The sequence below is a fragment of the Diadema antillarum genome, unplaced genomic scaffold (assembly GCF_040938485.1).
Source record: "Diadema antillarum isolate AM-2024a unplaced genomic scaffold, OU_Dant_1.0 seq00000766_RagTag, whole genome shotgun sequence".
In the NCBI taxonomy this organism is placed as follows: Eukaryota; Metazoa; Echinodermata; class Echinoidea; order Diadematoida; family Diadematidae; genus Diadema; species Diadema antillarum.
Window position 1 is genome coordinate 530,522 of NW_027271656.1, and position 72,089 is coordinate 602,610.

Below are 72,089 nucleotides of genomic sequence, written 5' to 3' on the forward strand. Positions count from 1 at the left end.
CTTAAGTGTTTCCAGTGGACGGACCAACGCAGACCGTCTATGCCCCCGATTCATTATTGTACCCCTTGCCGCAATGTTTCTACAATGGCAGATCTTTAAAAGGGGAAGGAGTTCATGCTCGCTTCGGAATGACGCACGTTGCCATCTCAATGTGCGAGCCACTAGGAACCGTCTATAAAGGCGGGCTATAAGGGAAGGCATGGTCTTTCTACTAGCCGATAAATTTAGTCAACTGCAATGCAGCAGTTAATGCTGTCCAAGTGCAATTGCTGGGCACAAATCATATTCGAAAGTTTCAATTTTGTGTAAAGAAACAGAAAAGAAGCAAATATTTTGCTTGAGTATTAGCACTGTTTGGTTGGCTTTCGTTTATAAACCATAATATCCTCAGAATTTCCAACTATGGAGAAAGTATATCACTGTGTATTAATGCTTTGATTTCATTCAATTCACAATGATTAACGGGGAATTCCAGATTACTTGAATGTTTACAATCTATAAGCTCAGTCTTTTGAAACTCAGTTTTACTCCAATGACTCGCCACTATATTGGATAAGCAGTATTCAGCTCCCTTTTACTATCCATTAGCTACTTAAGATTTTGTCTGATAAATAAGAGAGGAAAAAATCAGCACAACTGTTAAAATTTTATCGGAATAGAATTAAAAAAAAAATGAATAGTGAAAATGAGCTAATTTCTACAGTATACTTCTTAAAGAGACAAAATGGACATTTAATTGAATGAATTGATGATGCCATTCCCTCAAAACTTGCCTTATAGATAGAAAAAACCTTGAATTTTCAGCTTTTCAATTTTTGTTTCAACAAAATGATGCCCCAGTTTTGTATCCTAATCTATTGTATATCTGACTGATCATTATTCTGAACTCATTAGGTCAAGAATAACATTGTTTTACTGTTGAAAAATTGAATTTACATCAATTTGTTCTTTTTTTTTGTACATGATATGATGAATAGGATATTGTGAGATGACGTCATCAGCTCTCTCAATTGTACATTCATATCAACTGTTCGAGAACTATTTTGCCAAAAAAAACCCGAAAATTTACAATTTCATAAACGCCCGAACTTTCACCCTATTTTGATCGAATTTTCATTGTTGTGCTTATAAAATTATACTTTTTCTTTTCAGACTATTTTTTTGACTGATCAAGAATTGCCTTTTTAGATGAGGAATAGGGAAGATTGATATAAAATGTCAGAAGTGTCAAAAATAGCGTTTGACCTGTCCCTTCGTTTCTTAGGAAAAGAAATTCTGTTCTGCAGTAATTATACAAGATTAAACTTGGTTAAGGCAATTATTTGTTCATGTATAATGTAGATTAACAGCCAACCGGGTAATTTGAAAATAAAAGGAGTAATTAAAGATAAACAAATTACAAGCTTTAGAAAGTAGTTCATCTTGTGAATAATAGTAGATCTTCCATATGATTATCTTAATACATCTGTTTTGTCTTGTACGTATTAATAAGTGTACATAACATGTTCAGTAACGAAGCATTATCAACTCAAAGTTTGTCAACTTTGCAATAGAGACAAAAGGGGGAAATAAGATGTAATGAAATTGGACTAACTTTAAAAACATGAATCTAAATGAATCCACACAAGACTGCCGATGAATAAGAGTTAACGTTTATCACGAAATGCAACCGCCCGAGATTATCTTATAGATTTTTTTTTTCTTTTTTCATGCACAGGCCAATAGTAATCATTTCCTCGCAGTAGGAAAGTTCACTCCTGCTATACCGGTTCTGCTACAAATAGAAAGCAAGCTTAGAATTCCTTCCTTTGCGCATAGACAGAAAGAGACTGTTCACGTATTAATCCTAGTGCATACTTCTTATTGTGAGTAACAAAAGCCAAGGAGCATAGTGAGAATCTCGGGAGCTTAACAGATTATAATTATCATTGCCGAGTGCGGAGTATAGTACCACTAAGTACCCGTGCCACCGGCGTTTGTAAACTTTGAAATACTGAGTAGATGGTAAATGCATCAGGATGGGATGCAGCAACATATTTATTCATCTATTTTAATTATCTATTTTTTTATTTATTTGTTATTCATTTGCTTTGTTTGTTTGTGTGTGTGTATGTGTGTGTGTGTGTGCGTGTAAGTGTTCATTAGTATGTATATCAATTGCGACCCCTAAGTGCCGAGGATATTGGGGGTGCTGCTTCAGTTTTCAATGACCAAGTGGTCTGCACCGGGCATAAACTTCAGTTGTTTGATCGATGGAACCTGTTCGGAGTGGATACAAGTTCTGGTGAAATGATGAAGATACGATAGGCTACAGGAAGAGATTGTAATTTTCCAACACGTCACCTGGTGCACGTGCTGAAATATAATGGCGGACGGGCTCTGAGTAGTCTGCGTCGGCTTTGTCATGTGCATTGACTCTGTTCCTCCAAACAGTCTCTTCTGTTGCACTGGCTGCAATTAAAATGTTCGGCTAAGGACGCATGGTCACATTGTTCAAGACGTTCTAGTTTCGTCAGATGATGGGGGCGATCCCTCCAGAGAAGACACAAAGACTGTTTTGTTTATCCGTTGCTAGGCAGACACAATCACCAAGGGTAAAGCGTCTTATACAACGAGCGTTCCGGTTCTGCTCATTTTTTATTTCTAAAGATGGCTTAGGCTTTCTGTTCTCTGCGGTCCAAGCTCATCTTCTACGGGTGGAATTAATCCACATGTACTGGGGGAATATCCCGATCGTAAGATGGTAGAACCATGCCTTTTTATGTAGAAAAAGTTGAACCCAACGTTTTTATTCATAATGCAGAATATTCTCGCGTTGATACTCTATAGGCGAAGGTGGGAAAAGCGATCCCAATTCTTTCTGCTCAAATTTTACATTTTGAGAAGTTCAGAAAACTGGATTTGAGTTCATCAGAAAATTACTTGTGTCCGTGCGTCGTAGAGGTATACGATAACCGATCGATCTACATTAATTCAGTAAATCTAACATCAATTATTCTGATGAATATCTCAAGTTATCTCCTTCTGCACCTCAGTCAAATAAGATTATATTCTGCTGGTCTTTGTATAACAGTTACTTCTTTTAATGGCAGAGGTAAAAATGGCAGGGTAAAAATGGCAGGGGTACAAATGGCAGAGGTAGAAATGGCAGAGGTAAAAATGGCAGAGGTAAAAATGGCAGAGGTAAAAATGGCAGAGGTTAAAAATGGCAGAGGTAGAAATGGCAGAGGTAAAAATGGCAGAGGTAAAAATGGCAGAGGTAAAAATGGCAGAGGTAAAAATGGCAGAGGTAAAAATGGCAGAGGTTAAAAATGGCAGAGGTAGAAATGGCAGAGGTAAAAATGGCAGAGGTAAAAATGGCAGAGGTAAAAATGGCAGGGGTAAAAATGGCAGAGGTAAAAATGGCAGGGGTACAAATGGCAGAGGTAAAAATGGCAGGGGTAAAAATGGCAGAGGTAGAAATGGCAGAGGTAAAAATGGCAGAGGTAAAAACGGCAGAGGTAATAATGGCAGAGGTAAAAATGGCAGAAGTACAATGTCAGAAGTATAATGAGAGCGATTTCGTGAGATATAAACGTATGAAGAGGTTTCGAATGATAGCCTAGCCAGAGCAAACTGTATTTATCGAATTTTCAATTCCAAATTGCAGGTTTGAAGAATATTGAATGAATTATGTTTTAAAGAGATTAGAACACTCTCAGCATTCTGGGTTTGATTCAAGTGCAGTGGCGTAATCTGTCTGTGTGCAGAGAAATGATAAACCAGCTAAGAGCCTAGTAGTCCTATGGTAAATTATTTTATTATTCAGTATTATCATATTATCATTATTATTATCATTATTATTATTATCATTATCATTATTATTATTATTATTATATTATCATTATTATTATTATCATTATCATTATTATTATTATTATTATCATTATCATTATTATTATTATTATTATTATTACCTATCATTATAAGGGGGTTCCAACAATGCTGCAAAGCCCTTAAACAGTTTAATCCTACGTTGTTTCGCCCAATGAACTTATCACACACACACACAACACACACACACACACGAACCTACTTTTGGTATAAACATATAGTTACGCAGATACATACTCTCACATACACACTCTTACACAAACGAATTCCGCTCACGTCCAGGCTAGTATATTGTCATTATTTTTCATTTCTTGAACTGTTTAGTGGTTATAAGAAGTGAAGGAGACATAGTCGAAGCAAACCGCTAATTTTTCACCTGTTCAATATTATTTTCTCACATTTAGGTTTCGTAGGAGCCTATTTATCTCACAAGGCCTGATCACAGCATAATGTAGAAGTAAAAATACAAAACGCAAAAAACAAACTACAGCAGATGTATCGGCAGACATAAGTAAGCTCTTGCAAAATATCTTATTACATTGTTCAAGTATCATACGGTGCAAAAAAAATAAGCTTTTGCAAAATATTTTATTACATTGTTCAAGTATCACATGGCGCAAAAACAAAAATCTCGAAATTTCTCCTAGTGGTAACGGAAACCAAATGGAAACAGTAAAAGATCCGTGCCAATAATATCATTTTTCATACCTGCATGTCTGTTATCAAGCAATTTTATTTTCAGAAGTTTGCACGCTTTTAAAGATACTTATTAATATAGTATAGGACCTACCAGATCTAAAGTGAGTTTGATATTTTACTGACAAGATACCTGTAGAGCTGTATAGTGGTTAATATGTCCATTTTCAGGTGTACCGAGGCTCATCTTTTTACTGATATAATTGGATTGTTGACTGGCCGAGCGTTTTTCAAGTTACATGAGTGTCCCATATTTCTCCCCGTGTCCCATTTCTCCCCGGTCTCCCCCGTGCTTTATTTCAGGAGAAGAAGGCACGAAAAGCGCGTATTGCGAGAAAGGTGTCAGAAACATGAAGGAAAAAAAAATCTCTGTCACTTTTACCTCGTCCTCTCACATTTAAACGACTAAATTTTCATCAGTGGCATTTTTATCTCTAGCATTTTGACCACTGACATTTCGACCACTGAAAACTTTACCTCTGACATTTTTACCACATAATCATTTACCTCTGCCATTTTTACCGCTGCCATTTTTACCTCTGCCGTTTTTACCTCTGCCATTTTTACCCCTGCCATTTTACCCCTGCCACCACTGCCATTTTTACCTCTGCCATTTCTACCTCTGCCATTTTTACCCCTGCCATTTTTACCTCTGCCATTTTTACCCCTGCCATTTTTACCTCTGCCATTTTACCCCTGCCATTTTTACCTCTGCCATTTTTACCTCTGCCATTTTTACCTCTGCCATTTTTACCCCTGCCATTTTTACCTCTGCCATTTTTACCCCTGCCATTTTTACCTCTGCCATTTTTACCTCTGCCATTTTTACCTCTGCCATTTCTACCTCTGCCATTTTTACCTCTGCCATTTTTACCTGGCACCGTGATGGTTGTACCCCCTCTATTCATTTCGTTGGGGCGCTGCACACGTTTTTACAATCTTGATACATGTACAGCACTCTTAGCGAGAATTGAGCTAGGGTTTTTAACAGCTCGAGCCAAACATTGTCGAGTGCACTGCTTTGTGTGGACTAATCTTGCCAAAACGAGGTGTTCATTTTCACATCCTTTGGACAAATCTAATAAGATGGGGGAAATGGGCAAGAAAAAAAACCCCGATGTGTGCAAACATTGCTGCATACACAGTTTTTAAAAATGTTATTATTCAGTTATTGTTGTGTCCTATATACCCCCTCTCCCAAAAAGACGTTAAAAAGACAGTCTGTGCAGCAACTAAAATGTCTCAATGAACACACACACGCACACGCACACACACACACACACACGCATACACGCATATATATATATATATATATATATGTATATATTATATGTGTTCGTGTGTGTGTGTGTGTGTGTGTGCGTAATTTCTGATTGATTTTATTGTTATCGATGTAGAGAGATATTATTGCTGTACATATTGGAAAATTATCTGTTTTGGTTTTGGATTGTATATGTATTGTCTTTTTCATATTATACCCGCAAATTGGTAATGCACGTATGATTTGAATGAAATTCGATTAAGATCAAGAAAAAAAAAAAAAAGATGTGTGTTTGATACATTCATATCATGATTATGTATGACCTCAATATATACCTATACTTGTAAATTTCATCGTGCTTGTTTTGTTTTGTTTTGTTTTGCTATATTCGTTCATATTCTTTTATTCAACCTGCGGTATCAGTCCCCAATTTGCAAAGATTTCAAGTAGAGCGCTAGTAATCACGGACTTTGCGAAATTACCACCAAAAGGGGGGAAAACCCCCCACACAGTGCTTGTTGACACAGGGAGGAAATGTATTATCCATGGCCACAGAACTCTATGGCTCGTACGTTTGTACATAGTTACAGGCCATCATCGTATGCGAGGGCGCTATCACACTTGCAAGCAGCGAATGTCTGTTCGGGTCAATCTCATTATAATTATTCGTATCTGTTAGGGTTTGTCTTCATTTCATTTTCATTAAAGAGCTTCAATTTACAAGCCTCACCCATAACCTTTTTCCCTTGTATGAGAATTGTTTCACATAAATGTGTCATTTTTTTATAGTTTAGAGAAGAGGTTATTCAAAATCAACTTAAACCAAAAAAAAAAAAATCACTTAATTTCATTAAAAAAATAATCAAAACAAATTAAAAGTGAGAACTCGTGTTCTGTTTAAAACAAAACACAAAAGTTCAATCAATAGAGAAAAAGCTTATTCAGAATCAACTTAAACAAAAACACTCACTTCATTTCATTAGCAAACAATCAAAACGAATTAAAAGCGAGAACTCGGATTCTGTTTGAAAACAAAACACAAAAAGTTCAATCAATTAATCAACGCATCAACGAAAATCGATTCTTGTCTTGACAATAATCGAGGAGCGTCAAACTTTGGAGGAGAAACATGTGGAAAAGACACAAATTTGTTCACCCAGAAAAATCAGTGATGATCACTTGTATCTAAACACAATGAAAAAGATAAGAAAAAGGACAGCGAAAATGTGTGAAAAAAATAATCAAGATAAAATATTAGAAGAGGCGCGATGAAGAACATTCGTCAGATGCAGAATACTCATAGTATTAATAATTTCATCGCAGGATATCTAACTTTTCCTGGCAGGGTATAGGATTTCAACAAGGTTACAAGGGAGTTTGAAGGGAGGGGGGGGGGGGAATACCTTTTCTAGCCAATGTATTCCCATATTTCAACTTCTGTCCTATCTCCAACACCTCCTTTTGAAAGTGGATCCGTGACAGCTGTATTGGTGTCATGAAAGGGCCACGCCTTGATCTATCGTGAGTAATCACATTGCGCGCGCAACAGAACGGTGTTGAATGATATAGTCATAACATTGAACATTTGAATTGATACTGATTCGTTACTATTCAAATAATGGTTAGGCCTACTTGATGATTGATGAATTGTTACTGTGCATTTATTATCCATTCTTGTTTTCAGGTAAAACTTGTCATCATCTCCATGGAAACACGCCCTTCATGTCGAGACTTGCATGAGAAAACAAACCCTACATAAAGCTAAGAAAGAGATGGTAATCGATTGGGCGTGGTGAGCGTCCACTGATATCAATTCTGCAGCCACTAAAACCATGCAGTCTATCAGTCTTAAAAATTATGGGGGCCAAATGTCCACAATATGAACTTTCATCTCGTCACTCATATACAACAAATGGAACAGAACTCAAGAAATGCATCATGCTGTCAATACCAACACTTTATTACTTACAGATATTACTAAACATGTATGTCACGAATACAAATATATATATATATATATATATATATATATATATATATATATATACATACATATATAAATATATATACATGTATATATATATATATATATATGTACCAAATGTCCCCCAAAAATACAACGGGACCCTCCGAAACGATTACTATAGAATAGTGAATCAATCCAAATACAATTTCAGGGTATGAAACCCTAACTTATTACCCACATCTTACAGAAAACCCCATCCGATTTGCTTCAGTGGTCAACATGGTAAGAGAGAAATGAGGATCTTTCTAAAGCATGTCAGGAATGCCTTCCCTCCAAATTCTATCCATTGTGTTCACACATTAACTTACTTAGTATGCAGTTCCAAGAGCATCCAAGTGCTAAACTTGGAAGAAACACACCCAGGACATACTTTACAACGTGACCGCTTTACCAAATCAAGTGGGATTTTCTGCAAAATATAGGCATTCAGTTATTAAATATATTGAAAGCTATCAATGCGGGAATCTGGTTGTATTTTTTTTTTTGGGGGGGGGGGGACATACTGAGTACTGTTTATTTATATTATATATTGTATGCTTACATATATGTATATATAATACATGTATATATATATATATAACATATATGTTTACTTATATATATATGTTTACTTATATATATATATATATATATATATATATATATATATATATATATGCAGAGAGAGAGAGAGAGAGAGAGAGGAGCTAACCTCATTTTCAACTTCATCCTCAAATCTCATCTGGTTGAAAGTCACAAAAAAGTACGAATAACGTGTTATCAGTGGTTACAATAATGTTGAACAGCTATGATATAATCGTTGGAAAACAAGTGTTAGAAATGATATCTATTCTTTCTAGATCTTTATTTTAGCAATAAAGTTGTGACTGGCAAATATCTGGTCGTGAGTGTGTGTTTTTTATTTGTGTGTTTGTTTGTTTGTTTGTTTGTTTGTGTGTGTGTGTGAGTTTGTGTGTATTTGTGTGTGCGCGCGTGTGTGTGTGTGTGTGTATGTGTGTGTGTGGGGGGGGGGGGGGTTATTTGCAAAATCCGATATGATCCCCGGAGAAGGCGAAACATGGTATTGGGATGGGTAGAGATCTTCCCACGGTTTCCTGTAAATGTTAACGGGATTGATCGATTATTGTGACATATGTCGCGTTCGATCAAAACCAAATTCTGAGCAATGATGTTACTTTTCACACTTGACCGAACAGAACAGAACAAAACAAAACAGATCAAAACAAAACGCTATTGAACATTAGATCAGATTAAGTGGGTTACGTTTTCAAAGGTTCACACGTTTCTCACGCGTTGTCCTTTAATTGTCCTTGAATAAGTGAAGAAATTTCCTTTGATTATTGTTATTTTTCTTTCCTTCCTCTGGTTGTCAACGTGCTCTGCTGACAGAAGATCACCGGATTCGCAGCTAGTCCGTTCTATTTACAACGTAGCAGTTAAATCTGCAAAGAAAGTGTGGTTTTACACTTTCTTTTGCGTCGACAATTCTCTCCGTTATTTGCTTAATGATCGTCTTGAAAATTTTAGTACAACATTTTAGTTCACAGTCTAAACGAAAAGGCTGTTATTAAAACAAAATTGTCTCTTCGTTTGTCCCTTTTTTTTTACTGTCTCTTATAGTCACACATTTTTTTTTTTTTTTTGCTCAAGATATGCCATCTTTAAAAGGCTTTACATCTCAAGCCTATTTGCATATATGACTGTCCATTTATGCTTGGGAGAATGACAAATGTGAAGAAATGAGAGAGATCTTTTAGAAATGAAACTAGGTACAAGCTTTTGTCATTTAACCACAATGATTATTTGACTACAGGTCGCCATGCAGTTACTTTGTGGGCCACCTTGTTCTGTGGTTACTCGCCATGTTTGGTGAACAAGTAAACGAGGTAGTACAATTTCTCTTTTCTTTCATAAGACTCACCTTGAATCACGCAACATACGCTAAACTCGGTCATCAAGTATTGTCCAGGGAAGAGTGTGTTTGGATGTCGCCTGTTACTTCCCTTCATTATCACAAGACGTGGAAACGCCAAACAAAACACGGTCAACAGCGGTAGTAACAGTGGCAAGGCACCCGCAGACACCAACAATAAAGACACTGTTTTTCCCCCTGAACAGCGCGTGGTCCTCTTGAGGCTTCATTCACTATTATAAAGGCCGCGGCGTACCAATTGTGATACGACTGCGATTTGTTGAGCTTGTTCTCTTGGGTAACGGTTGACCCCAAAGATTGTGTTCACTTTCCACAGAGACGACAAAAACAACAACAAAGAATGGGTCCACATCGACTGTAGACTTATACACATGCATCGGACTATACATCATATCTTTTTCCCCATTGTATTTTTTTTTTCAAAACACGTTTCTTTAAATTAGATTATAAGTTGATTCACTATAACATTTTCTCGATTCTTGTTTGTACAAACATCATGTACAAATATAATATACGAATTTCACTCTGTCTTTATATTAGTCTTTGTAAAACACTTTATTTTTTTAATGCAATATGTTACTTTACGTAATTGTATAAAACTAATTGTTTCCAGTGATTGCAAGTAAAAAAAGAATATAGAAAAAAGATTAAATGACGCATACTGACAAGTTGAACGTTCAACATCTAATTAATCAGTAACACTTTATACAACGGAAAATTCTAGGAAATGCGTATGTAAGAACAATATAGTACACTTTCAGTCAAAATGGCCCGAATTCACGAAGGTGATTTTGAACTTAGACCAATGTACGAAGTTAGACCATGGTCTAAAATAAGCATGAAATAGCCATACCTTTGTCATGCGCATATCAACGCTCGTTTGTCACTGGACCTCTGTTGGCATACGAAATCTGTCAATCATATTTACGCGGAAGAAATTTGCATAAGCCACCTTCTTGAATTCGGGCCAATATTCCATAGAAATTTCCCAGATGGGTTTACAACAATACACTGTTTTGTGTGAAAATTGTGACGTTTTTGCGGGTGAAAATCGGCCCGAACAAGGTTAGTCAACAAAATAATGGTCCGAGGTCAAATGATACAAATATTAGTATAGACAGTGTGATTTGCCACTTAGACACTTTTCGTTTCAACCCTACTATGATACATACACCTATATCCTGACAACTGGCGCCTGTTGCCAAATATGTTCGATTAATCTCCGGAGACCTTAGGCTGCCCATGGGAGGCAGCATCGCTTCTCACCCCGGTGTGTCGACGAACAAAAGACATGAAAGGGAGTATGCTGGTAGGATCGATCACTGTGTGCCCAAAGATGTGAAGATCTGGGACGCATTACTTGGATACCGGCACAGATTACCAAAAATGCGTTACTGGTTCACACGGACCCGGTAAAGCAGGGCGTATTGATAGTAGACGTCTTGGTGGTAGTAAGGGGGGGGGGGGGGGGGAGGTTGATGACTTAACATTCAGAACACCGATTATAAATATACACATGAACATGAGCATGATATTTATAGTAATGAGAATAGGTGATCTTGAACATCACGAGTAATGACAATCTCGAATCATAACGTAAGCATAATTCTAGCGATGATCATCACGTAAAGATAATTATGATTATGATTTTAAATGATTACAGAGGTGTGCAACTGCAGCAGAAGGTGTTAGAAAGAGGAGAAGAAAGTAACAAAGTCGTTTTGCCCTAATATGCACATTTTCTAAAGTTCAGAATTCATATTGAAAGCACATGCACATGAAATCATGAAACTCCATGCTACGTCTCACAATTTTATTGATAATGTTCATTCATTCAATTCATTCCTCATAAACGCTATTTCAGAAGGGAAAAGAAATGTGACTGTTCAGAGAAACAAGGCGTGGTGTCATTTGAGACATTCAATACCGTGTTGATGAGAAAGCGATGAGGAGAAAGAGATAGATTGACCCGAAAAAAGCAGAGAAGAATGGAGCCGGGGGGGGGGGGGGGGGGGACGAGAGGGAGGAGAAGGCCGAAAATGATAAGGATACTGTACATATCAGACTCAAGAACGATGACTTCGTAATGTATATATCCGGCCCGATAAGATTGCCTCCCACTCATGTGCCAGTGGTGACGACTTGTACGACAACCGACAATTAATTTGACCCTGCGTCTTTTGTTGCTAAGTGATATGTATTACATAATATAACGTAGGCGACACTCCATGTACTGTAGATGCTTGCGTCTTGGTAGGGGGTGCTTCGTTGCCATGGTATCCGCGAATGTCATCCTCCTCCTCCCACCAACAGGCAAGAGAAATCGATAGTCAACCTCCAGCCAGTGCTCGTCGAGTCGTCGTGGAGTTTAATACAGAGATGTTCCTTCATCCTTCTTCGTTTCTGAAGAGAGGTGAATGTCTTACTGTCCGAATATTATATCCATCCCATTAATTTGCATCTCATCACAGCCATCAGTATCCTTTTTCCTTTCCCTTTTCTTCAACCACCGCCACCTCCACCATTCCCATGCTGCCATCATTTAACAAGCATAGACTGACGATGAGCAGCTTGCTGCATTATACCTAGGTGATTTTTCCTTTTTCTTTAACATTGATTACTCATCGTTGAAAATTAATTTTACAATTCTGTTTACATTGTGTTTTCCAGTCGGTAATGTTGAAAACTTATTATCAATATTACCCATCATTTGTAGAGGGAGACAAATTGAAGAAACTCACATCTGAACCTTCGCCCCTCTGAATATTATCTTTCTTTCATTTAATGATAATCAAGTATGCTGTTTTGTAAAGGAATGTTGAAACAATGCAGATACAAAATCAAGCTGGAAACTGAATCTGTGTGTCTGGTCCCCAAGGAAGACGCATCATCTTATATTGCAGAATGACTTCTTACACACTCACAAAGATTAAGTCCAGCACTAAACTTTATTTCTGACCTCGATTACCATGCGTTGATCTCATTGATTCTAATATAAATTCTTAATTTACGTTTAAATTTAGAAAAATGAATTGCCTAAAGTATTTGATTATTTTCTTTTGGAAGGAATGGCAGTTTTCATATGTATCCGACAAGAAAATCCGATGCATTTCATTCAACTTTACTCCGCACCATCCTCGCCGACGTAACAAGACCAAGCTTTTTGAACCAAAATGTGATGATTTAAAAGATGCATCAAGTCTTGCTGTATTCAAGAGAAAACCAAAGACAGTTTTGGTTGGTTTTTAGATAACATTTATAAATTACTTTTTTTTTCATCTCATTTGCATAACTTTTTTTCAAATGTTAAGTACTTTACTCATGCCAAAGGATATAGTGTCTGACAATAGCCCTGCAAGCGCTGAGGACCCCTGCTACCGGTCCTCTTCCTTCCTTCCCTCTTTTCTTCCTTCCTTCATCTTTTCCTTCCCTTCCTTCATCTTTTTCCTTCCCTTCCCTCTCTCCAATCTCCCCTTCCCATTCTCTCTTGTTGTTCGTCATACGTCTTTGTTTACCGTGAGCGTTTTAATTGTGCCTGTGTTTGTACTTTTGCTTCTGTATATATATATTTTTTCTGTATTGCGAGTTCAATTTTCTAAGTGGCCCACATTCATGCCAGCTTGTCTTTTACGTGGGCCTCTCTTTTTCAAATAACATAATTATTTTGAACATTAGTTTCACATGTATGCATTATTGTTGTAATACATTGTACTTTTTTCCACCTTGAACTTGCATCAACAAAAATGTGCTATTTGAATGAAATTTAATTTGAATTGATATGAGTTGAATTGAATTGAATTCAATTCAGTTGAACTTGATTAAATTGAATGTTGCTCGCAGCCCTTTCAGGAATATTTTGATTTACTTTTCATTTCGACACGTCAGAGCGTAACCTGTATAACTTTTTTTTTAATTTGTTTTGAAACTTTGAAGACCCTGTACAGAGACTATTCATTTACAGAAGGCAAATACGTTTATCACAAAGTTGATTGCTTTACGTGTGATTATGAAATAAACGCCCGAAAAAACCTTCACTCTTCATCTACCATAGAGGCCTACACAATTTTCATCTCACCACAGTTACCGATACTGTAATCTACGTGGCTGTGACTCTTCTCCTTTGCAATCAAGTGCATGCAGTCTTTTTATCATTAACATTTCATTTCATTTCATTTCATTTCATTTCATTTCATTTCATTTCCGACAAAAATATAGAATACAATGTGGCATTTGACTTTTACGTACTCAAGCGAAATTGATGCAAATAATCTTTTAACAATAAAACAAACATTTAAATCTTTATTATCATAATTCTGTAATCACCAATACCTTAAACTCAGCGACTAAACAAACTTAATCGTTGCTATCTTATACATGTTCTATATGGCCATCTGTTTCCGTTGACAACTAAGATTTGACTCTCTTGGTGTAAGTGTATAATACTTGACAAAAACGAACTGCATGACATGAAGTACGCGTCTATCCCTATAGTTCTCATTATAAAGTTTTCACGTTTTTGGTGTTTCGTTTTCAAACAATTTCGCACAGATCACGAAGAGCGTCTCTTAACATTGCTTCAAGAAAATTTAAAGTTAATGAAATAAGGCTCCACCTGAACTACTGGATTTACAAGCATCCTGATTTCAACATCAGGAACTGGTTGAGTTCATACTATAAGCTCGTTTTTTTTTTCTATCCTTTCACTTCCGTGGAATCGTATCGCTGGTATTGTCGCAATCAGAAGGTGATTGCTTTAATCAGCGTGTATATTAGCGAAGGTCGTTGCTCAGTAAATACGAATCGAACAAAGAACGGTAAACGTCTGGCTTGTTCGAACAAATGACTGGTACACACTAGCAGAGCAATTCATATGCAAATTAATTCAAATAGGCGTTGCATCACTTTGTGCGGGGAGCTTCATCTAATGGGCATGTAGGCAACAAATATTCGAGTATATACTCGCGTGGCGACGTAAATCCCCGGCCCGTTAAAATCATCATGAGTATAAAATTGGCCGGACCAAAATTGGCAAAGAGGGTTGGAGCGGAGCGGGGCCGATGGAGAATAGCATCCTGAAAGGTTTTAGCAAGTGGAGGGGTATTTTGCGTTCAATCATTGTACCATTCATTCGTCCATTGCATCATTCTTTCCGTAAAAGTAAAGATGATACTTGCATGATGATTACAACATTTAAAATAATGATGCATCACTATTACTTCTATTGCTATACTGCTACTCAGAATGCACACCCTGATCTGGCAATATCAAAGGTGATCGATAAAAATTTACAAAGAAACATTTCTTCATTGATTCATTTTCATTTCCAGAGAGGCAATGCTGTAAATACACTTAATATTTTTAACAAAATTAGTACTGAAATAAAGAAAACACAAAACAAAACAAAACAAACACAGAAGTCTTACTGGTGTTTATTTCATTCAAAAACCATATTTTTTCACATGTCTCGGGTCATTACATTAATCAACTTGAAACAATACTACTTTTGTTGCATCGTAAAATATTTCATTTAAATTTCCTCTGGTTTACATCAAACACTGTATTGTCGTCATCTGCGACAAGTTGTTTTTATTTCTATATCCCGTTTTTTATCGTACTTTATTGTTCTCAGTTTCGCACGTTTTGAGGAACCCAGAAGCGTTGGTCTTTGTTGGGGCCCTCCACTCAATAGCGACCTATCCGAAACATTTCAGTTTTGTCAGAATGGAATGAAGTTTTATGGGGACATTGAGTTAATCTTTATTTGATTGTGCTTATGATACAGTATTGTATCTTTTTTTTTCGCTTACTGTGGTGGAAACAAGGGTTGAACAGCATTAGATAGGATCAATTCAGTAGATATCTGTACAGATCATACCACACATATCTATGGTAAAGGCGCCCCCTCTTTATGGAATTCCTGGATCCGCCCCTGTTATCTGCTTTCCATCTTAGATAACGTTTTCCATTGAATTTCGTATTATCTGTATTTTTTATTTGCTTGTTTGTCTGTATTTTTTGACACAGACACAGACACAGTCAAGCAAGCAGGGTAGTCACGGATGTGTCATTTCTTTTATTTTTGTCACCAAGACCACTTACCTTCATTCGAGCTACAATGTTTGGATATACGACAATAACTATGAAAATGTACTGCGTCAAAATTTATATGCTGTATCTGATAACCATTCTCCTAACTACAGTTAGCAATCTTGTAATAATATGTCTGCATCTAACGATTCCTGTCGTTTTATTTTATTTATTTTTTTTTGCAGCTGCTGTTCTATCCTTGTGATTTTGACTGCTTTATACTATGCTAATGTGACTCCTAATTTGAGTTCTGTGCTAGTACTTTTCGTTTGGTTATTTGTGTCACTGAGCGCTGCTCAGAGATTATCTAGAAATCAGAAATTGACTTGGCATGAGTCAAATCACTTGCACGGGGTTACATCCTGGGTTACATGTTTGAACAGCGCCCTCTATTGGATCAAGAGCGAGCAACACCGACATCAACAACTACAACACTAATGAAGACTGAATTCTTTAATGAAAGATATTTCATTTAACAATCAGTTAAGATTGGTCATTCACCCGGTACAGACTTTTCTCCATAAACACCAGCGGAGAAGAAAATTGTCAGACGACGAATGACGCTCGTTCGAATATTAGCCTGTTCCTTATTCGAGATTCTGAAATATTGATAGAGTTGGTACAGACATGACTCACTAAGTAAATAATGTCGGCACTGTTGATAAATCACCTGGACGTACTGTCAGAACATAGGATTAACAAATACTCTAACTTACAAAAAACAAGCGTATATTGAACACATACATGACGAACGCACGTGCCCATTGCACAAAATGACTATTTTAGGCACTTAAAGACACAGACACGTATTCCAGACGCATGTGAGTGGTTATATTCAAAGTTGTTTATGTGTGTGTTTTTCTTTTGCGTGCTTTGATTAGTCCTTATTATAAAAACGCATTGTTTCCTGTATTTTCAGAATCTTCTCTACGCGACGTTCAAGTACTAAATCCGTGCTTGTTTTCATTTTTCCTGCTATTGTCATTGCTTTTGTGGATATAATGTGAATATGATTTATTTCCAAAGTTTATGAGACACTTCAAGGGCTATAACGTAAAGAACTTTTTGTCATTATCCTTTCCTCGACATATATAATTATCCACATTATTATCATAATTATCAATGAAACTAGGGATTAAACAGTGATTGCTAGATGGAAAGAAAAACTGTCCCTTTTTGTATAAAATTAAGGTTTTGTCTTGTCATTTTTTCTCACTTGTGCTGCTTGTTCCATGTCAAGCTCATGTCAACTCACGAGTAACCCACAATGTCAACACCACTGGTAGTCCATGGGCCAAGAGCCAAAAAAATGGGTTGTTGGTACCATCCGAGGTGGCAAAACCTTTTTGGTGTCATTTTGTTTGTCGGACATAGATATGCTTATCAAGCTATGATAGCATTTCCAAATGAGTAGCTTAGTCATAATAAATGAATTTGTAACCAATTTGGGCTCGTTTCTATATCCCTATACTTCTGAATCGAAACTAACTGCTATATAAATACGAGCACTGCCTTCTGCATGTCCACAGGTGTTCTGTTGTAAACGCGGTGCGCTTAGTCTTTATTCAAGGCAGCGAAGGGAATATCCAAAGGGTTATGATGTCCACAGCTGTCACGCGGTGTGCTTAGTCTTTATCTAGAACAATGTACCGTTAATCATATCTAAAGTTCCTAATAAAAGGGATTATCTATATTGTTTTTATACCACCCTCTCAACAAATACATCAGTTTTAAACAAAAATCACTCTGTTCATTTACAACATTATTAATTATACTAGCAGCACCCGTGGAAATCCACGGGTCTGAGGGGTTTAATTTTTTTTTCTCATAATACGATTTTGCACATTTTTATTGAAGAAATAAAAAGAAAAGTCTTCTCATTTTTTCGTTAATTGTGCTGTCTTCTAAATGACCACCCTTCCCAGAAATTTTATAATACATTTTTGTAGTATATGCCAGGCGATCCGGTCCATTGGTAGGGATCATTCCCGCCACTACTTGCTTTTATTATAGAACTTGAGTTTCGAGGGGTTATTTGCACCCGTTGAAGTCCAACAGTTGTCTTGTTGCCCCTCACCCCTCCCCCCCCCCCTCACGCACACACACATTTCCACCGTCCTCCGCAGGGCAAAAAACAAAAACATTCAGGGAAAAATTACCAAAAACGCAAATGAGATTCCCCGAAAGTTCTGCCCACAGGTTGTTCCCGTCGAAACGGGAAGATATTAACACTATGACTTTGATTACCCCCTGCTCTTGCATCCACGCGGGCACCCGCGGGAATCCACGGCTGGTCTCAAGGCTTCGGTTTGTTTTGTGGTTTTTTTTTTTCATGTTTCTTTTCCCCACGTTATGAGAGAAAAATAAGATATTTTCGTCTTCGTAATTTTGCTCCCTCCTTTTTGTTTTTAATCACCAAAACTTGGCTTGATATATCATATTAATATAGAACTACATCTGCTTCAGATTGTACATTATCATAATTAATATTAGGCCTACAATTATTGCTCCTATTATTGTTATTATTATATCATTATTATTATTATTTCATCATCATTGTTATTATTTGGGGAGGGGGAGATCATAGTCATCAGGTTTAATAGGCACCCGTGTGAGTAGGTTCTCACGACCTCATATTTTTTTTTTCTTTAATATTTTTCCCATGTTATGGAAGAAAGAAGAATATATACATCACTGCATTCGTCTTCATTTGCTCCCTCTTTTTTTTGTCACCAAAACTTGGTTTGATAGACCATAGAACCACACATTCTATTTCCACTTGCAATTTTAAAAATAGGCGGTCGGCAAAGCGAGGTTTTCCTCTACGTCCGCTCATCTTATGAATATGTATGATTACAGCAGCTCTGCAGTAAACGAATGGACACAGCTGCGCGTGTAATCTGATAATTATGTAAGGGTACGATCGGCAAATATATTTAGCCGCGTCCTAAACAGTCTGCGTACAATGACACCGGACTTGAGAGCAAACGGCGAGCAAACTAAATGACGTACCTGAGCTGCCATATAGTATTCTGCAGTTGTGCAAAATACAATTACATAACCAACGTTCGTTGTTTTCATTTGGGGACGCCAATAATGGCGAACTGTACGTAAATGCCCTTGTAGTCCATATCACGCACACACAGATTCGTGTAACCATCGTCAATACATTCAGTACACGTAACAGGCGGAGGCAAAGGTACATCACAGAACTATATACACACAGTGTAGAGTGTGTATAGAGTTCTGCGAGGTACATTGTGTGTGTGCGTGCGCGTCCGCCGGAAGATGTCAGAGATTTCGCTGCACCATCATCTTTAGTATCCCCCAGTGTCTCTGCAAGCTAAAAGATGGAAGATCGAGAAAGCAGGAGGCCAGCGCAGGTACCGTGAATATTGAAACGCTCGGCTCTTTCGTCACGCACAAAAATGCATTATGCATATAGCTAATTAATTTTTCTTTTTCGTCCTCGACGTCGACACGGAGGCGGAGAGGGGACGAAACCCGCGCCATTCGATGTAGGATACTCTCCTGCGGCCGACGGCACCGGTCGCAACTGCCCGGAGCCGACGGCTCGGGAGGAGATAGAGAAACCAGCAACGCCGAAATAAAACAGGAAATACATAAGGCCGCGACAACAACAACAACTTCGAGTATTATAGTATAGGACTAGCAGCACCCGTGGAAATCCACGGGTCTGAGGGGTTTTATTTTTTTTCTCATAATACGATTTTGCACATTTTTATTGAAGAAATAAAAAGAAAAGTCTTCTCATTCTTTCGTTAATTGTGCTGTCTTCTAAATGACCACCCTTCCCAGAAATTTTATAATGCATTTTTGTAGTATATGCCCGGCGATCCGGTCCATTGGTAGGGATCATTCCCGCCACTACTTGCTTTTATTATAGAACTTGAGTTTCGAGGGGTTATTTGCACCCGTTGAAGTCCAACAGTTGTCTTGTTGCCCCTCACCCATCCCCCCCCCCCCCACGCACACACACATTTCCACCTCCGCAGGGCAAAAAACAAAAACATTCAGGGAAAAATTACCAAAAACGCAAATGAGATTCCCCGAAAGTTCTGCCCACAGGTTGTTCCCGTCGAAACGGGAAGATATTAACACTATGACTTTGATTACCCCCTGCTCTTGCATCCACGCGGGCACCCGCGGGAATCCACGGCTGGTCTCAAGGCCTCGGTTTGTTTTGTGTTTTTTTTTTTCATGTTTCTTTTCCCCACGTTATGAGACAAAAATAAGATATTTTCGTCTTCATAATTTTGCTCCCTCCTTTTTGTTTTTAATCACCAAAACTTGGCTTGATATATCATATAGAACTACATCTGCTTCGGACTGTACATTATCATAATCAATATTAGGCCTACAATTATTGCTCCTATTATAGTTACTATTATATTATTATTATCATTATCATTATTATTATTATTATTATTATTATTATTATTATTATTGTTATTGTTATTATTTGGGGAGGGGGAGATCATAGTCATCAGGTTTAATAGGCACCCGTGGGAGTAGGGTCTCACGACCTCGTATTTTTTTCTTTAATATTTTTCCCATGTTATGGAAGAAAGAAGAATATATACATCACTGCATTCGTCTTCATTTGCTCCCTCTTTTTTTTTGTCACCAAAACTTGGTTTGATAGACCATAGAACCACACATTCTATTTCCACTTGCAATTTTAAAAATAGGCGGTCGGCAAAGCGAGGTTTTCCTCTACGTCCGCTCATCTTATGAATATGTATGATTACAGCAGCTCTGCAGTAAACGAATGGACACAGCTGCGAGTGTAATCTGATATGGAAGGGTACGATCGGCAAATATATTAGTAGCCGCGTCCTAAACAGTCTGCGTACAATGACATCGGACTTGAGAGCAAACGGCGAGCAAACTAAATGACGTACCTGAGCTGCATATACACTGTAGTATTCTGCAGTTGTGCAAAATACAATTACATAACAACGTTCGTTGTTTTCATTTGGGGACGCCAATAATGGCGAACTGTACGTAAATGCCCTTGTAGTCCATATCATCACGCACACACAGATTCGTGTAGCCATCGTCAATACATTCAGTACACGTAACAGGCGGAGGCAAAGGTACATCACAGAACTATACACACAGTGTAGAGTGTGTAGAGTTCTGCGAGGTACATTGTGTGTGTGCGTGCGCGTCCGCCGGAAGATGTCAGAGATTTCGCTGCACCATCATCTTTAGTATCTCCCAGTGTCTCTGCAAGCTAAAAGATGGAAGATCGAGAAAGCAGGAGGCCAGCGCAGGTACCGTGAATATTGAAACGCCCGGCTCTTTCGTCACGCACAAAAATGCATTATGCATATTGCTAATTAATTTTTCTTTTTCGTCCTCGACGTCGACACGGAGGCGGAGAGGGGACGAAACCCGCGCCATTCGATGTAGGATACTCTCCTGCGGCCGACAGCACCGGTCGCAGCTGCCCGGAGCCCACGGCTCGGGAGGAGATAGACAAACCAGCAACGCCGAAATAAAACAGGAAATACATAAGGCCGCGACAACAACAACAACTTCGAGTATTATAGTATAGGATTATATGTATTGTAGTGTACCGGTACATTGTTTTTGCATAATCTTTCATTGTTAGATGGAAATAAAGCGACATTGGCGTGGTATTAGCGTTTTCACCGTAGCGTTTTCAGCGGAAAATGATAAATAATTGAAAAATACGCTAGAATTCACTAGAAATTGCTTTGTTGTTGTTATAGTTTTTAGATAAAGGGATATACACTGTATTATAAGCTTTGGATATTCCCTTCGCAGTCTTGAATATTAGACTAAGCGCTGTGGACATCATAACCCTTGGAAATTCCCTTTGCTGCCTTGAATAAAGACTAAGCGCACCGCGTTTACAACAGAACACCTGTGAACATACAGAAGACAGTGCTCTTCTTTGTATAGGGGTTGGTCTCGATTCAGAAGTACTGGGATATAACAACGAGACCAAGTTGGTTTAAAATTCATTTACTATGACTAAGCTACTCATTTGGAAATGCTATCATAGCTTGATAAGCATATCTATGCCCGACAAACAAAATGACACCAAAAAGGTATTGCCACCTCAGATGGTACCAATATCTGGCCTGGCCCATGGACTATGGTGTATGATTATGAACTTCGTCATGATTCCGCTGTCAGTGAGCCATCTGTGTTATGCTGCCCTCTCCGTTGTGATGCGAGAAACGGTGTGTGAAGGGTGAACACAAGGTTGTATAACAAGGAGTTGGGGAGTACTAAGTAGATGAGCAGAGAATTCTCTCCGCCCTTCTTATATAACAAGACATTACGGCTCATGGAAACACTGTTCACGTATCATTTCCTTGTGTCGTAGAATAAATGAATGCATGGGAATTTTATCTTTTGGTATCATTATAATGCCAACTATGCTGCTGACATTCTGTTTGAGATTTGGTGTTTAGTATACCGGGTGAGAATGGTTCAGCACTTTTTAAAATGAAACCAATATACGAATTCGGTTCTTCCTGTGTAACGCCCTCTCGCAACAAGTTAAACGTTGCTATCTGACAATACTGCATTAGCAATGATGATGATCCCTTTAAAAGGGGAAGTGGTAGGGCCTACACTTTAATGCTTTTACTTTTTTTCTTGTAGCATAATATTTATAAGGAAAACAAATTCATAACACACACACACACACACACACACACACACACACACACGCACACACACACGCACGCACAGACACACACACACACTGACACACACATAAATTCGCACCATTCTAGTCACTCAATGTAACTATGCAACAGAGCCGTGATTGATTCATACAGAGCGTGTAGTCCATTGACATTTTATCACACTAAAATAAGACGTTTTATTTTCGTCTTCTTAAAAATTCAGTTACAGTAAAACCACTCAAGCACATTGTATTGACATGGCACGTAGCATATACTTCCAGCGCAAAACAGCACATTTTGTTAGGTAGTGTGCAAGAGTCTTCAAGTCACAGAACATATCATACAAGTGCATTTTGCGAACAGAGTACTGAATCCCTATAGAGGTTTGTAAGAGTTTATTTAAGGTAGCTTACATTCGAAGCTTGGAATGGTGGAAAATGTGATGACACAAACATGTATAATCTACATCAGATCAAACATCTTGTGCAACTGCTTGACAGCGATCTATAATCAACGGCAAAATAATCGGAAAGATTGACATTAATTAAACCATTGGTCAGTTTGCAAATATTTGAAACCAAACCTCAATCTAATAACGCCATTCAATGACCATATCTCCATGTATTTTGCATAGATAAAAAAAAATCCATTCCAAACTTCAAATCTTGCCTCTTAGACTTACTGAAGTAGATGTAGAACTTTACTTACCCTCTCGTATTTCGTAATTGCACATACAGTATAAACATTAATTTTTCAATTATACTTCGCGTATTTTACAATGCATACAAAATAGTGTAATGACACATAGGCCTACGAACAAAACAGTAGCATAATCACTCCCCATGGCGATTGTTCTTACATGAGTCAATGATATTGTCATCACAGCAATCAAATATCAATTCACTTAGTGTACAGTATGTTACAATGGATATCAATAAACATAAATAAATCGATGGACACGAGTTGTTCAAATCGGATCCTGGTGTGGTTTGAACGGCCAGGGCAGCACATTTCAGGCTCGTGTTACGCTGCAAAAGTAGAAGACCGTGTTCAGACATTAAGATCAGACTGAATTTAGATCAAAGTTGAACGATGACACGTATGGACACATGAATTTGATATGATATTAATGTACAATGAACATACGGACGTGCAGGCATATGAACATACATTGTATGAATCTAAAAACGTTGAACAAATGAACGTATGGAACATATGGATATATAAATATATAAACAGAACATACGAATATGTGAACATATAGACATATGAACATAGGAACGTATGAACATATGAATATATGAACATATGCATATACGTACATGAACGATCATTATAAATATTGTGAATATTATTTTGAACAGTAAAAAATGTTGAATGTCGCAGCTTGTTCTAGTAACTGTTGTCAGTGTTTAGTGTACAGAGTGTGCCGGCCAGTTTGTAAACGTGCGTATAACTAATTTAAGCTATAGATGTTCTAGGAGTGTGTGTATTAAGTGAAACTGCTTTGTGCGTGTGCGAAGTGTAACTTAAAAAAAATCAAAAATATCAACATTTTCGAAAATACATTCTTAAGGCACATCTCTCTTCATGAAGTGTTTATGCCAAAGTTGATTAAACTAAGAACATTGAAGAGCAGCTGATGACAATGCTGCAGTTATTGTAATCGATGCTGCTAGATTTTTCTTCTGGGTTTCCGACAATTCATGATTCCTATCGTAGTCGATAAGATGGCTTTCCTGATTTGAGCTCGTTTTGTAACATGTAACCGTAACCAAATCGTACACAATAAAAATATCATTACACATCGTTAGGAGCGTGTACTATTGCACCATTACGAGCAACCAACTCTGCGGTAGCTGCCTCTCGCGCCCAGCATGATGTACGTCAGGCTGCTGAGAGACGGTTCAATTTCAATTTCAATTTCAATTTCAATTTCAATTTCAAATTCAAATTCAAGTTCGTGATACTTTGTTGTCCTTGTATTATGTCACTTACTTTACTTCAATAACTTGAATTGTATGCTAATTTGCTCAATGGATATTATTTCTTTGGGCTAGCAACCTTCGTTGGTGAAAGCGTTTGCTTACGTAGTTAATACCCGCTATATTGCTATACTTTAGTAATCCCTTTAAGTCTAACCAATATTCTATCTCCGTTATACCACTGTCACACATTGAAAAACTGATCATGCGATCACATTCATCGTTCATACGTCATCAGTCGTCATTATTATTTGGTGACATAAAGAAAACACTCGTCCAAGGCATTCAAGTGACGTGAGTAACAAATAGCCATCGTTGACTCCTTGCAAACCCTGGAAACATGGCGGAAGGTAACAATTACACGTGAACGACATGCTGAACGAATATGATATTCAGGGCTGTCGTTTCTTCGTGTATATATCATCACTTGTCTGTGAATACATTGCTTTAATTTGAAGGCAAGGCTACATTACTGATTTGGTATTAGATCATTCTTAAACTTGCAAAAGCATTTTCACACTGTTTGGAATTAGAAATACTTTTCAAACGATGCAAAAAATATTTCAGAGGAGAAACTGGCATGACGAAGTAAATCACTTGACGATAAAGAGAACCAAATCGGATGAACACTCGGAATAGGAATAACAACTACTTAAATCTGCACTTGGCTTGAATTTACCTAAAACACAAGTTTACGCCTCCTCTACAACAAGGAAGTAGTTGTCTCTGGAAGCAATCTCACGCCGTCGCTAAACAGAAGACGACGCCCTCTATCGTGTGAACAGTGCACAACACTCAAGCCAAAATGAAAATACATGTACTATTCGTACCCGGTTCTTCCTCTGGCGTTGACAGTCTCTTTCTTGCCCGAGGGCTTGTGTTCGACCGTGACGACCCACTCTCTTCGACGAATAAAGGAGAGAAATGTACCCTTCTAAATTTCACTCAAACAGGTAGCGTAAACAATACTTCGTGATGAAAAATTCACCTGCTCTTTATACCGTTCTCTCTCGTCTCAACAAACGTTTTGCTGGTAGTAATAGCGGATGTAAACGTTAGTTTTCGAAGTCTATCTCACTGTCATGACTGTGAATGATTATCTTATATCTTAGGAAAACATCTTGCAAGGTAGGAAATGTGATTAGAAATTTTCAGAGTTACTTCTGAGATCGAAAAGTCTGGGTAGATCTTGAGGTTGAAAGATTTCGCTTGCAGCTCATTTAATAGTTGAAATAATCACAGCGTCACGTCAACTACGATTGATGTTCAAATGAGCACAGGACTTGAGCTTTCTTTGTTATATCTTCCAGAAACACATTCATTCCCAGGTTAATTCGCGGTGTGAGGCAACAACAATAAACAGCGTTATCATACAGAAAACCCTTATAACGAACACATTTTCGCTTTGAGGTGCAAATCGGCACCATGTTCCATTTGGCTCATTTAAAACACCTTCGGGAAACTTCAGATGAACAGAACGGAAAATATTGTCTTCAAGTTTAGACCAAAAAATGAGAAAGTCATAGAAGTTTGAAGTCTTGCATGTTTTCAAGAAACAAGAATATTAGGAGCAGCAGCATACGCACATTTTAGACGTTTATGTTGTTAAAACTTCACCAATTTTTCCTGAATTGCCCCGTGGGGACCTCAGATCAATAAGAATATCAATTTACTATATCACATAACATCAAATTTTTGCTGCCTTGTAGCAACCCAGGGGCGGATCCAGGAATTCCGTAAAGAGGGGTCGCCTTTTCAAAATTAAAGGGGGCGCACGCAACCCTCCCCATTTTTTCTATTTATTTATTTTTTGTTTGTTTCAACGAAAAATAAAGGGGTGCGCGCGCCCGATGCGCTCCCCCCGGATCCGCCACTGCAACCGATAGCAATGATAGCTTTTAAGGCGAAATGGGCTGTTGGTTTTTGATTATTCGTCAAAAAATGATAGTTACATTATTTTTGTGTCTAGTACAGTTCTGAGGTAGTGACTTCATCAACTCTGCTAAACTGCTATTCTTTGAAAACATGTGACTTTTGAGATTCCACAACATTCTTATTTCACCTAAGAGTTTGATGAAACTTCGATCATTCTGTTCGTCGGATTTAACTTTAAAAAAAAAAATATAATCAACCACAAAACATGCAATCAAATATAAGTCACGTATCAGCCAATCAGAATTGAGTACTTAGAGACCTACGTTTGATTTTCAGGCTTATGTTTGATCTCAACTTTTATGCAACATCAGCGTCCAGAACAAGGTGTGAAATTGCTCTTTTATAATTTGCAAGCCTAGTAGTGGCCAAATTTATCACACTCTCACATTTCATATCTAGACAGCAGTGTTATAATAAACGATACCGAATCCGTTAAACATCATATCAATATTTTTTTTCATACGTATACCATAACTGTGCCAGAGTGCTTCTCATAACATTAAGTGTACTTGAGCGTCTCTATATCAACTATAAACATCATTATCGAGCTCAGTCATTTATAGTTTGGCAGTTGTTCATATGAAGCCACAAAATATTATACAATGGCATTGATTAAGCATGATCAGATTCATGGAAGAATTTTCCTTTCTATTTTAAAAGCAAATTGTGAAGTAAGTAGCATTACTTTGACGCATGGTACACATAGGGAGTGTTTCTCAGGGAGCCTCGTAATCCCGTAACCAAGACAATGATCATCCAATAATACCAATACGATACTGCGTCACATAAATGACATAACCATACTAAATTTAACATTGCCTTCATGATATCTTTAAAAAAAAATTAATTACATCTTTAATTCTCTCAGATCAGTGGAGTTTCACGGCGTTCAGGCAACATGGTGTTAGATTTTTCTGTGGAGGAAGCTAAGTGTCAAGGAGGTAAATTTCTTAAAGGTTTTTTATCAAGGTAAGTATCTGATGTACTAGTAGCCAACAAACTAATGGGAAACAATTAAGTACACCAGCCCTTATCGACTGGTACTGTTTATCATATTTCGTGGCTGCAATGGGCTTGTGCCGTTTGCAATTTGCTTCATTCAGTCATTGGAAGGATGTGCACAACCATATCAACTTCATTATCGACAAACAATTTGATAAGGGTGCATTAAAATACAATTGTATATCTATACATATATGTATATATTTCATGTCACAATTATTTCATATATTTCAAGCTTTCATTGCAGTTTTCAAATGATTAGATGCATTGCATTATCATTAAAAAGGACAAAAAAAAATATGGGAGTAGTCTTATGCTATCACATATAAACTAGAGACTCCCTGTACATCAAATTCTCGTGTAATTTATGACAAAATCATATTGTCTTTCCCACGCCGGTATAGTATTGGCGTTGAATCCCTGAATTTACTTTCTGTGTTGATTCAAATCATCTCAAGTTTCGTTTTCCTCTTCCATGGTTATTACATCTTTTACTCTGTCCTGGGCTAACGAGCCGTTGGAGACCTCCCCATCCGGCACAGGACACCGGTGACTCTCCAAGTCATGTTTTTCGCTATTTAATGCACTGAATGATGCACGCTCGCTTTGGTGGGGCTGCCTCATTTTGCCCAGTTTCAAGCCGTTCGAGTCGAGCAGCGGATTGGCGTGAGAGTGACCATTTGACGATGTCGATAGCCGGTGTAGAGGAGATGAATGCTTGGGGCACACACCATGTTTGTTTTCGAAGCATCCCAGTGTCAGTGCGTTGAGGAGTCTGTGGGCGATGACGCGAAAGGCGTAGCGAAAGTCCCGGTTTCTGAAATTGTAGATGAGAGGATTCATCAGACTGTTTGCATACCCTAACCAAGTGATTGCGTTTTCAGCATGAGTGGAGAGGTAACACTGCTCACAGAAGTTCATGATTAGATACATGAGGAAAAAAGGCAGCCATGAGAGAATGAAGCAACCCATGATCAAACCCAATGTGCGGACGGCTTTGTATTCTCTCGTTATCGAGCGTGATCGTCTCCTGGTTGATCCTGGAGGGACCGGCTCGTCGCCATCGTTCGGCCGCTTCAAAGGCGACGACGCACGCAGAGATTGCGGAGGCGAATACCGCTCCAAGTGCTCTGTCCTGTTCGTTTCCTTCTTGATGCGGATGGCTTGCGAGCGTGCTATGGCATAGATATGACAGTATGTAAATATCATAATAGCAAGAGGCACATAAAATGACGTCATACTCGACACTACCGCGTAGTATCGATTGACGGAAAAGTTTACCCCGCAGATATCGTCGATGGTATTGCTCGGGCCCTTCTTCGCGTAAAGTCCACTGTATATTGGGACAAACGATATGACGCCAGAGCAGCCCCACACAAAGGCTACCATGTAACCTGTTCTCCTCCACGACATGTCACTCTTGTAGGTTAGAGGGCGGGTGATGGCCCAGTACTTATCTAGCGATATCATACACAGAGTCAGGATAGAGGCTGTGCAGCACAACACATCCATGGACATCCAGAATTTGCACATGTACTTGCCAAGGCGCCAGTGGCCGTCCTGTAGCAGACGCATCGTCGAGAACGTCATTACGAACACGGAGACGGTGATGTCGGCGATTGCCAGGTTCAGGAGCAGCGCGTTGGCGGGCGTCCGCAGTCGACGGAACTTGGCGACGGCCACGACTACGAAAGTATTTCCCACGAACACGACAAGCAGCATGATCCCACAAACTATGCCGACAAAGATTTTACCAGACAGTGGCATCACATGTTCGCTTGAGTCCTCCGCTGTATAATTCGCGGCAGCCGTCGTCATGGTCGCAGTGGTGAAATTCATGGTGTTCTTGATGTTCAGTCGATCGCGGGAAGTGAAACGAACGAGTTTTCCGATGAAGACGCGTTTTCCAGTTCATCATATCTACAACGCCAAGAGCAACATAGCAGAGACGCAAACCAGCCCGATCCAGACGTCTTTCCCCCTCTGTAATGAGACTCGTCGTCAGGCGGGTCAGCTTTTATAACTCCTACAGTACCTGCAGCGGATACAAACAAACAAAACGGAAGAAAGTAGTGCGCTTTAGAACGATAAAACTTGAGGGTCACTCGTGCGATTAGATTTTTATTATGTTAGTGTAAGATTGAGATATTACCATTTAAGTGGTGAGTCAGCCGCGGTCATTGTCTTCCCAGAAATCAAATCCCAATGTTGCAGGTTATCTTTCACTCGTCATAATATCATATTACTCAAAGTGTTATTTAGTTATCAATTACAAGTGGCACATGTTCGACCACACGTGTTCAGCAGGGATGAATAACAAACGTTTTCAAGTGAAACAAATCAAGTGTTCACAAGAACACTTCTGACAAATGTCTGACAACATCAAGTGCCAACATACACATGTTATCTTGGGTGTCACGGCGATATGAAAACTTTCACAAGTACAAAAAAAAATATATAGTACGTACATTCAATATTTCCTCAAAAATGTAATATCCATCGATCTATGTTTCACATTGGCCAAAGCGTTTTAGTGTGCAAGATTGACACAATAAACGTTATTAATTGTCAAACCCAATTCTGCATTATTGGTGGTACTTTTTTTTTTGCATCTCTATGTTTTACTTCTCTTGCTCTTATATCAGCTTTAACATCACGTGCCGGCAGCGAGAGTCCTAGAGGTTTCGATAGTGATCGATTACTGCGTGTCGGCACAAGACAAAAATCATGTTCATGGTCGGTCAGTTGAAAAAGAAACAGTAAATAAAGAGACATTTATTGTCTCTCACATTCTCCCTCATCCCCATCCCCCCCCCTCTCTCCCTCCCTCTCGTTTTCTTTCTTCTCACTCAATCTCATGTACTTGCACTTTGTGAAACATACTCGAAGGCCCGAATTCACGAAGGTGGTACAAATGAAACCAACCATGGTTTCATTTGTACCACCTTCGTGAATTCGGGCCTATCTGTCTCAATGCCCCTCACGTGCTTTCAACGATGTTGTTGGTTTTTAAAATCTTCTCCAGAGGACATTTATTCTAAGTCGTGTCGACAGCATTGGACAATGGATCGAATGTCCTCCAACAGAGAAAAAATAACGATCCTGAGCGGAAGTGGTCGAAACGCCGGATTCTTTTTTTCCAAAACAGAAAAGTGGTCCTACAAGCGGAAGGGATCAAACGCCAGAAACTTCCGTGAACAGTGCCTCTGACCTAAACAAACAAAAAGTATGACTTAAAGGGACTATGCAATGCAAATTCATGTTGACTTGTATTGATTCATAATACCTTGATCATCATTTAAATGGCCAAAACAATATCTAGATTTGTGCCATATATTCTATAATGATATTTCGACTGTGTTTTCTTCAGATTACTTGGATACGCCAACAATAACAATTAATCTATCAAACCAAGATTCTGTCGGTGATGTCATCTGTCACTGATTAAGAAAAGACATTGCGATGCACCTTCCCCTATAGACCGAGCAAAATTTGCATGTTTCCCTATAATGTTTTTAGTTGGCCATATTAGTAACATGGAAACGTGTTAGTTATGCTCAGTCCACGGAAAGGTGCATTTCATCTGTTTTTGAATTCATATTAGTACTGTACCAATGATTGTCGGGCGTACCAATCATTCTCTGTCTGCAATGCTGCGCATGCGGATTGAGTATATCGATTGTCGGGGTAATGTAGCGGTAGTCAGGGTAATGTCGTGGTAATTACCCTAGCCTAGCTAGGGTAGAATTTAGCAGAAGTTACCACGACGACGTCCGAGCAACATTGTGCGTTAAATAGGCAGATTAAAAAGAGGAAGGGAAAAAAAAAGATTAACCGGACGCTACACGGACGTTGTCGCGGTAACTCTAGTTTGACAGGCTCTGTTAAAACGGGCTATAGTTATCTCGTAATTCCGTCAATGTGGATCTGATTTTTCCTTAATTTAATCTGAAACATGCGTTAGTAGCTTTTTCACATCATTTGGCAGTTCATTTAGGAGTGTGTGTTGCAGCACGTCTGGAGCTCGCCATCTCAGGAACAAGAGCAATGGACGGTAATCGTCTTCTTGCATAGTATGATATCCATGACCTGCCCCACATAGAGAAGCTCATAAGTGGTTATTTTTCATTTCGTGCAATTCGATTTAGCAATGAGAATTGAGATGTTAACATGCCTGTTCAGTATATTTTTCTACGAGAGGAATGGATTAGGGGCCAGATTGTATATATTGTCTCAGGGAAAAAATGCATTTGGACAATTATTTGTTATTACGGACTATCCGAGCGACCTGGATGTATGGGGATATGGTGAGATGCCTGACAACATGATCATTAACCTGTATGCTTCCTGTTTTTTGCACGGCATTCACAGCCCGTAGCAGAAAGGGAGGCATTAGACTCACCGCATTTACTGACAAAAAAAGAGATACTCCTTGACATTTCAAGTGGATTTTGCTAGATTTTGGAAGTCGGTTCAAATGATTCATCTAATGTACGTGTACAAAGTAGAGTGGACATTGGGACAAATCATACGGTAACCTGCAAAATCCTTGAAAAATAGCAGAAGTCGTGTGGTTATTCGCATACACGGTTATATTGCTGTTACTTATTGTTTTCTTTGTATAATACTGGTCGTCAAATGCATGGAACACACATTTTCAACGGGCATTTTTCTGTTGTTGTTGTTGCAAGAAGCAAACTAATATCCTGTACATTATGATGGCGTTTTCATTTCGTTGTTCGGGGCAGGTCGTAAGAGCAACGAAGGCGTAATTTATCTTCTTGATACTATGGTCGATTGCAGCGATTAAATTGATGTAATAAACGACATTCCATCGATACGATGTGTGAATAAGAATGTGCATTGTAGATACCGCTGGGATAGGAGAGTGTATTGACATAATACAGGATTTCAGTCCTTTTTTTTTTCTCAGGCGCAGTAGTTCCATTCAAAGTCCTTCATGATTAGTCATAACGAATGAAGACATGCTTTCTATGTACACGCCCGTATCTATGGATATCATGCCTCCTCGCGTCGAGGAAATCAGGAAGGCCCTCAAACAACGACAAAAGCTGTCCGATATTTTGAGCCCCGTCATCCAGAGTTGATCAATCGGATATGAGCTCCTTACTGCATTCATCGATGATGGCAATGATTAAAACTCCCGAGGGGTATTTACAGATTAAGTTATGCTGCGCATGGTTACGGTAGTGAAAGCATCTGGGGGAAACATCTGTTTTGATAACCCAGTTTTTCACTTCGTGAAAATATCCAGGGGCTTTGTCAAACTGACAACATTTTGTCAAAGTCAGTCGTACGATATCTGTACTGGTTGTTGATCTTTGCAAATTTGCTATAGTGCCTTCACGACTTTGAGTATGAGTGCGTTATGTGAGTTGGTATGTGTATTATAAGTGATGTGCAGGGGCCGCGGAATATATCGGGGGGGGGGGGGGGGTCCTGGCGCCGGAGATTGCCAGGGCGGGACCCCCTGAAGAGTCCGGGTATCTGTAAGTTTCATTTAGACATCAAAATATTGTATTTTTATCATCTCTCTTGGGACATCTAACAGTGTTTATGTTTATGTCTATGTGTGTGTGTGTGTGTGTGTGTGTGTGTGTGTGTGTGTGTGTGTGTTTTCGGGGGGGGGGGGTAGAAAATGTAAGGACTGCAGCCCCCCCCCCCCCCCCAACTTCCATAGCCCGTGTGCGCCTGCGCATCCTGATTATACATGATGGTAGTTTGGTGACGATTTCAAGCAGATTATCTTGAAGGACATTATTTCAGATAAGCTGGCATCCCACGATTAAAACTGAGTACCGGTACCCGTAGATTGAAAGTCGGTCAAAATATGACCTACAAATGAAAGTCGCGGTCATAATTACTTCATGGACAGCAAAGGTCAAGACAGTTTTTTGTCGATCATTATTTCAAAGTGTGATGTCTCATTTAGTGTACTTTACATCAAACATAGTTATAGAAGAATATTGCAAGGTTATCAGCTCATATAATTTTGAATCAAACTTTGAAATCTTCTAGGATTGGTAGAATTAAATCATGGGTTTGATTTCCTTCCAGCAATGGTAAAACGTCTGTAATTAATCGAAGTCGAAAATCAATGTCAAACCTCTATTTCACTGGTCACGATTCTGTTAATCTATAGAAATCGGATATTCAGTAGCTTAAGTCCTACACTATGTGTTATACATTGTAAGAATGCAGAATTAAAATAAGACATACTTTTTTTTTCACGCTGATGAGAAATGTGCAGAGTTGGTAGAATATCAGCGCTGACTGTCCTGTGTGAATTACACCAGGGAGGTGGGAAGAGAACAGATTGCTTTATTCAGAGAGGTAAGGTCGTGTCACCCTCCTTGCTTTAAAGTCGTTGAAAAGCCTCAATTGAATACAATTAACCCTTTCTGTGCTAGTTACTTTGGAAGGTGTGTACAAATCTATGGGGCTTTCCGTGTCATTCGCCACTCAAAGCTCACATAGGATAAATGGCATGTTAACAGAAGATAGCTTTAGATCTCCGACCCGAACGCTATAAGACGACGCAGCCACCCAGGTTTAACAATATGGAAACAGCTCTCTCGCGAATAAAATTATTATTTTTGCCTAATTAGAGTCGTCTTAGCGTTCGCGTTGCAGATCTAAAGCTCGCTATGATAACAAAAAAAAAAAAAATCGCTGACGCATATGAAAACACATTCATTCAGGGCAAGAGTGGAAAAAATTCGACAGGATGTCAAACGTTGTACACCCGACAAGTTTCCAGATATATACAAGATTGTATGTCGTTGTATGTGATTGGGCTTTAATTCCCATTTGTCTATGAATTGGAGCGATTTAAGCGCAGAAATGACCAACCGAAGTCCGTTAACCTTTGATGGAAAAGACGACGCCGACGATTCTGGACTCTTTGCCGCCATAAGAACTCGATCTCGCTATACCATGATGGTCTGACGATAGATACAGCATCAAAATGTTAGACAAGGTCGTCATTAACAATATTGAAACATACTTTAACATACATGATTATAAAAAAATTCCCTTTAAAAACCATTTTATGGCATGTTTACAGTCCTGCCCTTCGCCTTTGTACCTGAATAATACGAAAAAAGTACCCACACGAACATCCTGATAACAGTATAGAGGAAGTGGAATTAATAATAATAGAAGCAGTAGAAATCAAACTATCGGAGTGCCAGGAACAGTAGAAAAAAGAGAAGTAGTAATGTTGATATTGCTAGCAGAAGTAGCAAAACTCGAGTAGGAAACGTATTGCCCAGCAGACTGTTGTACTAGTGGTGGAATTAGAAGTTATTTCAAATGAGGAGGAGGAAGAGGTGGTCTGAGGAGGAGGAGGAGGAGGAGGAGGAGGAGGAGGAGAAGAAGAAGGAAAAGAAAGAAAGAAAAAAGAAGATGAACAAGAAAACTGAAGGAGGATGTTTATTGCCAACCTGCCTCATGCTACTGATAGTGGAACCAAGTCTCAATCAATCTAGATGCAGATACATACGCAATATATTCAGCACATACACTGACATAGATACGTGGGCTCTACGTCAAATATGATGGCGTCATTCACACAAACTTTGATCGATGTTGCAGCAGAAAGGCCCCCAAAAGAAAAGTTCCACGCACCAATCGAAGCTAATTTTGTTACCATGGCGACTTCATACCTGCAGGGGTAAACACACGTCCAAGTGAGTCGTGAAATAGGCGGCATTGAATCGTCAGGACAAAATGGCCCCTGTGAAGGGGTGACGCAAGCCTCGCACTCAGAACATCAGAGTATACGAACAGGGAGGGGAGAACGTGAACTTGATTTATTTTTAGTCCTTTGTAGTTGCGGACTGAATGTGGCCAAAAGAAGTGTTTTCAGATAAATTTTGCTCTCTCTGAATAGAACGGATTGTTGTGAACGCGTAGTTCGAAGCAGGATTAAGTCCTGCTATTCACTGTCCTCAAAAAGAACAAAATCACAAAACGTGTGGGGCAGCGGACCATAAGGAGAAGAGGATCGGTACAATACTTTGATGTATACGAATGGCTTAAAATGCACAAATAGCTCAGTTATTCAACACCCAGAGCTTCAACTATTCCATTCGGAGAGAACATAAAAATCAGAGACATTCCATACAGTACCCTGTATACACAGCGTATACCCACTAAAATTCACAACAGAGCATTATAGAAACATGACAGTTTTGAAGGAAGGACACTGTATGCATTCATTATTGATCTGCCTGATCGTGCTCTGGCTTTACCTCACAAATGCAAACGCATTACTTTTCAAAATTCAAATCATGCATTTCCAAGCCTGCCTCCGACATGCTAGGTAAAAATCTCCCAGCTGACTCTTTAAGACCTGTAAATTGAGCTAAAAATGCGGGTTTTATGATTTCATAAGTCTTGATGAACTCTGACCGATTGGTCACATTGAGAGTGCGCTGAAGGTGTATACTTGCGAGAAAACTAGTCCATTGTAGAAGTCAGAAAAATGTTCTCCACACTCTGCCGAACAACATGTCATCTTCCATACTGACAGTATCCGGAAAAGAGATATAGCAGGGGCATATATACCTTATTATTATATACTTCTATTCGCCTTCTATAGTTACAAATTGGTTTTCTCCAGTCATTCACTGGTCTTCATTAGTCATCAACTAGTCTTCTATGCTCATCTATTTACATTCTATAGTCATTAACTTATATACTTCTGTAATCATCCATCCATTTTCTGCAGTCATCAACTCGTCTGCTGCGGTCATCAGTTGGTCTTCTTTAGAGATCATTTAGTCTTTTATCAACATCAATCAGTCTTCTCTAGTCATCATTAAATCCTCTATATAGTAATCAATCGGTCTTTTACGCTCATCTATTTGTATTCTGTAGTCATCCGTCCGATTTCTGTAGTCATCAACTCGTCTGCTACGATCAATAGTTGGCATGATTGGTCTTCTATTGTAATCATCTATTGTAGTCATCTCCTATGATCATTAATCAGTCTTCTTTAGTCATCACCTTTATCTTCTATAATATTGTCATCATTTGGTCTTCCATTCCCATTTACTTGTCTTCTGTAGTTTTTAACTCATATACTTCTGTAATCATTAACTCGTCTGCTACGGTCATTAGTTGCATGGTTTGTCTTCTATTGTGATCATTATTTTAGTCTTCTATATGTATGATCATCGATCAGTCTTCTTTAATTATCATCTAATCTTTTATATAGCCATCAATTGGTCGCCTTTTCTCATCACCTTGTCTTCCATGCTCATCTATCGGTCTGCTTTAGTCAGCAACTATAGTCTTCCATGGTGGTCGATCCGTTTTTTAAATCCTCACCTACAGTCTCCTATTGTCACTTGAATCCGTCCTCTGTGGTCGTCAATCGAGTTATCTTTTAGAGTCATTTCTTGGTCTTTTATAGTCATCTATTGGTCGTATACTCATGCTTCCAAGATCATCTGCTGGTCTCCACTAGTTATGCATTGTTATCATGAAGTCATCGAGTAATCTTCATTGATCATTGTATTTTATTGTTTCTCCAGAAAGCTAGGGACATTTCAGAGGAGCGAGTATCACTTCGTCACAAGTCTTGCTCGATGTTTTGTACTTGACATTGGCCATGACCTCGGAAAGCTAATATTTTTCAAACCTGATTAACACTGTGAGAATCAACTATAGTAGCATGGTAAGATTGACATTCGAATTTTATTAGTCAATTAGTTATGCTTGATAGTTACATTAGTTGGTTACAATTCGTTATTCCCCATGGTTCGTTATTCCTAAGATTCATTGCTCCGAAAATGAAACAAGGTTTGTCATTCCGAACATTGCCGAAGGTTTGTTAATCCGGAAACAAAGTAAGGTTCGTTATTGCGCACCTTACTTACATTTTCGGACTAACCATGTTAACGAACCTTATTTGGTCTTCTGATTAACAAACCTTCGGAATTACGAACCCAATTTCATCTTTAGATTAATAAACCTTCGGAATAACAAATCTTATTTCATTTTCGGATTGACGAACCTTCTGACTAACGAACATCATCCATATTAGTTATACAATGTAATAGGATAGACTTTGCACTTTGCATCATTATGTAAATTCACAAGTGGTTGCGATAACATACATGGACAAAGCAGAGCTATGATGTACTGAGAGAGTAAAGATAAAAAAGCCCTGATTCTGTCCACATTCTATGACTGAATGGAGACAATGATTAGGCTTTAAAATAATAGGATTTAGAGACATTCCATATTGCGGTAAGCCATAATGGTAAAAGGGTGGTAAGCATATTCAGTTCGTACTTTGGTTATGACAGCATTGCACACGCTCTGCAGTAATTCAACATTAGGGAGCTTTAGATTTTCGACGCGCGGACGTTCAAAGGAAAAAAACATGTTCTGAGCTTGCGCAGTAGCGCGCGTAAAGTCAATCTATTTTTAGCTTGCGTCGCCTGAGTTGTTTACTACGCGTACTGGGCTATTTTCACGTCCGCACAGTTTGCGACGTAGAGAGCTTCTTCATGCACTGATCGTATGGGGGCTCGATTTGACTTTTTCTACGTTGCGTCCCAGCGTAATCTAAAGCTACTTTTCCACACGACGCAGGGAGAGGAGAACGTACAGCGCAAGCGTCGGCTCAAACGTCCGCGCGTCAAAATCTAAAGCTCCCTAATAACAACAAAGAAAACATCGACAGTACCTTTTCCACTAGTTATCATTTTCATACAAGAGTCTCGACTGTGCTCTAAGTGTCCTTTTTTTAGGGGGGGACATACTTTCTCAAAGAGACTCGATGTATTTAAGAGCTGCTACGACTTTACAATGATGACGGATGATAGACGTACGTTTGTAGTGAACAAGTCGCAAGATTTCCCTATTGTTTGTCACATTTCAATGATCCAGCGCACTCGACAGATCACACCTTAAGATATGAAACCATCACGTGTATCAACACACCCGCTGGTTTAGTATTCTCTCTTTCTTTACCTTTACATACCAAACTTCTCAAATCTCCATACACGTACCGCATTTGTCACCTGTCGACATGAAAAGGTTCCTCTTTCTATTTCGCAACACTGCTTACCTGCCAATCAACAGTGAGTCCTGCGAGGATACCATCAGTGCTTGGAACTAACTGAAATGAGCGTTAGCTTGCACAGGCAGCCGTTCCGACTTCCCAAAAGTCGCCTGATATGCGTTTTCGTTGATTGTGTGTGTGCGTTTTGTTGCTGTTGTTGTTGTTGTTGTTGTTGTTTGTTTGTTTGTCTTTGCTTGTTTTGGATTGTTTGGTGTTGTTGTTGTTGTTGTTGTTTTTGCTTTGCTTTGCTTTGTTTCGCTTTTTTAAAGGGAAGGTTAAGGTGATCGAGGCTGCGGCGGTTACCCGCTAAGGAGCCCTTATGGTAGTCGTCTTGACCAAGGCGAGATTGAGCAAGTCGCTTTTGTCCTCTCGTCCTGAACAAGATGCCTTTAGGTGAGTTTGAACAGGGAACGTCTCACCTCTCTGGTTTGAACAAGCGAGCCCCCAACGATTTCTCGTCTTGAACAAGGCGCTTAGGTGCATTTTGAGAATCCACCGTCTCGCCCTCTCGCCCTATAAACAACGAGCCTATAGGCGAGATATCTCGCCGCGAGTTTATGCATCTGTTAAAATGCTGTCTACGGAGCAACGATATGTGGATGTTTGATGGTTCCCGTGCGTTGTCATAACAACCGGCAGTGGCATCAAGGGGGAAGTGGTCCTCGTTTTACAAGTGCTCCCATTTAAGACCCATGAGAATATCTCTGCAGGAGACAAGTGATATCTGAATAATGAATCGCGGTTTTGGGGGTTTTGAATCAAGTACCTATTGCTTTAGCAATGAGCAACTGAGATATTTTGAGATCCCCTTTATTTTCACAAAATAAAAAGAATTTTGCATGGCCTTTACCTCTGCTCGCGTTTAGCAGCAGAGCGGCAAATTTTGACGCGAATTTCTGAGCAGGGACTCGAGACGACATTCAGTGGATGCGGGCACATCTTCGGCAGAAGAAAAGGGGCTAACGTCGTTATTACCGATTAGATTTTTCTCTTTCACCGCTGACATAACTGTCAGGTCGCGCACAGCAAACACGCTGGAAGCATGATGATTGATTGCCTGTCTCTCTTCCTTCGTTCGGTAAAAATGAATGAAATCTCGACCTACGTGGCCGAATGGAATCGACGTCTTCTCATTCTAATTAATTAGAACTAAAATCGTTCGCATGTATGGATCGCGAAACGTGATATGGGATCGCTCAAGTTTCCATGAACTATGTGGGGCTTCTAGGAGGTTTGGTCATGCAAGCGAATAACCCACTAAATTTTCACGTCAACCTAGCCAACATCTCCTCCCCCACTCAGTAATTCTTATTCCCTTCATCTCTTTTGACTTTGCTGCAAATTCTGAAAAAAAAAATCGAGAGCCAGCTATACATACAGGTCTGCACTAATACGAGCTACGTTTCATTGACTATCACAATCGATCTTACTTCGGTATTGAATACGTTTGTTTTTTTGTTTTTTTTTTGTTTGTTTGTTTGTTGGTTGGTTGGTTGGTTGGTTGGTTGGTTGGTTGGTTAGTTGGTTGGTTGGTTGGTTGGTTGGTTGGTTGGTTGGTTGGTTGGTTGGTTGGTTGGTTGGTTGGTTGGTTGGTTGGTTTGTTTGTTTGTTTGTTTGTTTGTTTGCTTGCTTGCTTGCTTTTTTTTTACTACGAAGTAGACATCCCTTGCATATTATGGCTGCTTATATAACTAATCTGAATGATAACACAATAAAGCGGTAGACGAAGGAATGAAGATGATAAAACTTTTACGAATGGCCACACAATTTAAATTTTAAAATTGTATACATGTTTGTAATTTTCAATTAACTTTGTCGGTACTCGTTCTTTATGTTGTAAATGCATGAGAGTGATAGTTTTAGTCCTCTTTTATTCCGAAGGTTCGTTAATCCAAAAACGAAGAAAGGTTTGTAATTCCGTTAGTACGCACCTTTTTTTTTCGGATTAACAAACCTTATATTATAATTACTATCGGACCTCCGGAATAACGAACCACGATATTTCATTTTCGTTTCTGCGAACCTGTGGCATAACGAACATCGATCGCCCCAATAGACAGGGCCTCCGCAAGAAAACCACGCAGAAGATGAAGATCTTGTTTTGTGTGTTTTTCCCCTGACTTTAGAACTAGTTCATGATTTCACACTTTTATTTTATTTTCTGTTTTTCATAGGTTCTATGTTTGTGAATGACCCAAACTAAAACTCATGGTCTTGATACTACTGTAAGGTTTCGATAGACCTTTATCGGTCATGTTGAGGGCATAGGCGCTGATTCTCCCAAGACACTCACTCAGTCGACTTGTACGACCTGCTATAGTTACTACGAGCTACCAGCAGTTTATTGCATAAACCAATGTAAACGTTGAGAATATTTCTATTGTGTTGATTTGAGCTTGGTCTACCTCTTTAACGCTGTAAAACGAAGTAACAGAAATTATAACGAACTATACCAAGGAGATCATTTGCTGTGTTTTTTTTTTCTCGACCAGTTCTGCCACATGTGTGAGTGAGTATGTGCTAATGTTATAATAATTATTGTTGCACCCCATCGAAGGAGTTTAAGATCATTAAATCTGCTTGACTGGTGTTTAACTGGCACAGACGTGCACTCTACTCGCAAGTATACTGTTACTAGTAATGCATGTCAAAGCCTAATCGTCCGCTCATGTTTTGCTGTTTGATTGTCACGGAAAATGCTGGACAATACTTCATTCAAACACGAAGAAAATGAAAACACATACACACACATACACACACACACACACACACACACACACACACACACACACACACACACACACACAATATCGAAAAAGAGAATGAAATAGAAGTCTGTGTGCAACACTTTTGATTCTGTCTGAATGACAACGTTGTTTGTTAGTTCTCGGTGTCCTTATTTCATTCAGTATATCATGGAATATAGTAGACTGAGTGACGATATTAACCTGCACACGTTTCTAAACCCCAAATTTCCGCTGTTCATGACGCTTTCGGAATTTTCCTGCAAGACTTTTGAGCCTAAGGGTTGATCGTCACAAGAAATGGATATCAAGCAAGAAGTTATCAAACGCATTATTCAGTTTAATTTCATTTACTTGCACATAAAGAGTTGTGCATTTCATGAAGAAAAAAATCTGTTAATATTCTACACTGTTTTGCATCTATCAAGAAGGTCTTTAAAATTTGTGAGGAAACCCAAACGAACGACGAACCTCCAGGACTCATATTGCAAGGTTTGCGATGATGTCATCAAGGGTTTTCGCAGAACGTTAAACCATCGGTAAGTAAATTCAGTGAAAACTCAAAAGGTCCTTATCTATTTCTGACGATGTCAATGACCGGACAGTTGAATGTACGCACTGGAATACTAACCATAATAGTCTATTTGAATAGAAATTTTAAGATTATGATAAGAAACATGCCTGAAATAGTGTGATATTGAGTTTTGATATCGATCACCCAGACACAACAGCCCCATTTGTGTTTTGTCTGTATTGTGAGTTCGCATGTACCCCGAGTGCGAGACTCTGTAAGAGGGTGATTGTAGGAGGCATTTATCGTCTTTAAGTTTCCTGAGAGCGGATGAGAGGGTATTAGCGTACAAACGTCAAAGATATAGACTTTATTTCAGCCGAAGTTTACTGAATTAACTCACAACACATGAGATCCTTGATTCCAGTTCTTACTGCAGTGAATATTAGCCACGTCGGCATATGAACGAAATGAAAAGGATGGATTAAAGATGACTATTCATACTCTCACTCAAATCTCATCGCCTGTATTTCGATTGCAAAAACAAACACACACACACACAAACAAACAAACCAACCCCAACTGCAACTTTAATCAACTGCCCTTACCACAAATAATAATGATAATAATAATAATAATAATAATGATAATGATAATACTGATAATAATAATAATAATGATAATAATAATAATAATAATAATAATAATAATAATAATAATAATAATAAAGGACATTCATATTGCGCAGCTATAATGATAATATACTCTACTGCGCATTACAAAATAACATACATAATTCAAATATGAAATACATTACTTCAAGAGATGGCTATTTAACCTGACCTTACATTCATTAATTGTAGCTGCTTGTCTTACAAACAAAGGGGGATTATTCCATAGTTTTGGTGCAGCACACAAAAATGCCCTGTCACCAAGAGTAACTTTTGATTTCCCTGATGGATATTTCAATAATGTTTGATCCCGTGAACTTCGGAGGTGATAAAATACTTGAAATGATGTTTTTAACTCTATACATGTTCCTGTAGAACATCATAAAAGAATAGGAAATGCAAGGAAGGCTGTATGTTACATGAACAAATCCCATAACAGCAAAGCTATGTATCAATGTATGTATTCAGCAAAGCGTGACTGGCAAAAAGGGCAACGAATTTGATATTGAAGTTCGAAATTGGCGTTTAAACGGGAAAATGATACAGACTTATCGGAAACGATCGTCCGTTGCCAAGGGATAAGGGGAAAGGGATATCGTAGGCCCCTTCAATGATAGAAAGTGCTTCTCACTGTTAGTCATCTTTCTCAAAATATCATCTCGTAAATCTCTAATCTTATACAAAACGCACTGCGTTGCTTCTACTGATTTGGTTGACGAAGTGGTATTTTTGTACTTGTAGAGTATTCAAAAAAGATCTATAGCGGGTATCATGGCATATCCACAGTAGCCACCGGTGAAGACGTAAAAACAGATATTGGTCAGGTCACCAAACTCGGTATTACAAGACGTTATGATTGTATATAAACGCTGCGATCTGTAGGAGCCTGAACCAATCCAACGAATTGTCCACCACCTAACTCCTCAAGCTCAAGCTATCGTCGCATTTGCATCTAAAACTATAAAAGAAACTCATACATTCATGTAGCCAGTGCTTTTCCTTTGCTTGGACTTCGAAAGCTAGGTGTGATGGGTGTCAGGGTTGCCTACATCTCGAGGTTTTGGTCCTCCTCTGGAGAGGTGGTTTTAGGACCACATCCCCGGCGGCCTCGATCGCCTTCGTCTATTTGTAAACGGAAACACCACGGGTCACGTGACTATTTGCCAAGCATATACCCTGTTTATCTCTCACAGAGTCGCCAAGACACATGCAGATCGGAGTAATGATTTTGCTGCCTTGGAGCTAACAGTCTTCTTGTTTTTGTGTGTGTGTTTTTTTTTAGGCAACAGGGGGAACATTTGTATCGGATACAACTATTTTCATTACAACTATTGATGTGAAGGAAAAACCCAGGTAGCGATACAACAACTGTATTTCTGAGCTTTACAGAGACATCACACACCAAATCAGATATTTTGCTCTCATTCAAAGACACTCCATCTTCACAACTCAATATGAAGCCAACAGCTTTTTTTTTACAGTTTTCCATACACTGAACAGCAAGAAGATGCCAGTATTATTTGGGGTAGCCACTGTCTAGTCGTGTGACACAAAACACGCAACTACTGCTCTGTATATCACATGAATTTCCTGTCTTAAGGAATATATGTGTGAAAATTTTGCACACGATTCATTGGCATAGAAAGGGTTAAAACATTTCGGTTGACTCCTGGTGATTTGAAGTCAATGAGAGAAGAAAAACAAAACAAAACAAAACATGCTGAATTGTATAGAAACATAAAAATGGGCGGTGATTTGGCTCATTCGGTAGAGCATCTGCCTCTCAAAGCCATATGGTCGCAGTTCGATTCCCTGAGCAAAGTTGATGAGTGTAATCACAACGCCCCCTCGAGTAATAGGCAAAACATTCTGTCTCTCGGATAGGACGTAAATGGAGGTCTCGTGTGTGACAGAGTCACAACATATGCACGGAAAAGTTCCTCCGTGTATTACTCATCGCCAAGAACAGAATACTCTGGTGAAGTAGCCCAACATCTAACTGAACTCCATGGAAGACCAGCTAGTGCAGCTGAATATGAGCTATAACCCGACATCTTCTTAGATATAAAATGAAACAAGCAAACAAACAAACAAACAAAATATGACTTTATTCTGGTAAGGACTTTTATCAATTCAGACAGAAGACGAAAATTACGTATTTTGTTCATGCAAAAAAAAAGGTGGGGGGGTTAAAAACGGTTTCTGGAGGAAAAACTCAGGTGACATTGGAAATCGAACTGACAACGGAAAGAACATTTTTTTTTTTTGCATACATGACAACAGGACGCAGATAACAGGAACGCCGACGTGATGCTCGCCCGTGCGCAAACAAGGCGTCTCTACCCGCTTGCTCGAGCCGCAATAGAGCTCATGAGCAAACGGTCGATAAGTGGCTCGACGATGGGACTAAATCCGGCCAGCCACAAAAGAGTCCGCGAGCAGAGCGCTGTTTGACAGAAGACGCGGGTAACCCTTTTTATCCTTGGGCACGGATTGATGAGCAAATAACGTAATGTATGTCGCTACGTGTTGGAATCGACAAAACTCAAACAGAAACATATGTCAATACCTCACAGTCTAGTTTCTAGTTCTGTCTGTGTGCCCTTGATCTGGAAATATCATGTCAGGACTGGTCGTCACGTACTCGGCATCTTTTAGTTTCGTTGATCTCTTGGAACCGAATGTTCTAAGATGTATAAAGTGACATTTCACGATTTGCAAAGGAAAGGGCAGACATTAATGAATAATGGGACAGAAAGTGTCAAAGTTCTCATAAAAAACAAATAAACAAACTTTACTCTGAGATAATGAATAAAAACGTAAATCTTAGTATTGTTTAGGGTGTTTAGTAGCGTTCGTATTCACTTGATAGATTTCCAATATATAAAAAAAAATATGCAAGTCTCGAAAGAAAACATCAGCAAGTTTTAGAGAGGGACATAGAAGTCGGTGAAATCCCCCCCCCCCCATACACACACCTCTCTGAATGTCATGCCTCAAGAATGTTATTTGGCAGTCACTTATAATATATGTTGCATTTCACCTTTAAAAAATACATTATTACTTTGATACGTGTCTTATTTTTGGTTCCTTGATTGCTTAGTCATCACAGCCATATTATACGTGTAATAGTAGGTTTAACTATTTCACTTTCAGAATATTAAAGTTTACAGGGAATAGTCAAAGAGTTTTCATAGGGCAGTGAAAATGTGTCTTGGTAATTGCTATTGATTGATTACCATGGCGAATCAATATGTATACACTCAAACGTTTGCTCTTCTCCACAGCTGCAAATTTGGAAAGGCATAATACAAACTCCTGAACTTGGCAAATGTTTGTGATACTCAAAAACATATAGTGATGTCTCATCGAGTTGAATAAATCGACTTAAGTACTTTATCATTGTCATTCCTCCACAGTAGGATAGATGCACTTGGTATCAGGTATAACGTAAACAAAAGTTCAGCAACTCGACGGTTTAAAGTCAGGTTTGGGTCTGATGCAGGTGAAGAAAAAAACAAACAGGACAACATCGGAGAAGGTTGATGCTATGGTTGAAACCGATGCAGAATTCGTTCCTGATGTTGGCTGACGTGAAGAAACGAGACGGTCTGTAGAAATGGCAGCTAGGGTTTAACATATGAAATCATATCAAAGCGTGCAGGGGGTCTTTTGGAGAACATGACACCCTCGACCTCTTTCCCTCTCTCCTCTGGAGTCCCTCCCCCTCCCACGATTTTCTTGCTCTTTTCCTATCCCATAAGGTATTCTATCTCTCAAAGCTACTCCTAACTCTTAATGTTTGTGAGCGTGTGGATCGAGTCAGAATGTGTATCAACACATCGGAAGGTTCGAAACTCCTTTTAGACTCTTGTCAAATATTATACCTCCCTCGAGTTTTGTTCTTTCATTTTTAAACGAGGTCCCCGGATGATTTTCAGACTTGTGTATTTGAACAGCTATATAAATACAGTAGATCATTTCTGTAATTTATTACAATTTATGGATGCTTCTTTTCCTACAGCCCACGTAGCGAAGGAATAAATTTTACAAATCTATAAATGTATGGATCTGTCGATTTATGTATACATGATGTGGAATTATGAAAATCGTCTGGACTTCCCCTTTAACGCACTTCAAATATCTTTATTACGTTTCCCTTTATCACGTTTCCCCGATGGCATATTAATGCCCTCTGTAAATGAAACAGAAAAGTATGCCTCATATTAGAGGTATGTTCGGAAATCTGTCGGATAATGGAACGATGAGATACCAATTCATCCGCGCCCAACGAGATGCTAAAAGGCACTCTCCACCCAATAACAAAATATACATTAAATTTCGATTAGTATGTTCATGGAGCTATAGTGTTGTAGCTCCATTGTATAATCTGCGCTTACAGTATTTTATGTGATTTCCAATTCATCGAGATTAGATTTCGTCTTCATAAAATGAAACAAAACAAAACAAAATATGAATTGACAAAGCCACGTGACTTAATAGCTTGTGCCAGTGAAAGAAGGGGTCACACACACATGTAAAACTAAGGCAAAACGCCACGCGTTTTTCAACGCATCAAATATATTACAAAAAAATGGTGACACTGTTGCTAATTTTGGTGTTGTTTGCAACCGAGATCAAATCGGATGTTTTAGAATCCTGATGTTCGTAAGGTCGCCTTCATTAGAGAGCAGCTCGTACATCAATTCTCGTCGGAGAGAGCAAGTTTTTCAGACGTCACGAAAACAGAGAGTGCTGTCCATACTGGTGCCATGGAGCTACAAACGAAACTAGCTCCATGCTGATACATATCATCCAGGGTTTACTCTGACCAGGAAATCGAAATTTCGATGGTTGCGCTCATTTCTAAACTCTTATTTTGGTTAATCTGAGTTAAATTTATCTTTCTCGTATGACATTTCAATTCCAATTTCCCGACAAAAGACTGATGTGGCTGCGTGAACCAAATTCATGTCGGTTCCGATGGACATGGTATCCGAAGACCCTTTACGTTCTCTTTCGTGTATACGCTATCAGAGCTGTACATACCTTTTTACGTAATGGGTTCCATTTACTCATGTGATTGGTATAAACGCATATCGATAATTTCACAGTAGACATTTCTAACGACAGAAAGCCGTTTTGAATCAAAGTTCCATGACAAACTAAGTCACATATCATAACTTCCCACTATGTCTCTCGCTAAAGTTTAGACGAAGGATGATTATGATCAACGATTTGATTCGGTGTAACGATATTAGATTTTCCTCCCGTAATAGAAACAGAGAATGAAATCGATAATCCATCCATTAGAAAGCTCTTTTACAAATTATATCAGCTTGACGAAATGAGTTAAGCTCGAAACGACAAAATTTCGTAAAGAAAGGTGACGACACGCTTCTTTGAAGCGACAATTTAGACAATAAGAAAGCTGCATGCATGGCATGTATCTATACTCCTGTGTAAATGTCTATAATTTGTAGACCTTAAATTTTGTCGTATTGTTTCTATATACTGTATACAAAATCATGTTAATCCTTTGCAGTTTATTGCCGATGAATGTGCCAGAATCAACTTGAGTCTGGTCCGCAAATCGAAAGCAATCAATAAGAACAAAACGAACCAAACCCAACGACGTGGTCAGGTAGCTAGGTTAAATGTATTACTGTTATCTGTCACAGTTTACCTTTAGGGGACGTCCCGAGGTATGGCCTTTTTTGAAGAGTGGGCGGGAATAAAATCCATTCACGGACATATACTGTAATCCACGATATTCCTGATAGGGTGCAAAGTGCGCGAATAATTAAATCCCACGCAGTAGATCAACTTCATCGAAAGCTGGAACGCGATGGTCTCTGCAAACGAAATATTGGGGCTGAAATGTCTTCAGTCGTTTCCCTGACGAGAGCGTGAAATAATTAATTGGGTAAGAACGCCGAAAAAGGTTAGCAGAAGATTCTTTTAAATCTATTAACGGCACAATATTAACTACTCGTAGTTAAGTTATGCATGTGAATGTATAGGAGAGAGGAAGACCAATGGAAGGGGGGCGTTCCGACGCGATTGTGAAGAGCTGATTTAGTTAACAGGTTTCATGAAGAACAGAACAGCCCACATGAATAACGTCTCTTGTAAGTCATCATCGATCGTCCGGCTGCATAGGAAACAATCAACCTCACCCGCATGTCGGATCAAGACCGAACACCACATGGTCGTTTACTACCGTTGCCATGACATCTAGTCTGTTCGCCTTAGTATCATGGATTAAAACAGAAATGATGCATCAAAACTAGGTCCAAGGGTTTCCTTATACTCCATCTTCATGACCGTTGTTTTTTAGCGCTTTGTTTACCGTAAACTACGCAGAGTCAATCATACTGTTACTGGGATATTATTCATTAACGGAATTTCCACCAGTGAAAACAGGGTTGCCTTCTTGTTAAATTCAAAGGATTATTCCAAGCAAGCGCACTTGTCTTGGTTATGCAGCATCGGATGGATAGGAAACTATGCTAAAAGATAGGCTGGCAATCAACGATGTCCTCCACTGTTTGATCAAACCGATTGTGGTTCAGCGCAATTCATAGCGACTATCCTCAGATGGTTGCATTCTTTGCAAATGGGTTGTCATAACATATATCCACTTCAGAGTCTGGTCCTAGCCAATGCTGTGGATATTTGGAATGGCATGGAGAATAACACTGGCAAGAAAACTTGCTAATTGGCGCGAGTCAACAAGCCCTCCGCCGCACGAGCTCGGGTAGATAAAGGTGAGGAAAGGCCGCTATAGGCAGTTCCCACCGGTGCGTCGAAGTTCAAGCCGGTGACTTCACCCGAAACGCGAGTCAAATCTTCAAAACTCAACCGAAAACGAAAATGTTGTCAGTAGTTGTGACGACAGACAGTTAATTTGCTTTGACTCTTCGGATGCCCCCTACTTCGACACTCGACACGCACCTCTCCGAGACGGAATCTATCGGCTTACGCTATTGGATATGTGATATAAGCATCGCATTCATGCCATGACAATGCATACGTTCCAAGCACAAAAAATCTCTGGCTTTTTCTCTTTTGTTCGTCTGGCTCTCAACTCTCTTTTTCTGAACACGTGTGCTTAGAGCTCCACTCACTTCATTCTTTTCATACATTTTTAAGCTCACTGAATGATGATTGGTAGACAAATATAGATTTCAGGTTCACTATAGGGTGCGAGTGTCAAAGGTCAACTTACTCTACAACATGTAAACTTTTGTAAAAAGCCGTCCCGAAGGCTGTTTTGAGCGTCACTATCGGACTACGCCATACCGAGCCAGGCTGCAATCGCCGTTATAGAATGCCATCGTCACTCTTCGCCAGAAATCGCACGGATCTGCCGCGCGAGGACTGCTGTCGGCACCCACGACCCACGGGGCCAACGAGTGGGTACGCCAGAGGTGTTTAGCCATGGACGAGGGGATTGATACACACACACACACACACACACACACACACACACACACACACACTCACACAAACACACTCACACACTCACACACACAAACAAACAAACAAACAAAACACAAACATATTTTATTTTGTTATTCAATGGTATCTATCCATTTCCATTCAAATAATGCAGGGACAGTAATCAAAATGCCATGGCTTTACAAACTAGCAGAATACACACATACAGACACACACACACACACACACACACACACATATATATATATATATATATATATATATATATATGTATATATATATATATATATATATATATATATATATATATGTGGAGCCCCACAGAATTGCCCCCCCCCCCCTATTTTTTTGTTGTTACTATTGTTTGTCCCCCTGTGTCCTAATGGCAATTGACCATGAAGGTAAAAAGCTATTTGCCCCTCAAAGTGAGATGCTGCCTCTCCCCATTTGGAGAGTGGCCCAGCCCCTTTCTTGGAAGAGAGATAAGAAAAGCCCAACCAGCTTGGATGTTGGCTTGGTTCTTCACTCTGTTGTACCACGCATCCAAGCTTGACACAGTGTCTTATCTTCTCTTGTCTATTCAGGTAAGAAATATCTTTTTCATACTTTTAATAGTTATTCTCTCAGAATGATTATTGAACCAAACATGTTTCGAGAAATATACTGAGAACTATAACTGTATGAGATGTTTTTGTGAACAGAATGCAATGATTTTATGTTTAGTAAGAAACTTGAGTGAATGTAAACTCCATGTCACTCTCCATCTAAGTTTTCTACATGCTGGTGAAACAAGAACGTTCCATCTTAACCAGGATAATTTATCATAATATTCATCTGGCAAGAAAACTATGATAAGACGGAATGTGTTATAATATATACCTTTGCTAGTTACTTATCAATTGTGTATGTGTGACATGATAGATAATTGTATGGTGTCAGACACCTGGAGTTGATGAATGAGTTGAAAATGTATATCGGCAATGTACTATGTATATGGTGTGTGATCCAAAATAGTTTGATACACGTTGGGTCAGAAGCAATGCTGTTATGCATGCAGCACTAGAATTGTATATACCTTCCTTGAGTATGAACACACCCAGCACAGTGTAGTACATAGAGTATTGAAGGAGTGTAATGAAAAGAGTGCCAGCGCACCCCATGATTCACACTAGAACAAAGAACTGGCCAGAAAGCTTCAGGGGTGAGAAACAATGCTGGTAAGAAACTTAAATGAGAACTTCTCCGAGTAAGAGATTAGTCTCACAATCTAGACCCACTTGGAGTATTTCTATATGTGCAAAAGGTATGGTGATATAACATTGATGTGACTTACAGTTTTGAGGATGCATTTGGGGTTACAGTATGTTACCTTTTCATTTTTAAATTATTAGAAATGTAAATATAGTGTATTACAGGGTGAATGCAATGCTTAGTGAATTTTCAGCAAAAAGGGTCTGAACATAGACTAGTGTAACTGCCTGCTTTAGTTCTCTCTCTCCCCTCTTTTTCTTTGTCTCTCTCTCTCTCTCTCTAACTCTGTCCCTCTACTCTATTCATTGAGAAAACGGTGCTGAACAGTCAGCCAGTCTCTTTGTTTTAGTTTGAGCTTTATGAGGAGATTTCTTCACTCTTCTCCTCACCTGAAAGAGAAGAGACTGCTTGATGTAGAGTATTACCAAGCCTTGAATAAAAGAAGCTGTTAGAGATGCTGTGTACAGTGCTGGGGCAGGAAGTTTGGGCAGTCTATGATTTGTTTAGTTCTAGGATTAAGCCCCCTACCGGAGTGTGGGAACGCTGTAGTGCTGTAGTTGGTTACATTGTGTATGTCTAGTTTATTGTCACCCTGTAGTGCTTGTATATATAAATGCTAGTGAATAGTGTATGTCTGGCCTCAGAAGGGCAAGGTTGATATAGATTTCATTTAAAGTTATGAGAGTTAAGAGTAATGGCAAGGTATATACCTTCGGCCATGTTATGTGAAGTTATCAGTGCTTCAAGAAAAATATTATGAAGAAATGCATTTGCAGAGCAAATGATTATTTGTTGATCAAGTGAAGACTGAGGGTGGAATATCATTATTTCAAGGGTCCTGTGCGCACTAATGACCTGCAGTCTTAGAGATTAAAGAGAGTGAATCATTGAGTAGAAATTATAGGGATGATTATGCTAACATTCTTGTAGTTATATTCATTGAATTGCTATAAGTAAAAAGAGAGTTAAAGATTGAAAGGAGAATATGTTTTAGTATATTATTTCATGACATCAGTTATGGTAAAATAGTATATGTTAGACATCGGTTTACACATGCAAGATAACGATGTTATTTTGAAAGCATGAATATAATGGCTGATTAATTAAGATGTTATAGACTCTATTTTGTGAATTTAATATTAGTTTTGTTATGTTTGCTTTTAAAGGCAAAATGATTACGGAGGTAATCGGAGAGCTAAGAATGAGTTTTGGTTGATAATTAGTTTCTAGAATTATGAAAAGCTCATTCCAAGGAATGATAGACTGACATATCGAAGGATTTTTAGATATGTTAATAGTGTTTTAAAGTATGAAGTGTTTGGGGTTATAAGGAGTGGTTATTGTTGCTGTTGTCGTTATTATGGTATAATCGATACAATTCGTATCATGAAGCGTTACAAGTTATGATGAGACGTTCATCAGTACATGTTATAGTGTTTGTTCTGTAGAATATTCATTTGTAAATATATACATTTTCCATTTTGATATATGATTATTAGTTGTTGAAGTAGAGATATAGAATAAATTGACTCTGTTGTACCACGCATCCAAGCTTGACACAGTGTCTTATCTTCTCTTGTCTATTCAGACACGCCCCCCTCCCCGGGCGGGCGCTACAAATCTGGCGACCCTGCCAGGACGGCAAACTCAGAGAAGGAGCTCGAGATGCTGATTTGTCGTCCTTAACTACACGAATCTGGACCCAGGATGGATGAACTCTCGACAGAAATCCTCGCCACCCTTCCTACACTGACAGAAGAGCAGCTGAAGCAAGTTGCAACCGTGTGCGGCATCCCAGAAGAGAAGGTAACAGTAGTTGCTAAGAAAGGAAAATTGGGTGTGTTGCGTGTGGTCACTTCTTTCCTTTGCAGTGATGAGGTGGAGGGGAGGACGGATGGTGGGATGGAGTTGCTCCAGAGCATCGAAATGAGCATTAGGAAGATGACTGGAGGAAAAGCTGAAGCACCACCTGAGATGGAGACAGTCAAGCCCTTACCTGAGGAGGAAAAGGGCAAGACCCTGCCTGAGGTGGAGCTCCCCATCCCGACCAAGAAAGCATCAGTGATCCATGACCAGTTCCGACGAGAGTTTAAGATAAAAGGGCAGATAGGTGAGGCTGGACAGAAGGATAAACTGTCCTTTTCCAGTCTCGTCCACCAAATAGACCGCGGACTGACTCGAGGGTATAAGGAAGAAGAGATTGTGGATGCAATCATAGGATCCATGGTTCCTGGTTTACCGCTCCGTGCCTACCTGGAGTCCAAACCAGATCTTGATCTACCAGTTCTAAGGCGTCTGCTTCGCAGCCACTACAGAGAAAAAGAGGCAACAGAACTGTATCACGACTTAACAAGGGCGGTCCAAGGCCAGAAGGAGACGCCCCAAGAATTTCTCCTGAGGATGCTGGCACTGCGACAAAAGATTTTGTTTGCATCAAAAGAAGCAGACGCCACCTTCCGATATGACGGGACATTGGTGCAAGGTATGTTTCTGCACTCTCTTCTAACAGGTATCACTTGTGACGCCATCAAGAGTGACCTGAAACCTCTACTGCAAAATGTTAACACCAGCGACGAAGTCCTTTTGGAGCGACTTAATGTGGCCGCAAACAACGAGATGGAGAGGCAGGAGAAGCAGGGCACAGTCAGGAGAGCCAAGGTCAGTGAAGTCTCCACCTCCCAAGTCGCCACCAATAAGCCCAAAGACCCACCAACCCAACCAAAGACAACCTTCGACATCGACAACCTGAAAGAAACACTGCAGCAACTCATCAGAACAGAGATTGCTGCGATCACACCAGCAAGACCATCACCGCAGCTTCAGACTCCACCACTTCAGATGCAGCAGAGACACCAGCGAAGGGAATGGGGATGCCAGAGCTGCAGAGCACAGGGCTGTGGAGACCAATGCCAACACTGTTTTCGCTGTGGGAGCAGTGAGCACTTCCAGCGTGGATGCCGGTATCGCCAGGGACAGCCGGGAAACGCCAACGGGGCATCCGGGAGGGGCAACGGGTTCCCCAGCAACAGCCCCAGCCAACAGCTACCACCGCCTCAATAAATAGTAAGTTTCAACAACGTCCAGTACCAAAATCACGTGCAGCCAAAGTTTCAAAGCTAGTGGGGGAAAGATGTACAATCAGATGTTTCCTAAGTGGCAGAGAAACTGAAGCTCTTTGGGATACTGGCGCCCAGGTGACGATTATTTCAGAAAGATGGAGGAACGACAACCTACCCCACCTGAAGCTTCATCCGGTGAGTGATCTGCTGGACCAAGGACTCAACCTGAAAGCAGCCAATGGTGTGGAAATCCCATTCACAGGTTGGATAAAGATGCACTTCAGCCTCATTGACTCAAGAGAGGACATCATCGAGGTGCCCACACTTGTTACTCCAGACCCCATCGAGACACCCATCATCGGATTCAATGTGATTGAAGAGGTTACAAGGGCAAATGCATCAGACACACAAGGATTAAAGGTGTCTGCACTGTGTGCTTCCCTTGGAATGGAGCGACGTTCTGCCCAAGGTCTCCTCTCCCTACTCAATGACAGTGACGATGATGGGATAGCGTTCGTCAGGAATGGGAAAAGAAGCATAGTCATCCCTCCTAAGGAAACGGTATGTGTGGTCTGCCAAGTACATGTTCAAGTCCCTGACAAGCCCTTAGATGTTTTGTTCCAGGCATCGGATAGTGAAAGAATGGATGGATTGGAAGTTGAAGACTGCCTCCTAAGAGTAAAGAAGGGGAAGTGTAGCAGAGTCATCCTTCCGATCAACAATCCCACAAAGCACAAGATAACACTTGGAGCACGAACAGTTCTAGGCAGACTGCACCAAGTCCAGTCCCTCTCCACTGATGTCCGACCCAACCAAGAGATGACAGACCCGAAAGAGCAAGCATCGACAGAACCAAATGATGACCTGTTCAACTCTATGGACCTGTCTGAGCTTTCCCCTTCCCAAAAGAAATATGTCCTTCAGATGTTACGGGAAGAAAGAGGAGCCTTCGCTAAGGATGACAAAGATGCAGGACGTGTGGAGGACCTCCAAATGAAGATCCCACTGAGGGATGACACCCCGGTAAACAGGACATATGTTTCCATCCCAAGACCACTCTACGCCGAGGTGAAGGAGTATCTTCGGGACTTGATCGAGAGGGGATGGATCACAAGGTCATCATCGTCATATGCGTCTCCCATCATCTGTGTCCGCAAGAAGGATGGTAGCCTGCGCCTCTGTATTGACTACAGAGGCCTGAACAAGAAAACCATCGACGATCGCCAACCGATCCCGAGGATACAGGATGTCTTAGATGGCCTTGGTGGGAGTGAGTGGTTCTCGGCCTTGGACCAGGGAAAGGCATACCACCAGGGGTTTGTTCATCCAGATAGCCAGCATGTCACCGCATTCGTAACACCCTGGGGTCTCTATGAGTGGAAAAGGATACCCTTTGGCCTCAAAAATGCCCCTGCAGTGTACCAGCGCTACATGGAGAGATGCCTCGAGGGATTAGCGCACGAATGCTGTGTCGTCTATCTGGATGACATCCTGGTGTATAGCCGCACCTTTGAAGAGCATGTCGATCACATCCGCCAAGTCCTGAGAAGAGTGCAACAACATGGCATCAAATTGAAGCCCAGCAAATGCACCCTATTCCAGCGGAAAGTCAAGTACCTGGGTAGGATTGTATCTGCTGAAGGACACGCCCCTGACACAAAGGATACAGATGCCCTACAGGCCCTGGTAGAGAAAGTCCCAAGGACTGTAGGAGATGTTCGTCAAGTGCTCGGCCTTATTGGATACTTCAGGAAGTACATTCCGAGTTTCTCCCAGAGGGCCAAGCCACTCTACGAACTGCTCAAGGGTTCACCAGACACACTCTCACAACCCAAGCCTCACAAGCAAGGGAGGAAGGGAAACACCGTTCCCTCTACTCAACCAATAAAGTGGGAAGCAAGTCACCAGGAGGTACTGGAGGGACTGATCGACACCCTGTCCTCGCCTGAGATAATGGCTTATCCAGATTTCAATGAGCCTTTCTGTCTCTACACTGATGCTTCCCAAGATGGCCTAGGTGCGGTTCTCACTCAGATTCAGAGTGGCAAGGAGCGTGTAATCGGCTATGGTTCAAGGACACTCTCCCCAGCTGAGCAGAACTATCATCTCCACAGTGGTAAATTGGAGTTCTTGGCGCTGAAGTGGGCTGTCACAGACCATTTCCGGGACTACTTGTCTTACGCCAAGCACTTCACCATCTTTACCGACAATAACCCACTCACATACGTCATGTCAACAGCCAAGTTGAATGCAACAGGGCAGAGGTGGGTAGCTGAGTTAGCTGACTTCCGGTTCACTATCCGCTACCTGCCTGGAAAGACCAATCGCGTTGCAGACACACTCTCTCGTATTCCCTCAAACCTGGAGCAGTACAGACAAGACTGCACTGAGGAGGTGAACCAACCATGCATCCTAGCTATCAAGTCAGCTGTTTGTACAGAGAATGCTCACTGTAATGCAGCTTTCATTACGCTTGGTGTTGATGCGGTGAAACTGGCCAAGGATAACGAGAGGGTAGCTGATGTGACAAGAAATTGGACTAAAGAAGACATCAAGAGGGCCCAAGAGGAAGACGAGGTGATATCCCCGATAAAAAGGAAGAAGGAAATGGGCGTCTTTCCCTCCCGAACCGAACGGTCAACCTTTAGTCAGGCTTCCAAGTCACTACTCCATGAGTGGAATCAACTCCAGATTGGGGAAGATGGCCTGTTGTACAGGAAGACCCGGACCTACACGCAATTGGTGCTGCCAGCCAAGTTTCATCAGTTTGTTCTAGAGCAGCTGCATGATGAAATGGGTCACCAGGGTGCAGAAAGGGTCACCAGCCTTGCTAGGGAGCGGTTCTACTGGCCACACATGCAGAGGGACATCGAGCGCTACACAACCTCGGTATGCCACTGTCTAAAACAACGGAAACCACCTCACAGAACAACAGCACCCCTGACCCCAATCATAACAACCCAACCGTTCGAGCTAGTATCACTAGACTTCCTCCATCTTGAGCAGAGCGTAGGTGGACATGAGTACATTCTTGTGATCATGGATCACTACACAAGATTTGCTCAAGCCTACGCTACCAAAAATAAATCCGCCAAGACAGCAGCAGACTGCCTGTTTAATGATTTCATCCTTAGGTTTGGATATCCACAGAGGATACATCATGACCAGGGACGAGAATTTGAAAACAGGCTGTTCGAGAGGCTCTGTCAACACAGTAGCATAGCCAGGTCTCATACCACCCCCTACCACCCTGAAGGAAACGGACAGGTGGAACGTTTCAACCGGACGCTGTTAGGAATGCTGAGAACCCTCACTACCGCACAGCGTTCTCGTTGGAAGGACCACCTGCCAAAAGTTGTGCATGCGTACAACTGCACAAAGCACGCTACTACAGGGTACTCGCCATTCTTCCTTCTATTCGGAAGATCGCCCCGACTGCCGGTTGATGTCGCTTTCGGCTTAGAGACAACGGAAGATGGAAAGCCTGCTGTGAGCCACCAAGAGTATGCAGAGAAGTGGCGTCAACAGATGGAACAAGCATACCGTTTGGCATCTTCCAAGATCGACCAAGCAGCTGACCGAAGGAAGAAATACTACGACCAAAGAGCCTGCAGTTCAGTTCTAAGGAAGGGAGACAGAGTGCTGGTTAGGAGCTTAGCACCACCAGGAGGACCTGGTAAGCTTCAGCCATACTGGGAGGATGATATTTACAAAGTCATCAAACAGAGTAATGATGCCATCCCAGTATACATTGTTGCACCAGAGAGTGGGAAGGGACGTACACGGACCCTCCATAGGAATCATCTGATGCCATGTGACTCCCTACCTGCAGCACCAGAGGTTCAGCATGAAGCTTGTCAGCCCAGACAGAGACCCCCTGTTAGGCGTAAGCAGCAACAGCTCCCTACTCCAATGACTGACCCATCAAGCTCCGATGAAGAAAGTTATTATTGGGCAGCAAGACACTACAGGGCACCCAACCTGGCAGATGAGCCTAACCAATCTAGTGATGACTCAGAGGTAGAAGGTGTAGAAGTCGTGGAAGATAATTCCAGCCAGTCACAAGAGAATTTGGGTACCCAAGATGTTGAAGTTGACTCGGCTGACCAAAATGATCTTGATGTGGGAGCTCCTCTGACGCAACACCAAGGTCAGGGTGATGCATCACCGGATGTGCAAGATATCACGGACCCGAAAAGTGAAGGGGCTGTTCTACGAAGGAGTTCAAGACGAAGGAGAACACCAACAACCTTCACCTACGATACTCTAGGTCAGCCGGTCATACATCCTGACGCAGAAAATCAGAATGTAGCCATGGTAACTGGTAACCAGGAGAAAAATGTGACGTCAAATACTCCATATCCTACAAACTGTACAAGCTTCTTCCCACCACTTCGGCCGCCGGTTCAACACTACCATTCAGCGCCGCCTCCGTTTCCACCCACTCCATACCCACCTCCGCAAATCCCCATCCATCAGTCACTGCAAACACCACCGCAACCATCCACGCAAGTACATCTCCAACCATCGCTGCCATCTCAGCCACGACCACCTGCCCCACATCAGCAGCAGCAGACGTTACCCCAACACCAGCCGTGGATGCAAGGCTTACCGGTGTTCTACAGACCACCCTACCCTTGGCCACCATCGGGACCCGGAGATCTGCAGGACTTCCAGCCACATCACTTTCCCTGGGAGATGTCAGGACCTGCTATGCCAGCACACGCGTGATCAAAACTGCGTTTAGCACTGGAGAAACTGTTAAGATTCATATTTCAAGGGATAGATTCAACATGAAAGAAATGATAGTTTGAAATTGGAATGATATTGAATTTGAGGTAATACAGCAAAATGCACCAAAGACCAAATTAATGGTGCTTTGGTTATATAATTTTGGCACACTGTGAGGAAGAAAATTACATGATATCCTCTGAAAGTTAGTGTCGAGGAGCACAGCTAAAGAAAATCTTTCTTGGGAAGAGCGTTCTCGAACAGTTAAATATGAAGATACTGATATCCAGCATATTGCATCAGTTATTCAGTAATGATGCAATTATTATGATGCTGTAGAGTGTAATGCTATTATGTTATAAAGATAGGTAATGATGATAATCTATGTTGATCAGAGCAATGACGTTCACACATGCATCTCTTCGTTAATGCCCAAATTGTTTAGATGATTATCAAAAAGTTTAAAATGTCCAGAGGACATTTTGTTTTTGGAGGGGAAGGTGTGGAGCCCCACAGAATTGCCCCCCCCCCCTATTTTTTTGTTGTTACTATTGTTTGTCCCCCTGTGTCCTAATGGCAATTGACCATGAAGGTAAAAAGCTATTTGCCCCTCAAAGTGAGATGCTGCCTCTCCCCATTTGGAGAGTGGCCCAGCCCCTTTCTTGGAAGAGAGATAAGAAAAGCCCAACCAGCTTGGATGTTGGCTTGGTTCTTCACTCTGTTGTACCACGCATCCAAGCTTGACACAGTGTCTTATCTTCTCTTGTCTATTCAGGTAAGAAATATCTTTTTCATACTTTTAATAGTTATTCTCTCAGAATGATTATTGAACCAAACATGTTTCGAGAAATATACTGAGAACTATAACTGTATGAGATGTTTTTGTGAACAGAATGCAATGATTTTATGTTTAGTAAGAAACTTGAGTGAATGTAAACTCCATGTCACTCTCCATCTAAGTTTTCTACATGCTGGTGAAACAAGAACGTTCCATCTTAACCAGGATAATTTATCATAATATTCATCTGGCAAGAAAACTATGATAAGACGGAATGTGTTATAATATATACCTTTGCTAGTTACTTATCAATTGTGTATGTGTGACATGATAGATAATTGTATGGTGTCAGACACCTGGAGTTGATGAATGAGTTGAAAATGTATATCGGCAATGTACTATGTATATGGTGTGTGATCCAAAATAGTTTGATACACGTTGGGTCAGAAGCAATGCTGTTATGCATGCAGCACTAGAATTGTATATACCTTCCTTGAGTATGAACACACCCAGCACAGTGTAGTACATAGAGTATTGAAGGAGTGTAATGAAAAGAGTGCCAGCGCACCCCATGATTCACACTAGAACAAAGAACTGGCCAGAAAGCTTCAGGGGTGAGAAACAATGCTGGTAAGAAACTTAAATGAGAACTTCTCCGAGTAAGAGATTAGTCTCACAATCTAGACCCACTTGGAGTATTTCTATATGTGCAAAAGGTATGGTGATATAACATTGATGTGACTTACAGTTTTGAGGATGCATTTGGGGTTACAGTATGTTACCTTTTCATTTTTAAATTATTAGAAATGTAAATATAGTGTATTACAGGGTGAATGCAATGCTTAGTGAATTTTCAGCAAAAAGGGTCTGAACATAGACTAGTGTAACTGCCTGCTTTAGTTCTCTCTCTCCCCTCTTTTTCTTTGTCTCTCTCTCTCTCTCTCTAACTCTGTCCCTCTACTCTATTCATTGAGAAAACGGTGCTGAACAGTCAGCCAGTCTCTTTGTTTTAGTTTGAGCTTTATGAGGAGATTTCTTCACTCTTCTCCTCACCTGAAAGAGAAGAGACTGCTTGATGTAGAGTATTACCAAGCCTTGAATAAAAGAAGCTGTTAGAGATGCTGTGTACAGTGCTGGGGCAGGAAGTTTGGGCAGTCTATGATTTGTTTAGTTCTAGGATTAAGCCCCCTACCGGAGTGTGGGAACGCTGTAGTGCTGTAGTTGGTTACATTGTGTATGTCTAGTTTATTGTCACCCTGTAGTGCTTGTATATATAAATGCTAGTGAATAGTGTATGTCTGGCCTCAGAAGGGCAAGGTTGATATAGATTTCATTTAAAGTTATGAGAGTTAAGAGTAATGGCAAGGTATATACCTTCGGCCATGTTATGTGAAGTTATCAGTGCTTCAAGAAAAATATTATGAAGAAATGCATTTGCAGAGCAAATGATTATTTGTTGATCAAGTGAAGACTGAGGGTGGAATATCATTATTTCAAGGGTCCTGTGCGCACTAATGACCTGCAGTCTTAGAGATTAAAGAGAGTGAATCATTGAGTAGAAATTATAGGGATGATTATGCTAACATTCTTGTAGTTATATTCATTGAATTGCTATAAGTAAAAAGAGAGTTAAAGATTGAAAGGAGAATATGTTTTAGTATATTATTTCATGACATCAGTTATGGTAAAATAGTATATGTTAGACATCGGTTTACACATGCAAGATAACGATGTTATTTTGAAAGCATGAATATAATGGCTGATTAATTAAGATGTTATAGACTCTATTTTGTGAATTTAATATTAGTTTTGTTATGTTTGCTTTTAAAGGCAAAATGATTACGGAGGTAATCGGAGAGCTAAGAATGAGTTTTGGTTGATAATTAGTTTCTAGAATTATGAAAAGCTCATTCCAAGGAATGATAGACTGACATATCGAAGGATTTTTAGATATGTTAATAGTGTTTTAAAGTATGAAGTGTTTGGGGTTATAAGGAGTGGTTATTGTTGCTGTTGTCGTTATTATGGTATAATCGATACAATTCGTATCATGAAGCGTTACAAGTTATGATGAGACGTTCATCAGTACATGTTATAGTGTTTGTTCTGTAGAATATTCATTTGTAAATATATACATTTTCCATTTTGATATATGATTATTAGTTGTTGAAGTAGAGATATAGAATAAATTGACTCTGTTGTACCACGCATCCAAGCTTGACACAGTGTCTTATCTTCTCTTGTCTATTCAGACACGCCCCCCTCCCCGGGCGGGCGCTACATATATATATATAGACCTACTAGTATCAGCATGACCTTTTGTAATGAATCCGTAATACCAAGTTATGATTTCTTCGTCGATCTTTATATATTATAAGCGTTGCGAAATTCTTTTCGGCGTCACGACATGTTTCATAGATAAACCTTATTGCTTTGCTCCTTCCGAAGGACTTGGTGGTGTTTTTCTTTTTCAGTGCTGTAATAAGTAAACGACGTTTACAATTGCCTGGGAAACCTAGAAACTGTAACTTTATATTGCTTCCGGACGGACAATGCATTCACTTACAACCAATATCATTTAGGGTTGCATCACTTACCATTTGCAGAAAAAAAAATCAACATTTCAAAATAGTTCTAAAATTAGGGTTAGGGATAGAAACGACCAATGTAAAAATCTTAATCAGAACAATAATTGTCAAACATTGTTAAATCTACAAAATATGAACAATTATTAGAATAAAATTGTTTCAAGAATAAACTGTCTAAAGTTAGGGTTAATTGATAAAAATCGTGATTTCCTCATATTTTAGGGAGATCTTATATTGTATAGAATGTTTTGTGATACAGCTGACCCCCACAAATACATCAAATGAGAAAACTTGAGCATTTTTAAAATCACTACTCCTAATGGTAAACTATACCTTTAATATTCCCAAATCTACATGGTCATACCCATAGACTTTCCAGCTCAGTACGGACTAGTAATAGGAAACTGATGATGCCGAGAGCTCGGATACATTGAGTTGAAAGTCGTTATCCGCGAGTCGGGGTTCTATGTGCATTTTCGCGGGAACTAGCTTCGATGTATACTCCTCGTTCCCTCCAGGGTTCCGGATTTGTTCCCTTTATAACTAGGCGTTGAGTGAACGGCAAGCATGAGGGAGGAAGTTGTGGAAAATCCGCTATGGCTTGGAACGACGACAACAAGGCGCGTCCCCTCTCCCCCCCCCCCCCCCCCCTTTCTTCCCTTCCTTTAGCCAGTGCACTAAGTAAATTCGTCGCGTGATTGCCTTGTTTATGTCATCCCAATATGCAACCACAATCCGTGGAATCTCGGTCTTACCTCGTCGTCATCATCTTTATTATCTTGATATACTTTTTATTTGGAGGACTATTCACTCGTTTTCAAGATTCACCGGTCACATCTTTCGGTTATGACGCACTTTGGGTCCGTTCGTCCTTCAACTATAGAGCTTCGTTGATGAAACGAAACATGCAGGTCAGAAAATCTTGCTCGCCAGCTGCAACACGGATGATTTTAAGGGTGCACAATGGCACTGGACAATAACTCTGATTTAAATGTTATAGCCATCCGTATAGAGATCCGTTTAAAAACGGAAAGGGCCGGAAGGAAAGTCATGGTGATTTTTAGAATTATTCTTGGACACATCAGGTGAGGAAATTCATACAAGAAGCCAGCAATACATGCACAAGAAAGCATACGTAACCCTGTGAATTAGACGTAACATTTGAAACCAAATATATATGCTTTCATTCATGTTTATAGGCCTACCTATCTAGAAAAATCAACAAGACACAGTTGTGAAACGGAAACAATAGTATGTGTAAATTGGCGTTTTTACGCACAGGGGTAACGAACATTTTGCCATGTGAGCGACGTGGACAATAAGTAGGCCCTATTTCATCTTTCACCATAGGCATCGTGAAAGATGTCTCGCAGCACTCTTTCTTTCACATTCTTCACAGCAGAGAGGTAATGTCTTAGCTTGGTGTAGTTGTGTCCACACAACATCTTTTCATGTTCTTGCACATTCTCGCCCTCGCGATGAGTAAAACGTCGGTCGTGATTAATAGTCCGTCGCAGTTCTGTTTCTTTTCCCCTGCTTAGTCGAAACCCGATCCGTCAAGAACTGCTCACTTTGGCGAGTCACGGCTAGATGTTAAGAGGCGCGTATAGGGTTTCATCCTCAAGACGGAGATGTGTACAATATTCAGTCACTCTTTTCGCTAGTTACGTCTTGCCAATATGATGATACTCTGCAATCACGTAAGGCTTTAGCTACACTTTATATACGGCGAGGATGCAACAAACAACACTGCAGCACTTTCGTTTCATTATCTGACTCTGGATAGATGGGATTTCACTCGATGCCATCACTACAGTTAAGTATGTGGTGATGGTGTGGATAATAAGAAAGTTGTAATCTGCAGTGTGTTCGCTGGAGGGACAAGGAGCCTTGCCATAATGGAGGCACCTACCCATTATACACTCAGTTCAGGTGCGCGTCAACTCATCGGTGGAGCTAAATATCATATATATTTATATGATAGCTATAGTTATATAGGCTTAGTTTATGTACAATATATACTGATTATATCAACATTTCATACACATCACCTATGTAAACACAGCACATATGCACATACAAACACACACACATACGCAAGTACACGAAAACCACGCTTGTGTGACTTCTTACAACGAAAAATAAACACACAGACGGGGACAAAATGAAATAAGAAAGAGAGAAAACCTACCTCAATTGAAACACGTCAGAAAATACTAGACAAAATGCCCACTAATCTCCACCATCTTATTTTGGGTGCTTCAAGCTATATTACTGTCCAGGGAAAATCGCTTCCTCAATTCTGATCGGAACATTGGTAACCCTTACTACCAGGGGGTTGTCCGGTCACCCTTGTCATAGATGTCAAACTGAATTCATCCAAGAGGCAGGGTCTAATCTATAGAGTGATTTCGCAAAGAGGTTGCGATAAATCATCAAACCTGATATAGGAAGTGAGCTTGACAGCTTTTGTTTTCTTAGGGACCTCAGGGTTTAATAGCGTTGGAACGGCTATGTAGGGCAAACTATGCCATTTGTATTACTCGCGGTGAGCCATTTGGTGTTCGGGTATATACAGACCATGTTCTCAATAATATCTGCGTCTCGAAATGTAGTAAATCATTTCGCACAGAGGAGTGCATAAACACTTTCAAAACAGGACGAATGAATGCTGAAAAAAATAGAAAAATAGCAAATTCCTGTTACTCAAGACGTAGCATAAAAACACTGAAAAACACACACAAAAACATGTGATCTTAATCTTACAATACTTCATGTTCATGCCCCGCCATACGACAGATATCGCACCATAAGATAAACGCCGATTTGAAATAGGATGAACTAGATTATTACTGGTATTAACAAATCCACCCCTTTACATGTCACTGACCCGTATGTGCTCACTTACTCTGCTACAATGTACCGAGCAAACTTGAATAACTGTTACTGAAAAAAGTATAATTGATACGGCAATTCCGAGTGGGAATCTAGCTTGGAACGTAACCAATTTCATCTCCATAGCGACAACCTTTATTTATGGAAGTCCCGACGGAGGAAGTAGAAAATCTTTTTGAGCCAAAGATGAGGTTTATACGAAGGGCAAGGAACTTTGGGTCAAATCTGCATGAAAAAAAAATCATGGAATCGAACAGAAGTGGTCCAGAGAATCTAAAGAAACATATAGACTTGTACAGTGGCAAGAAAATCTATGGATTATCGCCAGACGATTTAAAGCCAGCAACACACTTCTCATCTGAGCATTACATAGATACAGTATTCGTCGTACACATTCAATTGCCTCTCAGTGTGAACAGCTTCATATAGACCTCCATCTGACTCCCTGGATTCCACTGGCGCTCAGCATGTCCGGGACAGAAATTCAATCTCTTGTTTGAAATTAATGACATCGACTGCTAATTTTGGCGTCTAGATGTTTGTTGTACAGGTTGTAGTAAAACAACTTTTTTTTTGAGAGTTGATTTCCAATATTGACCTATGTTTTAGTTTTTAAAATTTCATATGATAAAGTGTATCACTAACAGGTTACCACCCCACCCCCTCCCTTTACTTCTATATCTCTCTTTTACTCGTTCGAAACGAGGAAGCGCTGGATCCCAGATCGCGACGAAATCTTATCAAGCTGTCTGGAATGTAACAGAAAGAGTGAGGATTCCACGGTTGACAGCATCATTTGCACCATGTCTGATCGTACCCCTCTGTGACAGCAAGACGTGGTACATGAGTGAGTTCTGGACTGCATAATACTGAATAATGATATTCAGGATCTTGCTAGTGACTCACTCGTGTTAAAAGCAACATTCTTACGCACGAATTGAGAGTCACCTCATCCAGTTTCATTGGTTCGCACATCGTCAGATTCTGAACACGATGAAGGAATCTTTAGCCGCACGTCGTCTGCGTAGTCATTTGACACGGTTCAATTAAAGAACGATATCCCCGCTGGATAACTGCCATCATTTTTGTGCATCGTCTCTTTCTTCACCATGTATGATATGAGAGGTACTATTATTGGCTGATGATATTGCGTGTCTCGCATAAGAGAACACAGAACAGCACAACGCTTACATTAAATGGCAATTCTGTTGATTGAGAGTCTGAACAAAATGTAAAATCTATAAATGGGATATGACAATTTCTGTCGGGTGATTCATTTGGTGTAAAGATGGATGATCTAACTGAGCAGTTGCTTTAAGATTTTAGTTGTAATAGTAAAAAGTATAGGCGAATCACATGTCAAATGACGAAGTGTTTGACTGCTTTCAACATAACGGTATATTTCAACTCACTGAAAAAAAAAAATGTTACAATGCTTCAGCCCAGACTGCGGGGAATATGAAAAAAGTGAACACAACGCATGAATTATTTGCTTTTGAAGAATCTGCAAGCTATTCGATAGCTAATTGGCATGTTAGGAGATACAGTCTATCAACATCGCAACATGTGGTATCCTATCATGTTTACATCTTGTACGTTTTAAACACAAGTCACGCTAAGAATGACAATAGAGGTAAAATATTAAGGTCCATCAATGGTCTTCTCATTGCATTGAAGTTAATTTGCTAATGATAATCTGCGTTCAAAACAAAACATTTCAAGCAAAATGGAGTGAGTGTACTAAAGTTACAAATTTTTGATAATTTCATTAGAAATGACTACAAACTGTTTTCAGAAATACACGCCGATCTAATCAGTTGAAACCTTGTCACAGTAATATCATACGTTAGTTATATAGATGTGCATTTGTGTGTGTGCTTTTATTAATTTTGCAATTTATTTCCGTTCATTCCATACGTAAAGGAGATATTACGAGTCAAAATATGTGGCTATAAGATAACAACGAAGTATCTATTAACACATAAGGGACGGCTAGTCCTTCAAACTATTAATGACTATATAAATGTTTGTATGTGTGTGTGTGTTGCGCGTCCGTATTCTAGTGCTTGTTTACTATAAGGTTTGCTTGGACGTGTGTGATAAATAGCCAGAGTAACAAGGCGCAACATTGGGTGGGGTCTTTTCTATATATACGCACATTCCGGCTAGCAGTGAAGAGTGAAAGCGAAAGTAAGATTTCCCTTGGACTTGGCACCAAGATGTCATCCGTACATCTGACGTAGGTCGTCACGCTAGTTTTCAAAGGGGAAACACAAGCAGAAAGCATGGGAAATATGGGAAGTGAGATCCTCCCTATAGGCAAAAGGGTCAGAATCTATAACCAAACTATAGGGATCGACATTACTTTGACATAGCAGAGAGCACCACAAACATACAGTTGTTAGTGAAGTATAGCCTTCCTGAAAATGGAAAAGACATGATTAAAAAAAGATACTGATAACGGCGTCCTCCACCTGTAACTTATGATACAATGAAATGCATGTACGTATAATTACGTAATCATATCTTTTATTCTTTTCGGCATACTCTCTAAGTATACTCTTATCTATATCTTTATGTGAACATCGGGTAATATTTTGTTATAATGATTTTATTTGTACAAGTTCAGAAATAAAACAAATTGAAACGCGATGTGTGATTGATAATGGAATCAAAAATGTTCGATGCTACTATTCACAGAACAAAATGCTGCTTTGATCGTTTCAACCATTAATAAGCAATAGCTATAATAACTGGACTTTTAAACCTCACGTTATAGGTCTTTCATCGCTTTGGGTAAAATCAGTAATCCGCATTTTGCTTTAAACAATATTGTCCTTGATCCACGTCTGAGATTACAAAAATAAGACAGACATTACTCTTAAGGAAACAGTGAAGTTAAAAAACTTTAATCCGTATATGCCCATTTAACTAAAACTCTTCTCTCTGCGGGTTTCCCATACCTGCTAAGACCTTCATGGAAAAAATCAAGTCAATTTACACCGTATCAATCTGTCACACCCATATACTTCAGTGACAAGGCACCCCAGAATGGTTGGTGTTGCTGTCAAGCAATTGCCAAGGGTGGTTAGACGGGGAAGTGGTACAGGAGTGAGACATATGTCACTAACAAGGACTATACAAGATTAATTGTCATTGTCCTGAGACGTTTGTGACTGCATCAAATGCTAAAATGCTGTAAACGAGCCAAAAAAACCCAACTTGGCATCCGCGCTTGACATTCTATCTGCGGTAGATAGCAACTCTTCGTGATTTTAGAGACATGGTAAACAGGCTAGTTTGTGTATGCTTGCTTTACCGAGTGCGGTGGTCGACCTGGGCTCTGTTTTATGAAGAGTTATAATTGATTATAATAGTTGATTTCTGTGGTAAGTCTATGGCAGCCTGTATGGAAAGGAAATTTATAATCGATTATATCTTTTGATAAAACGGGGGTCAGGTAGGTTTGGTGGTGGCGTGTTCGTGAACGTCATTGTGTGAGTGTATGTGTGTTGATTAAAGTTGAAGGTCCGCTAGTCTATCGCAGTAATGTAACTAATCTAAAATGAAATATAAATTGGACAATCCTGTTAAAAGTAGCAAGTCTCAGGCTTTTCTCGATTCGCAGGTTGTATTTTCAAGGTCTCATTATCGCTATGCGTGTCGTGGATGAATTTCGGTTATTACGACAATGGAAGGGGTAAGACAAGACCCCGCTGTCGCTCTTAGCTCCGAAACGCATCTGCCTGGTTCTGGGTTCATTAGCTACCTAAGATAGGAACACATCAGAGTGAGCGAGGAGCAGTATTCATCAGGATATCGGAGGAGAGAGAAATTTCTTTCTTATCGCTGGACGGTTTTACTGTAATAGGGCAACCGCCACTGGGGCCATCTCAGATCGTATGGATTAACTCGCAAATCACTCCTGTAAAATACGAGCCAGCTGCCGCTCGATTTCACGTAGCGCCAAGACAAAAACACGCTCACAGACCCTCAACCAATCAGATTCGTCACGGCCACTTGTCCTCACTATTACCACACCGTACGAATTGCATCTTAAACTTAAAGAAAAAAAAAAGAATACCAGCAGGCGAGCTAATCACATGGTGGGGTTTGTACCCTCAGTCCTCTCCCAGCCCAACGGAAGTGTTCTTTGAATCAATGTCTCAACTATGTAGCACCAGGCTAAAATACTCTGCAGATGATCTATCCTCGAAATTTCATGCCCAATTGAAGAGGCATACATGACATCGTCTGGCTACGAGTGCTGATGACGTCCTATAAGAATAGCTGCGACCCTAGGGGACACGACATGAGCAACAGTGCATTTACCCGCAAACACGCGATGTCGGAGGGAGGGGGAGGGGGAGGGGGAGGGAAGGAATCTAAAGGCTCCATCGAAGATAGAAGAGAGATGGGCCAACGTCCGGAAGTTTAGTTATAACCAGAGTTCGTTAAACAAAAACAAAAGATATGAGAATTTTGTTGTGTGACAGCGTCGCGTGAACAGAAATGACCGCGTTCTAAAACCAAGTCTGAAATCGTGTTGTCCTCTACAGTTCACGCTGCAAGCCTCTTAAATAATACCGCTTTACTGTTTTTTTTTAAATTAAATGATATATACACAAAGGCCATATGATCAAATCTGAATAACTCGATTTCTATTACCATATTGTGGGTCATCTACAATTATTTTTTCATGTTTTCCCTTTTTTAACTGTTAAAGATGGATATGCAAAACAAATTATACATGCACTGACAATCTACGAACTACACGTGCACTCTTTGTTTGCATATCATACGTATATCGAAGACGTAATGCATGACAAAAGCTTTATTAACAGGTAACTTGGAGAAACTTTAATATAGGCCTATATCAAAATTCAAAGAATTATCGACTACTCAGGGACGATTTCCTCTAAAGGAGAAGTTATGCCTCATTCTCCTCCTTTAAACTTCCCTCTCTGTAGTCAACATAACAAAGAATGAGACTCACCAGTCTAACTGACCAGTTTCTTTCAAGAGCTCCTTCCAAGTGTTTTTTTCAAGAGGGCGTGGTCCCAACGCTCAGCCCAGCTGCCGTGAGTGGAGTCATGATGGTGACGTCACTCTGTGAACATCAGATAGGGCAGGGCAAATAATGAATGTATGGGTGAAGTAAAAACGAGCGGTAGGCATCCCATTTTGTGTTTCTAGTTTGAAAACCAACTCGTTTTATTCTGATATCTGACCTCTCTAAACGCTCCTGGATTAAAGTCGTGCAACGTTCGTGCAAACTACATGATCATTATAAATATATGAGACTATACTGCCGTATTTCATAGGCCTTCATTAGTATATTGATATTGGAACTTTGGCCCTGTATTTATTTCATTTATTTCTTATCTTTATTTGTTAAGCATATGGTACAATAAAACCTTACATCTATTCACAAAAATCAAACCATTCATGACACAAGTATGTGTTCTTGCGTGTATTTAGCAAGTCCGTATGGATGTGGAAGATCACGTTTATTTTGGTGAATGGATAACCTTTAATGAATGTATTTGAATAATGAAAATAAGCAAATACATGAAAACAAAATAGACTAAGGAATGAGTACAGCTCGATTACTGTCACTGAAACAAACAATACATCAAAAGTTTCTTGACCTCAGAGTTCAACAGTGTATGTCTAAATACATGCAGTGGGTGGTTTGTCATGCTGGTCATTACGGACACGGCGCTTGATGGACGAGAGTAAAGCTCTCACACTTCAAGGTTTATGAGCGAACATTAGATATCAGTGTCAATGGACATTTGAAATATGACACAGATAATTACTAATGACACACTATAAGGTCCTTCAGTGCAAGGCCGAATGAGAACTGACGTTCGTCTCACGAAAGGACACACACTCATCATCGTGTACACGTACATGTACACGCATCATGACACACACAAACATATAACATTTTACACAGCGCCTGAAAAGATTCCAGCTATCCGATTGATCGATTGCTCATCACGTGACATGCATTTAAAACAGCCTTGTAACCAATCGCCTTTCATGAAAAAAAAAAAACGGTTACAATTTCTGTACTGCATTCAAGAGTCGGTGTGGACCACATTCACTGATGTCTAAGGTGTTGCATAAAACAATAGTCTATGGTCTTTACTCGTGCAGTGGAACAAGATTTTGCATTCAGTGAAAGATGACGTGCTCTACTAAATTCTGCCTCGCCTCGTTGAATAGAGCGCATCATCTTTCACCTCGTGCAACTTGCGAAATCTTGTATGCCATCCAAAGAGGTTCGGTAAACTCTTTGATGCCATCGCACTCGCGACCATTTTGTACATGTCATACATTTTCAAACAATACATACGTGATATTATAACAGATAAGCTTATATCGCTGTACAAAGTAACAAAACAACCGCACATTTTTATACATAATATAACAGAAGTGCTTATAACCCTTCTTGTGTAATACTTATATTCACAAAAAACAGAAATTAAAACTTGATGTCTAACACCTGCCATTCCAATCGTCAAATTGGTAATTAAAATGAAAGAAAAAAAAACAATTGTACAGCGAAACAGAATGTTATGATATTGCATATTGGTCATTGAAACCCACTAAACTGCAGCTCTCCGCAGCTCATACCACGCGAACAAAAAGCAAAAACAAAACACGTCCACGTACACACACATACACAAACATCATCATCATCATCATCATCATCATCATCGCATACACAAACACATAATCGCACAAACACACATGCACATCATCGCATATCGCTACACGTACTACACGAACACACA

General features: G+C 39.8%; 1 protein-coding gene across 1 annotated transcript; it reads right to left on the reverse strand.

Annotated features, from left to right (window-relative positions):
- Positions 1 to 27,943: 27,943 nt before the first annotated feature.
- Positions 27,944 to 29,486, reverse strand: LOC139738720 (probable G-protein coupled receptor No18). The gene has a single exon (XM_071649357.1). The coding sequence runs from the start codon at positions 29,327 to 29,329 to the stop codon at positions 27,944 to 27,946; it is 1,386 nt and encodes a 461-aa protein (XP_071505458.1). The 5' UTR covers positions 29,330 to 29,486.
- Between the last annotated feature and the right edge of the window lie 42,603 nt (positions 29,487 to 72,089).

Coding starts and splice junctions, on each gene's coding strand:
- LOC139738720 (XM_071649357.1), bottom strand. CDS start 29,329: ATGAATTTCACCACTGCGACCATGACGACGGCTGCCGCGAATTATACA.